The 72,089-nt window shown below is 41.2% G+C and overlaps 2 protein-coding genes and 2 pseudogenes across 3 annotated transcripts; 3 read left to right on the forward strand and 1 right to left on the reverse strand.

Annotated features, from left to right (window-relative positions):
* Positions 1-17,511: 17,511 nt before the first annotated feature.
* LOC147962227 (replication protein A 70 kDa DNA-binding subunit B-like) lies at positions 17,512-19,174 on the forward strand (annotated as a pseudogene).
* Positions 19,175-21,948: 2,774 nt separating this feature from the next.
* On the forward strand, positions 21,949-23,961 carry LOC147962228 (uncharacterized; annotated as a pseudogene).
* Positions 23,962-58,244: 34,283 nt separating this feature from the next.
* LOC125519441 (protein trichome birefringence-like 9) lies at positions 58,245-59,727 on the reverse strand. The gene is made up of 3 exons (XM_048684249.2): positions 59,348-59,727; positions 58,854-59,255; positions 58,245-58,758 (listed from the first exon to the last, which is right to left on the reverse strand). Exons 1-3 carry the CDS (start codon positions 59,725-59,727, stop codon positions 58,245-58,247), a joined length of 1,296 nt encoding a protein of 431 aa, XP_048540206.2.
* A 2,336-nt stretch (positions 59,728-62,063) lies between these two features.
* On the forward strand, positions 62,064-67,735 carry LOC125525881 (dual specificity protein phosphatase PHS1-like). Of its 2 annotated transcripts, XM_087536674.1 has the most exons (10): positions 62,064-62,311; positions 62,402-62,514; positions 63,182-63,404; positions 63,743-63,919; positions 63,999-64,159; positions 64,269-65,274; positions 65,947-66,093; positions 66,171-66,398; positions 66,547-66,704; positions 67,225-67,735. In XM_087536674.1, exons 1-10 carry the CDS (start codon positions 62,264-62,266, stop codon positions 67,529-67,531), a joined length of 2,568 nt encoding a protein of 855 aa, XP_087392800.1. In that variant the 5' UTR covers positions 62,064-62,263; the 3' UTR covers positions 67,532-67,735. The 2 variants fall into 2 exon arrangements, with proteins under 2 accessions (XP_087392800.1, XP_048546845.2); XM_048690888.2 differs by lacking the exon at positions 66,547-66,704 and having other exon boundaries at positions 67,225-67,441.
* Positions 67,736-72,089: the final 4,354 nt, after the last annotated feature.

Genomic DNA, 72,089 nt, shown 5'->3' on the forward strand with positions numbered 1-72,089 from the left:
GTGCGGCGCCGGCGGGCGTTGCTGAGTGAGGAGCAGCGTGCCGACCCGCGCTTCGCCGTCGACTCGCTCAACTGGGCTCGATGGTTCGCCATCGAGCACGAGGAGGCGAGGCGACGCGGCGTCCGCGGCGTTGACCACAGCCTGCCGCCGCCCACGCTCGTCGTCCGCGACGAGGACCAGGAGGCCGAGGCCGCCTACCAGGCGGCCATCAAGGAGAGCGAGGAGGAGGAGCGGTGGAGGGAGGCGGACGAGGCGGCTTTTGAGGCTGCCATGGCGGAGGCCATGGCCCTCTCCGCGGCGGGCGACTGTGTCGTGCCGCTGGTGGCCCCGCCGTCCCCGCCCAAAGCCGAGCCGGAGGAGCCTGCCTACATCGAGCGCTACTCCTGGACCGGAGTAGTCCGCGAGTGGGTCAGCGCTCTGCTGATCTGGCTCGGGGCGACGGAGAAGCAGGAGGCGGCCTACCTCGACCACTGGCGCCGCGTTCGGCTTGCCGAGAATCGCCGGGAGGGCCAGCGCCTACAGATGCTCGAGCACGAGGCCGAAGAGGAGGCGCGCCAGGCCCAGGCAGCGGCGGCGTAGGCAACGGCGGCAAAGCCCGACATCACCGCCGTCTGGAACACGGCGTTCCCCTGGGCCGACCCTGCGCCGATGTTGATCGACCTCACCGGTCCCGACGCAGACGCCGCCGCCGACAAGGACGCCTAGGGCAGCGCATCGTCTAGTTTTTAGTATTTTAATTAATGTAATGTGGACTTTTCCCGGCCTTCATGGCCGGCTTTTATGTTTAATTAAATGTATGTATTTATTTTCAAAATGCTTGCAATACTTTTTTTGGCGCGCCGATGAAATGAGTCGGGCCAGCGTTGGGCGCTTACGCCGATCCAAACACAGCGCCAGACGTTTGTGTCCGCCCAGCCGATCCAAATAGACAAAAGTCGGACAAAAGCAACGTTCATTTAGGTCGGCCGGTTGAAGTTGCTCTAAAGGTTGCTATCGGCTGGCCGATCTTGCGCGGCACCGGTTGCGTGCTCCTCCTCCGATTACAACTGATTGAAGAGACCACGATTGGGATCACATCGTTGCACACGCCACGTACTCGATCCCTCCGGGACCACACACCGCTTTGTCTCAGTTAGTCTTGTCCCGACGTGAATGACTTCAGCCGCACGTTTTCTTCCTCATCCCATCTCTCCTTAGTTGCCATCTCCTACAAGGCCACGGTTGGGGCTATTTCTTCCGAAACTTAAATACTCTCAACACAACACCACATAAATGAAACAAAACACATGCAGTTATACGAAAGAGCAGTGGTGAGTGGTGGAGTCAGGGGGAAAAGCACCCCCCCCCCCCCCCCCCCAACATCCAATATTTGCTGTTAATTATCTAATGAATAGTGCACAATTAGTGAGTATTTGCTGCTAAAAACTTACGTTCCAATGATTTGGCCCTCTCCAACCAGTTCTAACAGCCTTCGGCCCCCCGATAATTTTTTTCTGGCTCCGCCACTGCGAAAGAGAATCTATGACGGAAAAGAAACAAGACAGAACAGAAAGATAACTACTATAACTAATATAGAAAGCTCACAGCAAAAAACACGAACTAGAGAAAGAAAACATGATTGAATAACAGATAGAGATGCACGAAATATATGAGCACATAGATCAGAAATAGATATCTTATGACATATAATACTACCCAAAATAAACTAGTGAAAGTAATGCAGTAGGATAGGAAGGACCAGTGGTGCTCGATGGCGACAAATTCAATCTTCAGCAAAAGAGCTATGTCTGGCTGGAGGGACTTGTCATTGAAGATAGGGGGAAAACTCTCTTTGCTATATTCTCCTCAACATGAAGTTCCTCAAACTTCAGTTGAGTTTACTCATGGTAGATTCTTCTCGCCAGTCTCCAAACCTTCAACAGACTTTGCTTAACGGACCATAATGACTCTTGGTTGTTGAACACTTTGTCTTCGGTGACCAGAGCTACTGTTAGTGAGTCAGACATATGCTTAACCGTCTAGAGAGTTAGCAGCTTTCAAGGGTAATAGGCTCACAACTCTCGACTTTGATCTCTGTGATGCTCAACCATTATCTAAATTTCAGCTTTAGGGTTTTCTCGGTGAATTCTCTCAAAGAGGGATGCTCAGTCAATCTTATCGAGATATCAAACGAAGCAGCCAACCATACCAATAGACGGAGGTGGCTATTTATAGCCGGAGCAATCCCTCTTTAAGAGATTTCAGGCTGCACTAGCGTATAGCTTTAGGCCCGTCAGATGAAACAGAACCCGCCACAGCACAATTTGTCATCCCTACTCTATCGTAGGAGTACAATACAACAACCCAACTTTTTGTCAATACATCTCTCTTACATTTTCGTACAATACTCCCTCCGTTCATGAATAAATGTACATCTAGCTTTTATTCCAAGTCAAAATTTTAAAATTTTGACCAAATTTATAAAAAAGAGTAGTAGCATATATGACAACAAATTGGTATATTATAAAAGTACATTTCAAAACGAATCTAGGGATACTAATTTGGTGTCATAAGTGCTGCTACCTTTTTCTATAAAGTTGGTCAAAGTTTTAAAACTTCGACTTAGTACAAAAGCTAGATATACATTTATTCGCGGACGGAGGAAGTACATCTCTCTCATCCTAGTTTTTCTCCACCAAAAAAGGAAGCTGGCCCACCGACAGCCGCACTCATAACACAGCCAGGTCTCGCATCTCGTTCTACGCCCATGATTCAAGCGGCGCGACCATACGGTCGTGACCCGTATAGTTGTCTCATCACCAGAGCTGGTCCTGAGATTTTGGAGGATCGGGGCAAGAAAAAAATTTAGCCCCCCCCTCCCTATATAACCAATAACAATTTAATGCAACCAATTTTGATATTTACGTTCAATACTTTTTATGTATTATCCTAAAAAATTCTTCCAAAATCCCGCTGGCCATCGGGGACCTAGTGGTAAGGCCATGATTCGCATGGCAAGAGATCACTCATTCTTCTATAGGTGACAAACATATGCACAAACAAAAACTTCAAAGCGTTAAACATCCTTCTATCTTGAGAAACGTTTGAATAACCCGGCTATGGAACGACTGAGCAAAGAAAAAGAACATAAATAGATACATAAGATCAAGTCTCTTAAAATGTTTCTTGGTACAAAGTCACTTATGATAGGTCAGTGTAAGTTTTATCCAACAATGTTTATAGATGCATAATATTGTAAAATCATTTAGCAGTGGAAGATATGCATCATACTCCCTCCGTTCCTAAATATTTGTCTTTCTAGACATTTCAAATGACTACTACATACGGATGTATGTAGACATATTTTAGAGTGTAGATTCACTCATTTTGCTCCGTATGTAGTCACTTGTTGAAATGGCTAGAAAGACAAGTATTTAGGAACGGAGGGAGTATATGTGAAGGCAAATAAGTTAATGAGCTATCAGCAAAAAAACATTTTACTTAATCAGCTACATAAATAATAGGGAATAGTATGAATGATATACTTCAGACCAATTGCATTGGCGTACGTGAGTAGGCGGTCAGCAACGATGCGATGTGGACGTCAGGCGGGAGGCACTCGGCGATAATACTCTGAGTGTCTGGACAGTGGATAACGGACGCACTTGGTGCGACAACTTTGGCATTGATTTCCACGGAAACCAAGGTGATGATAACGGACCCACTCCTTTTCGCGCCAAAAATGATTTCTCCGACGCCCCACGGTGCCCCACAGTGCACCGGGTTCAGCCTTGGTCCGCCGGCGCTAATTTCGGGCCTAACCGGTGAAAAATGGGCTCCTGGAGCGATTAGACCGTTTTTTCAGCACCGACGCTATAAAAGAGCCTTGGGGGACCTGTTGGGGGGTGGCTGGAGATACTCTGAGTCCTGCATGGCCGCGTGCAGCTACTTGAGCTGCCGGCGGCCTGCGACTTGTGATCTGGAGGTTGGGTCGGGGGAACAGAGAATAGGGTACTGGTTGACTGGATTATAGATGCAATCTCACGTCTCAAGAGCTACACCATGATTGCGTGTGTACATCAATGTGGGGCTAATCAACTTGAGCTAATTTCGTTTCGGGAGAAGAAAGTAGTAGATTGCTGATTGCCTAGTCCCTTTTTTTTTCGCGTACTTGCCTAGGCTGCTACCTCTCTCCTTTATTAGGGCTAATTTCATTTCGGGAGATGATATGGGCCTATGGGCCACCTGTGTACCGCATGTCTGGGAGGGGCCCCTGGATTTTGGCACATACGTATCTATCATTTTTAAGAAGTTGTTCCCCATTTCTTTCTATTTTCTCATCATGCACACTATCCACATCAGCAATATGCAACATTATTATTCAGTTTACATAATCATCCAATCACTTTCCCTCACCCGCAGCCACGTAATTATTCAGTTTCCCGCTTATTCCCCTCCAGTCACGACGGTGGGAAAAAACTGCATTTTCCCTCACCCGCATGCACTCCTTTTCCCTCCGGCCATCCCGCATCCCGCACGGCACGGCACAGCCGCCGGCCCTCCTGCCCACCTCCAGCCCAGCGCCGGCGCCGGTGGTCACCGCTCCATGGCTCCATGTCCGCCCCGCGCCTCCGCGGCCTCCTCCTCCGCCGCATCCCGCACGACTGCCGGCTCTCCCGCAGGATCGGATCCCGCCCACCTCCACCTCAGCGCCGGTGCTCACCGCGCCATGGCCGCCCCGCGCCTCCACCACCTGCTTCTCCGCTGGACCGAATCCTGCCGCCGGCCAGCGCCAGTGCTCACCGCGCCAGTGCTCACCGCGCCATGGCCGCCCCCCTCGCTTGCTCGCGCCACCCGTCCACCACCGTGCGCTGCCCGCTGTTGGCCATCTGTTTCGGCCGACCGGCGGCCGCCGGTACGACGTCTTCTTGGCGCTGGGACGCGGACTGGGCGCTGTTCCGTTGCCGCTGCCCCAGGTCGTCGAGGAACAATACTGTTAGGCTGGGCGAACCCCCTTCCTCTGCTCCAAGCCTCCAGGTGCAGTTGGGATGCAGGCCATCCGCCCTTTGTCCACTGGTGTCGTTGCTCTGCTCCGCCCTATGGCCACCGTCGATGTTCCTCTGCTCCACTGCCGTCATCATTTGCCAGGAACCCGGTTTCCACGTCTTCCCCAGGTCAACACAGCCGCATTTAGTTCACTGCTTCTGACTAAGCTTCTCGATGTGGAGGTGATGTAATCCCGTTGTTCTTCAGTGGTTTTTAGCTTGCTGACACCAAATGGCCCACACTTTTATCTTATGAATTAAACTGTTCAACTAAAAAGCAAATAAACCCTTCGGCTGCAGGCCATTGACGATTGACTGTTCACTTCCTCTCCCCACGATCTCCACAAGTAACTGACTTATTGATCTCCACAAGTAACTGACTTATTCCCATTTAAATTGGGTGCTCCACAATCCATTTCATTCCCATCGTCCTCCATAGTAGTCATACAGCTACCCCTGGTGAGCAAATCTCTCCCCCGTCCGCATGCACATTCCCTGTGACATTTTTGCTGATTCATCACAGCTTTGGACTTCCTCAGGTACTGGACAAAATTGGACACCCGGCTTCCCATCTTGGTTGTTCTTCCCCTGCTGCATACCCAGACACCTTGGATTGACGGCTCCTCTAGGTAAATATTGTTGCCATCTATTGCTTACTCTAAAGTTTTGTGTACTTCATTCATATCTGAATTTAACTGCTATTTCTGAATTTTTGTATGCTTCGCTATATTGAATACTTAGCTCTGCTTTTCTTTATTTGTTTTGATTTTTTGTTTGTCTGTCCAAATTAAATTCAATATGGTACAAGAATCCATATGCCTTGCATTCAACCCCTGCATTTACAGAGTTTTTAGGAGGGTATTCTTTAGTCTCTTCACGCCATCGCCTTGCATTTGTCCAAATCTGAATTTACTTTTGCCAATTGAACTTGTATTCTTCAGTTTTAGTTTTTTTATATGGTATGAGAAGACATACACCTTGCATTTCACCCCCTTATATAGTTTGCTTTAGTATCTTCGCACCGTTCATCTGTTTCTATCACCTTGCGTTTGGTAGACTTGCCGACATGGATAGGGCAGAAAACTCTTCGCATAATTCAGTTGGACGAAAACGTCATCCATCATTACCTAATCCTCCTCCTCGAGTAAACCCATATGTTGCTGCACAGAACAGACGTGTGCGTCTGGAACTCATGGTTCAAAAAGGAAAAAGAGGTTTGTTAGGCACATTATATTCCTCCGAATTGTTATCTTCCATACAACATGTCTTGCGATTTATTTCACCATCTACTTCTTCATATCTATGAAGCAACAACCTCTAGAGGAAAACAAACATCAGAACAACTTGCAAATGAAGAATCATCCACATCGACATCACACACAGAAAATCCGGTCTTTGCCCATAACCGTAAGATTCTACCCACATTCCAGTTCACGCCTAAGAGTTTTGGGATGACTACATTTACAAAAATAATCTTCCCGGCTTATCTTTCAGGAACTATATTTCAACCCTTAAACCTTGGAGGTCCCCATCATTCTTGCAAACACTGTGGTGCTCTGTTTTGTTATGAAGAGCGTCTACGCAGAGAAAGACACACTCCAGATCCAACATATAATTTGTGTTGCAAGGGAGGAAAAGTTTACCTGCAGCCATATGATCCTCCTCCTCAACCCCTCTTGGATTTACTCACATCCCAGGACAGAACGCTCTCCAGTCACTTCTTTAAACATATTAGGCAGTACAATACGATGTTTGCAATGACTTCAATGGGAGCTAAAATTAATGAAACCATAAATGATGGACGAGGCCCATATGTTTTCAAGGTTAGTGGGCAGATTTGCCACCGCATTGATTCTTTGAGACCAACTGGGGAGCGGCCAAAATATGCACAGTTATACATGTTTGATACTGAGCGTGAGGTTTCAAACCGAATAAATGTTGCTTCGTCTTCACGCTCTGCTTCATCTTCATGCTCTGCTTTGTCTTCAAGCTCTTCATTCCAAGCTAACGAAGGCACTGTTCAATCGCTAATACAAATGTTGAACACACATAACCTCATTGTCAAGCTGTTTAGGACAGCAAGTCAAAGATTAGTTGGGAGTGATTCTGACCATTTAACAATAAGGATTGCTACCTCTTGAGCAATGCGTTGGATTTCCTTGAAGATGAAAGGATGATGCAGCAAAGTAGCGTAAGTATTTACCTCAGTTTTTGAGAACCAAGGTATCAATCCAGTAGGAGGCTACGCGCGAGTCCCTCGTACCTACACAAAACAAATAACTCCTCGCAACCAACGCGATAAGGGGTTTTCAATCCCTTCACGGTCACTTACGACAGTGAGATCTGATAGATATGATAAGATAATATTTTTGGTATTCGTATGATAAAGATGCAAAGTAAAATAAAAGCAAAGTAAAAAGCAAAGGAAATAACTAAGTATTGGAAGATTAATATGATGAAGATAGACCCGGGGGTCATAGGTTTCACTAGTGGCTTCTCTCAAGAGCATAAGTATTTTACGGTGGGTGAACAAATTACTGTTGAGCAATTGACAGAATTGAGCATAGTTATGAGAATATCTAGGTATGATCATGTGTATAGGCATCACGTCCGAGACAAGTAGACCGACTCCTGCATGCATGTAGAGTATTAAGTTCATGAAAACAGAGTAACGCCTTAAGCAAGATGACATGATGTAGAGGGATAAATTCATGCAATATGATAAAAAAACCCCATCTTGTTATCCTCGATAGCAACAATACAATACGTGCCTTGCTGCCCCTATTGTCACTGGGAAAGGACACCACAAGATTGAACCCAAAGCTAAGCACTTCTCCCATTGCAAGAAAGATCAATCTAGTAGGCCAAACCAAACTGATAATTCAAAGAGACTTGCAAAGATAACCAATCATACATAAAAGAATTCAGAGAAGATTCAAATATTGTTCATAGATAATCTTGATCATAAACCCACAATTCATCGGTCTCAACAAACACACCGCAAAAAGAAGATTACATCGAATAGATCTCCAAAAGAGAGGGGGAGAACATTGTATTGAGATCCAAAAAGAGAAAAGAAGCCATCTAGCTAATAACTATGGACCCGAAGGTCTGAGGTAAACTACTCACACTTCATCGGAGAGGCTATGGTGTTGATGTAGAAGCCCTCCGTGATCGATGCCCCCTCCGGCGGAGCTCCGGAACAGGCCCCAAGATGGGACCTCGTGGATACAGAAAGTTACGGCGGTGGAATTAGGGTTTTGGCTCCGTATCTGATCGTTTGGGGGTACGTGGATATATATATAGGAGGAATGAGTACGTCGGTGGAGCAACAGGGGGCCCACGAGGGTGGAGGGCGCGCCTGGTGGGGGTGGGCGCGCCCCCTACCTCGTGGCTTCCCTGTTGGTTGCTTGACGTAGGGTCCAAGTCTCCTGGATCTTGTTTGTTCCAAAAATCACGTTCCCGAAGGTTTCATTTCGTTTGGTCTCCGTTTGATATTCCTTTTCTTCGAAACCTTAAAATAGGCAAAAACAACAATTCTGGGCTGGGCCTCCGGTTAATAGGTTAGTCCCAAAAATAATATAAAAGTGGATAATAAAGCCCAATAATGTCTAAAACGGTAGATAATATAGCATGGAGCAATCAAAAATTATAGATACGTTGGAGACGTATCAAGCATCCCCAAGCTTAATTCCTGCTCGTCCTTGAGTAGGTAAATGATAAAAAAGATAATTTTTGATGTGAAGTGCTACTTGGCATAATTTTAATGTAATTCTTCTTAATTGTGGCATGAATATTCAGATCCGAAAGGTTCAAGATAAAAGTTTAATATTGACATAAAAATAATAATACTTCAAGCATACTAACAAAGCAATCATGTCTTCTCAAAATAACATGGCCAAAGAAAGTTATCCCTACAAAATCATATAGTCTGGCTATGCTCTATCTTCACCACACAAAGTATTTAAATCATGCGCAACCCTGATGACAAGCCAAGCAATTGTTTCATACTTTTGACATTCTCAAACTTTTTCAATCTTCACACAATACATGAGCGTGAGCCATGGATATAGCAATATATGTGGAATAGAATGGTGGTTGTGGAGAAGACAAAAAAGGGAGAAGATAGCCTCACATCAACTAGGCATATCAACGGGCTATGGAGATGCCCATCAATAGATATCAATGCGAGTGAGTAGGGATTGCCATGCAACGGATGCACTAGAGCTACAAGTATATGAAAGCTCAACAAAAGAAACTAAGTGGATGTGCATCCAACTTGCTTTCTCATGAAGACCTAGGGCATTTTGAGGAAGCTCATCATTGGAATATACAAGCCAAGTTCTATAATGAAAAATTCCCACTAGTATACGAAAGTGACGAAATGAGAGACTCTCTATCATGAATATCATGGTGCTACTTTGAAGCACAAGTGTGGTAAAGGATAATAACATTGTCCCTTCTCTCTTTTTCTCTCATTTTTTATATATATTTTTTATTTGGGCCTTTTCTCTTCTTTTTTTATGGCCTCTTTTCTTTCCCCTTTTTTTTCGTCCGGAGTCGCATCCCGACTTGTGGGGGAATCATAGTCTCCATCATCCTTTCCTCAATGGGACAATGCTCTAATAATGATGATCATCACACTTTTATTTTCTTACAACTCAACAATTACAACTCGATGCTTAGAACAAAATATGACTCTATATGAATGCCTCCGGCGGTGTACCGGGATATGCAATGAATCAAGAGTGACATGTATGAAACAATTATGAATGGTGGCTTTGCCACAAATACGATGTCAACTACATGATCATGCTAAGCAATATGACAATGATGGAGTGTGTCATAATAAACGGAATGGTGGAAAGTTGCATGGCAATATATCTCAGAATGGCTATGGAAATGCCATAATAGGTAGGTATGGTGGCTTTTTTGAGGAAGGTATATGGTGGTTGTATGATACCGGCGAAAGGTGAGCGGTATTAGAGAGGCTAGCAATGGTGGAAGGAAGAAAAGTGCGTATAATCCATGGACTCAATATTAGTCATAAAGAACTCATATACTTATTGCAAAAATCTACAAGTTATCAAAGCAAAGTATTACACGCATGCTCCTGGGGGGATAGATTGGTAGGAAAAGACCATCGCTCGTCCCTGACCGCCACTCATAAGGAAGACAATCCAAAAATAAATCATGCTCCGACTTCATCACATAACGGTTCACCATACATGCATGCTACGGGAATCACAAACTGTAACACAAGTATTTCTCAAATTCACAACTACTCAACTAGCACAACTTTAATATCACCATCTTCATATCTCAAAACAATTATCAAGCATCAAACTTCTCATAGCATTCAACACACTCATAAGAAAGTTTTTACTATTCTTGAATACCAAGCGTATTAGGATTATTTAAGCAAATTACCATGCTATTTAAGACTCTCAAAATAATCTAAGTGAAGCATGAGAGATCAATAGTTTCTATAAACAATTCCACCACCATGCTCTAAAAAATATAAGTGAAGTACTAGAGCAAAACTACATAACTCAAATGATATAAGCGAAGCACATAGAGTATTCTAACAAATTCCAAATCATGTATGGCTCTCTCAAAAGGTGTTTATAGCAAGGATGACTGTGGTAAACTAAAAAGCAAAGACTCAAATCCATAAGTGGCTCTCATAATAGATTCATAAGGTAATTTAATTTTCTTTATAGGAAAGTGTTCCATGCCTTTCCTTAACGCAAATTGGAATCTAATATTTCCTTCCTTCATATCAATAATTGCACCAATCGTTCTAAGGAAAGGTCTACCAAGAATAATAGGACATGAAGGATTGCATTCTATGTCAAGAACAATAAAATATGCGGGCACATAATTCCTATTTGCGACAATAAGAACACCATTGATTCTTCCCATTGGTTTCTTAATAGTGGAATCCGCAAGGTGCAAGTTTAATTTCTTCAATCCCACTTTCATCAAATTTAGCATCAAGATCTAAAAACTCCGAATTTTTGGAACGCCTTCTAGGTAAAGGTGGATCATATTCAGTCCCATCATTATCAAGATTCATATTGCAAAACAAAGATTTAATAGGGGACACATCAATAACTTTTAGATCTTCATCTTTATTTTCATAAAAATCCGGTTTAGCGGCCATCCTATTAACTAAGGTAGCCTGCTTATCCGAAATTTCAGCAGTCAATTTCTCAAGACGAGCAATTTGGGATCTTAAACCATCAAATTCTTTAGACATATCATCGAGGTCTTTATTCATAAGACTCATAAAACTTTTCTGTTCCTTAAGCTCGTTTCTAAAGAAATTATTATGCTCAAATTGCAAAATCATAAAACTCCTGACATTGCTTTCGATCTCTTCTAACCTTTTAAGGTGAAGATCACCAAATCTAGGAAGAGCCATTGTGACAAACAAGCAAACCAACACACAAGCAAACAAAAAGCAACCGGGCAAAAAGAGGCAAATAGAGAAAGAGAGGGAGGATAGAGAGAGAGGGCGAATAAAAGGGCAAGGGTGAAGTGGGGGAGAGGAAAACGAGAGGCAAATGGCAAATAATGTAATGCGGGAGATAAGGGTTGTGATGGGTACTTGGTATGTTGAATTTTGCGTAGACTCCCCGGCAACGGCGCTAGAAATCTTCTTGCTACCTCTTGAGCACTGCGTTGGATTTCCTTGAAGAGGAAAGGATGATGCAGCAAAGTAGCGTAAGTATTTCCCTTAGTTTTTGAGAACCAAGGTATCAATCTAGTAGGAGGCTATGCGCGAGTCCCTCGTACCTGCACAAAACAAATAACTCCTCGCAACCAACCCGATAAGGGGTTGTCAATCCCTTCACGGTCACTTACGAGAGTGAGATCTGATAGATATGATAAGATACTATTTTTGGTATTTTTATGATAAATATGCAAAGTAAAATAAAAGCAAAGTAAAAAAGCAAAGGAAATAACTAAGTATTGGAAGACTAATATGATGAAGATAGACCCGGGGGCCATAGGTTTCACTAGTGGCTTCTCTCAAGAGCATAAGTATTTTACGGTGGGTGAACGAATTACTGTTGAGTAATTGACAGAATTGAGCATAGTTATGAGAATATCTAGGTATGATCATGTGTATAGGCATCACATCCGAGACAATTACACCGACTCCTGCCTGCATCTACTACTATTACTCCACTCATCGACCGCTATCCAGCATGCATCTAGAGTATTAAGTTCATGAAAACAGAGTAACGCCTTAAGCAAGATGACATGATGTAGAGGGATAAATTCATGCAATGTGATAAAAACCCCATCTTGTTATCCTCGATGGCAACAATACAATACATGCCTTGCTGCCCCTACTGTCACTGGGAAAGGACACCGCAAGATTAAACCCAAAGCTAAGTAGTTCTCCCATTGTAAGAAAAATCAATCTAGTAGGCCAAACCAAACTGATAATTCAAAGAGACTTGCAAAGATAACCAATCATACATAAAAGAATTCAGAGAAGATTCAAATATTGTTCATAGATAATCTTGATCATAAACCCACAATTCATCGGTCTCAACAAACACACCGCAAAAAGAAGATTACATCGAATAGATCTCCACAAGAGAGGGGAAGAACATTGTATTGAGATCCAAAAAGAGAGAAGAAGCCATCTAGCTAATAACTATGGACCCGAAGGTCTGAGGTAAACTACTCACACTTCATCGCAGAGGTTATGGTGTTGATGTAGAAGCCCTCCGTGATGGATGCCCCCTCCGGCAGAGCTCCGGAACAGGGATCTCATGGATATAGAAGGTTGCGGCGGTGGAATTAGGTTTTTGGCTCCTTATCTGATCGTTTGGGGGTACGTAGGTATATATAGGAGGAAGGAGTACGTTGGTGGAACAACAGGGGGGCCATGAGGGTGGAGGGCGCGCTTGGGGGCGGGGGGGGGGGGGGGCGTAGGCGCGCCCCCTACCTCGTGGCTTCCCTGTTGGTTGCTTGACGTAGGGTCCAAGTCTCCTGGATCTTGTTTGTTCCAAAAATCACGTTCCCGAAGGTTTCATTCCGTTTGGACTCCGTTTGAAATTCCTTTTCTTCGAAACCCTAAAATAGGCAAAAACATCAATTCTAAACTGGGCCTCCGGTTAATAGGTTAGTCCCAAAAATAATATAAATGTGGATAATAAAGCCCAATAATGTCTAAAACAGTAGATAATATAGCATGGAGCAATCAAAAATTATAGATATGTTGGAGATGTATCAAGGATGTATGGCAAACCTGATGCTCATGGAGACATCTATAGTGCTCCAGTCGCGTCTAAGGTTGTTGGATTAGTGGTTGGTGATATTGGGTCATCTAATGTAGGACTTGATATTATAATACAAGACCATTCATCACAGTTACAGCGAATTAGTGAGAAACATCCCAAGTTTATGTCCATGCAGTATCCTCTATTATTTCCATACGGAGAAGATGGCTACCATGATGAGCTTATGTACCGGCAAAGATCAAGCACTTCAGCCAATCAACGCCAAAAAGTCACAATGCTATAGTACTACACATATAGGTTGCATGATAGGCCAAATGACTTCAATACTCCATTACAATGCAAAAGATTAACACAGGTTTACTTTGTGGATGGCTATTGTTGTGTTGAAACATTCCGTATTGGATTCTATCGCAAGCCTAGATTTCAGAGTAAATACAGATCATCATCATTTAGTTCTTTGGCAAATTTTGTATCAAGAGGTATTACATCCGGTTCTTCTATTGGGCAGAGGATTACATTACCATCCTCCTTTACTGGAGGCCCTCGCTATTTATACCAAAACTATCAAGACTCCATCACTATTTGTAGAAAATATGGTTGCCCAGATCTATTTGTGACGTTCACATCAAATGTCGCCTGACCTGAAGTTATGGAGGCTTTATCCTCCATTCCAGGACAAGAGCCATCTGACCGTCCAGATATTATCAACCGGGGTGTTCAAAATGAAGCTTGATATGTTGATGGATGATATTAAAAATAAAAAATTCTTCGGTCCCATAAATGCGAGTAATAACACTTTCCCCAAACTTATTTCCTTTGCACAACATAAATTTTGTGTCATTTATTAAAAATATAGTACTTTCCTATAGTTATCTACACAGTTGAATTTCAGAAACGTGGCCTCCCACATGCTCATATAATTATATGGTTAGCCAAATAAGCCCCCTTAGATGCACAGAATATAAATTCAATTATTTCTGCTCAATTGCCAGATCCTGTGAAAGACCCAATTGGATATGAAGCTATATCTTCTTTCATGGTGCATGGCCCTTGTGGCCCTCTCAACCACTTTTCCCCATGCATGTCAGAAGGAAAGTGCACAAAATTTTACCTGAAGGATTTTTGTGAGCAAACCACTATCTGGGAGAACGGTTTTACTGAATATGCCTGACCAAACAACGGAATAACTGCTAGAAAAAATAAAGTTGACATTGACAATAGATACATTGTTCCTGATAATGTTGATCCGGTGGTTAAGTATCAAGCTCACATAAATGTAGAAAAGGTTAATCATGATGGTATGCACAAATATCTTTTCAAGTATGTTACAAAAGGATTTGATTGTGTTAGAATTGGCCTCTACTCCAAGTCTACGTCATCAGATTCATCGACTAAGACAATTAATGAAATTGACAACTATTTAGAGGGTCGTTGTGTCACAACAAATGATGCTGCTTGGCGTTTGTTCGAGTATGATATTCACCATACAGAACCTTCTGTAGAAAGGCTCCCTGTTCATCTTCCTCTTGAGAATAATGTTATTTTCTCTGAAGATGATAATCCGGAACAAGTAATTGAAGACCCGAAAAATATGGCAACTAAAATGACTGCATGGTTAGAGGCTAATGTGCAACACACCGAGGCTTGACGATACAACTACATAGAATTTCCTGAATATTGGACATGGCACCAACAAGAGAAATATTGGGGTTTTTGTCGAGGTGCTCATAATAAAATTGCCCGAATTGCACATGTCAACCCTTCACAAGGGGAATTATTCTACTTGCGGATGTTGCTCCACGTTCGTAAAGGCCCAACATCCTTCACTGATATCCGAACTATATCAAGACAAGTGTATCCTACATTTCGTGCTGCATGTGAAGCTTTAGGTCTCCTAGGTGATGACCGAGAAGATGCAGCTCAGTGGGCATTACCATTTCAATTACGTTAGCTTTTTGTTACCCTGTTGCTTTTTTGTGATGTAACAAATCCTATCAAACTCTTTGAAGAACATGCATCACCAATGTCTGAAGATATAGAACATCGGTTGAATCTTGGTCCTTCGAAGACAAGCAATTCATCACTACATTCGTAGGTGACATCCTGTCTTCTCATTGAGCTTGATAAATTGCTAAGGGATTCTGGATATTGCTTATCCCATTTTTAATTTTCCACTACCAGATGATATGGGAAATGCTTCTTCACAAAACCGTATTTTGCTCGATGAGCTTAGCTATGATATTCTAGAAATGACATCCACTTTGAATGATAATATTCCAAAGCTAAACAACAACCAGAAGGATGTATTTCATGCTATCTATAATTCTGCAATAAATAATGAAGGATGAACGCTCTTTGTTTATGGATACGGAGGGACTGGAAAAACTTTTCTATGGACTACTTTACTGTATTCGTTACGAAGCCCAGGGAAAATTGCATTGGCAGTTGCATCATCGGGAATTGCTTCTCTATTGCTCCCAGGAGGTCGAACACCACATTCCCGTTTTAAAATCCCTTTAGAAATTTATCAGAATTCAATGTGTAGTATAAAGAAAGATACACACCTGGCAGAACTTATTCAAAATACATCTCTTATTGTTTGGGATGAAGCATCGGTAAATCATAAATATTGTTTTGAAGCACTAGACCGCACTCTCAGGGATATAATGTCAGATACTAGACCTAATGCTGAAAACATGCAGTTTGGAGGCATCACTATAGTTCTTGGTGGGGATTTTTGTCAAACACTTCTGGTAATAAAACATGCAACAAGACAACAAATTTTAAAATATTGCATTCTTAACTCTTATTTGTGGAACCAGTGCACACTTCTTCAATTGAATGAAAATATGAGGCTGTCCTCAGCATCTCTGTCCATCTCAAAGAGAGAAGCATTACGGAATTTTGCTGGGTGGCTATTACGAGTTGGAAATGGCACTAAGCCTTTTATTCCTATTCCAAATGACCCCAACAGCATATTTATAGAGATACCCCAGCATCTCCTTTTGTCCGCAGAGTCTAGAAATATAAATGGATTGATTTCATTTGTCTATGACTCAGACTGTGAATCTGCTAACAATACATCATATTTGTGTGATCGTGCAATTCTTGCACCCACCAATGATGTTGTTTCTAAAATAAATACCAGAATGATTTCTCAGCTACCAACAAGTGAAATGTCATATTATAGTACAGATTCAATTGACGACAACTGCCCTAATCATTCTTCTGTAGAGGCATTATATCCGATTGAGTTTCTAAACAAGCTTGAGATACCTGGTCTTCCAGACCATGTGCTGCATTTGAAAATTGTTGTTCCTATCATGCTACTTCGTAATCTGATCCATCAAGAGGGCTTTTAATGGCACTAGACTCATTGTTACACAACTAATAGGTCGTGTAATAGAAGGACAAACCATAACAGGAAAAGCTATAGGTTCAAGAGTATATATTCCTAGAATTGTCACTACGTCAGCTCAGTCTAAGTGGCCTTTCAAACTGAGGCGTCGCCAGTTTCTGTTCGCCTTTCATATGCTATGACAATAAACAAAAGTCAAGGCCAAACACTGAACCGAGTTGGTCTCTACTTGCCATCTCCTATTTTCTCCCACGGTCAATTATATGTAGCATTTTCAAGAGTTACATCACCAGAGGGCTTGCGAGTTCTGATTGAAAAACAGTCCAGTTTCTTAAGAACAGTGCACACATAATGTAGTATATGCTGAGGTATTCAGTCAAATAAATAGGCATAGAACCTAGAACTGATATGTATTTTATGATATGCCTCAATTTCCGAGATATGTTCTAAACACTTTTAGCATACCATAATTTTTTTCCTAACAGTCTTATTATTAATTCATAGATATCTGAGATATGGAGTCAAGTACAACACTTAAAAGCATCACTTCAGGACAACAAAACTGTAGGGTCTTTGCATGCTTGATAAGGCTTTGGGATGCTAAAATAATTAATCCTAGATATGGAGATGGCTTGCTAAGCATTGATGGCATTCTCTTAGATGAAGATGTAAGTGTAATTGTGTGCTCCAAATTGCACACTCACATCTGTACTCAAAATGATATTAAATTTACATATCACATTTAATTATTTCATTTGTTTGCAGGGCAACATGGCACAGATGAGTGTGCCAAAAAAAAATTAAAAAACAGTTTCATGGATTGCTATCAGAAGGATCTATCTACATTATTTTAGATACTGTAGCTATTGATAACAGAAGCAAATCATATGTCTACCACCATCAGAACTACATGCTGCAATTCAAACATGACACAAAGGTCCATGCATTGCACTCAAGAGGAGCAAATATACCTACTATTTCCTTCAACTTTTGTCCATTTGATCAGCTGCCAAGAAAAGCAATTGATTCAAAACCACTCCTAGGTAATGTGTGGTTCCTTATTTTCTCTCCTAATAGTTATAATGCTTATTAACTTTCTATACATAATTTGTCTGTTCAGATATTATTGGAGTAATAAGTGATGTTGGTTCATACGATTATGCTAGCCCACATCTCAGAACAAACTTCGGAAGATAAAAATTCAAAACCTAGAGTATGTCTTTCTTGCAACGATGCCACTTAATTTCTTCCTTAAAGACCCTTTTTCTGCAATTCTATAAGTATACCTTGCTTTTCCAGTGAACAAACACAAGAAGTAGTTCTATGGGGAAAACATGGAGAATCATTTGATGAAGAAATAGTACTTAAAAAATCTCTAGTAGGAATTGTGATAGCTATTTTTGCTGGTATAACTGCAACTTCACAGAAGTTTACAGGTGAATTATCAAACGACCTTGCTTCAAGGAAAATGAAAGGATTATTTAAATATACTATTAACCACATGATCTTATAGGTACATTACAAGGATCTTCAAGTTCTGCAATGCATGTGTATCTTGACCTCAATATACCTGAAGTTCAACAGTATCGAAGCAGGTTCTCCACCTCCCTCATTGCCATTTGCCTAATGTTTTTGTTCGCCGCTGCAACATACTAATAGCTTATATATAAAAAATTGAAGATACCAATGGAAATTTCCAACCCTACAAAAGAATCTCCCTAAAGTCACACATCTATCTCCACTTGAAGCAGCAGGAAAGCTGTATACCATTGAACAAATATCTACCTTGGCAACCACATCTTTTCAGGTCAATACTTTCCGAGATAGTTCATTTCTAAAACCTCTCTATCCAAAAAAATATATAATTGATGCCCCAACCTTTTCTGACACAAGGGAGGAGCAACATTCAGTACTATTGCAAAAGTGGCATCCATTATACCATTAGTCAAATGGTACTACAAAGCATGCAAGCGTTGTGGAAAAGGTTACAACAACATGTCAGATACCCCAACATGTGCCTTCCAATTTCCTGTTCCATGCCCAATGTACCATACATCTTCCTAAATCTAATCATTATAAATTTCTTTTCTCTTATTCATGTCACTAAAAATTCGACAGTCCTTCAGGTATAAGCTTCCCCTTACACTAACAGATAGCTCAGGAAGTTTGGATGCAGTTGCCTTTAATAAAATAGCTGAAGACTTGGTTGAGCATCATGCTGAGCAAGTTTCTATGAACATGAAAATAGATGCTGCGGATCAGGTGCTTTCCCTGGATAAAGCCATTGGTAAAGAAGGTTATTCTATATAGGAATGAATATTGATTCAGCTGCCAAGTACCCTATAAAATATGTCCTGAAAAAAAAGTTTCCCCGTGGACAATACCAAATCGGTTCCTCTATTAACTGCTTCAAAGGTAACAAATTTTTGATACTCATTAGCTTCATATATCATCCTATTAACTTGACATGTGAAGCTTTTTCAGTCAGCACAAGATAACCTTGCACCAACTTCATCTGTCATAAATGATGAGAGGTTCCTGGCCATTTTATCAATTTAAATTCTGAAAATATATTGACAAAACATTAAATCCATATTTTTTGATGAGCATTATCTATATTATTTTCAGTCCAAGTGCATAGCAGCTAGAGGCCCCCTTCAATAATACACCTCCAAGTGATAACCGGACACCTATCACTACAAAGGAAAGTGAATCCAGGGAAATTTGGCCACATAGGATTTCATGTGTGTAATGCTTCACAAACCTCCAAGCGAAGTTAAGATTAAACATTTCAACTATTAGGATTTTTCTTTGGTAAATCTAATAATTTCTCAATTTTGTATGTTCATCTGTATAATGCTTCACTAACCTCCATGCTTATTCAATTCCTCTGATAAACATACTTTCTTATTTATAATGTACATTCAAATCAGTTCCGAAGTAGAAAGAAGGATTGATTTTCAGAAGGATGATGCCAACAACTCTAACAGGTATCACAACACTCACAAGGATGATGCCAACAACTATGTTTAGTTTCCTGTCTAATGCTTCATAACACTCACAACCACTACAAAGAATTTATTTATGTTTAGTTTACTGCCAATGCAATCCTAACAATCCTGTGCCTATAATATTACTTTCTTATTTAGTTTCCTGCTCAATGTAATCAAATTTCTGAATGCAGCTCAAAAAGCACAGATAGTCCTCTTTCGAAAAGGCAAAAGCAAAGCGAGAGTATGTATTACTTCCCATTACCTATAGTTGAATATCTTGCCAGTGGATTTTTCTGTTCATATATTTAAAATTCTAAATATTTTCTCTACCAACCAATGCAGACAATAAAAATGCAGCAAACAACTATGAAAAGACAGACTAAAATGAAAGTACATACAAAGGTATTGTATATTATGTACCTCGGTTTTTTATTCAAACATTCAGAACTTCTAATATATATTGCATTTATAAAAATACTATGTATCACAATTCATGTAGGCAACTTCCACAATGCTCATACAGGCAGCTTCCACAATGCTCATACAGCCAACTTCCATAGTGCTCCAAATGATCAATAATCAAGAATGTTCAACTTCCGCAGTGCTTTGGCACTACCAGCCGACAACAATAATTTTTTTGTTGCTCAACTTCTATTGTTACCAAGAATGTTTTCATAACCAGTACCTTTATATTTTAACCGAGATGTCTACTCGTGCGTACTTTTGGTTCCAGCTTCATAGTTTTCTGGCAATATTTGCAATTTTGTGCTTATCAACAATGGATAAACTCCTATAAATGTGCCATAATATTTTTTTGTAAACTGTACAATCGTGCATGCATGTAAAATATTTATTCCTACATTAACACCTCAAATGGTTGTTCTTACAATCACAGTGTAAGTCACAATTGCCAGTTTCTAAAAATTCATTGCTCGGTTATTTCTGTATTAAAGGTTACTAAAAAATCCTGTTAGACACTATAAATTCATTAATTGCTGAGTTAATAGTGTATAAAGCATTTCTAAAACATCTTTTGGTTAAAAACTCGTACGGTTGTGGTCCACCTATATAATACCCCCCTCCCCCCATACAACCTATATCTACAAGCAAATATTTTCTCACACTGAAAACTTCACTATTGTCAAATACATGGACAAGCAGCAACAAGGCAAAAGGTATGTCTATTACATGCAAAGTTATTTCGCCGGTTTCATGTCTGATATTTCACAATTTGCCCGCATACTTTTCTACAGGATGCAACCTTACACAACAAAGAATGTTCTACCCTCTTCATCAACTCATGCATCAAGAAAAACTCACAAGTACATGGAGGCTATTGCAGACATGAAAAATGCCACCACTAAATCCGCAACATGGATCACTTTGAAAGAGGATGCACGTGAAGAAAACATCACAAAGCTACTCCAGGAACATCCATTCAGGTCCACCAAGTACATCTTCGAGTACATAAAGAACGGATTTAAACATGTCCAAATTCTCCTCGACGAAGAAGACAACCGCGTGGACGAATCCAACAAACTATAAACCAACATTATGCTACTTATTTACAGGATTTTGTAACAATAAATCTCTTATATCTGTATTTTCATGCTCATATTGTTAATCGAAATATCCATATTGCATTCAACCAAGTATCATCTAAACATATTGCCACCAATTCCCGTAGCAACGCGCGGGGAATTGTCTAGTTTAAAGACTAATCTCTCCCAGCGCCATGATGTAGAAGCAGAGCACGGGGCGGGCTCGTCGGAACAAGAGACTGGTGCAATGGTTTTCTATTATGGATCAAGAAACTTTCCTAACTGTATTAGGGAAATTTCAAAAATCAAACATCACGCCGATATTGTGCACGTTCAAAGGGACAAGTATTGAGCTCAACAAAATTAAGAAAAAAATACAAACTAACCATGGTGGATAAAATTTATCTTAGTGAATTTTTCACTGTACCCATTACAAAATGAGATAATTGCCACTATACCACTAGTGGAAACCACGAGTGCCAAAATACCACTATGAAAAACCAAAGTGTCAAAATAGCACTCCTCTCTCAGTTTTTCAGTCCACAATAGCACTCCTATTAGATGTCAAACAAATTTTGTGAGTCAAACCGTTAGCACCTTGTCAATTTTTTTGGTATTCCCAAAATGCCCCCGATAAACCTAAAGAGAGGAGTGATATCCTCATACACATCTCTCTCCTGTATCCTCCTCCCAGGCCACTCTCATGGCAGCCCGCCGGCACTCGCTCCGCCGCCCTTCCGCCCTCCCCTGGCATCACCGCCCGACACAATGTCCCGTAGCCTCGCCGCCCTCCCCAAGCTCCCGACGCCGACCTCCCAGGACCCAGACGAGGGCCGACACCGTCCTCCCAGGTCCTCCACGGCAGCTGATGGGGTGGCCTCCCCAGGCTCCTGAGGCTGCCCTCCCAGGCCCTTGACGGCAACTTCTGACTCGACTCTCCCAAAGCTCTCGACGCCATCCTCCTAGGGCCCTCGACCTTGTATGATTTGCCCCCTGTTACCTTAGTATTTTTCATTTCAAGTGCAACAAATCCTTGGAATTTTTCATTGCAAGTGGATGGGCATATTTGGTCTTTTATCAGGTATAAACTTTTTTGTGGAAAAGAAACAATGGAATACAACTTTCTTAAAATAATTTAACATTTCAATTCTGTAGTAGTCTCTACCTGCTAGTATGTACTGTCTCTAGCTGCTAGTATCTACTGTGAATGGTGCTAGTATCTACTGTCAATGGTGAATGCTCCTAGATGATGAGCCTCTGTTTGCGTGTTTCAGATTCGATGGGCGATTTTAAAGTAGAAATAGATGTTCAGTCTTACTTGAAAATTGTAGATGGCAGAAGAGTGTACACAAGGGGAAAAACATGGAATTTTATGGTCAGTCGAGGATTATCTGTGGTGCGGATAAAGGAGGTTGTGGAGGAGAGGTACAAATGCTCTGCTAATCAGAGAATGACCATTTAGTTGGATCCGTAGATAACACTGTCCCATTGATCTCTGAAACAGAGGTAGCTCAATTGTTTGATACATGTTCTAACACAAAAATAGTAAGGTTCGGTGTGACCATTGAGATAAAATAGCAACACAATGAACCTGCTCCTGTCATCACCGAGGAGATGGATGATCATCCGGTTCACGCTCCATTCTTTGCTTGGCCAAAGCAAGCCTATGAAGGGGAGTACGAGGATGATGAGCCCGTGGGATGCAATGAGGAGAACACCTATTTGCATGAGGAGAATGTTGAATCAAAGGAGAATGCCGAACCATAGAAAATTGTCGCGCCAAAGGCTGTAAGAGTTCCATTGGGAACACTGGATGTTGACAACTCTTATGATCCATAACATGTGCGAGGGAATGATGAGGCTTTACTTGCGAACAATATGGCTCCTACTTATATCCACGATAAAAATAATCCTTGAATTGAAGTAGGAGCCACATTTCCTAACTCTAAAGCATTTAGAGTTGCATTGAGACAATTAGCAACTAGAGAAGATTGGTCCTTTGGCACGTAGTATAGTGACCCCCGGAGATTTAGGGCTAATTGCACTGATGAGGATTGTCCATGGAGGATACATGCCTCCAAGTTACCGAATACTAAAACTTTCATGGTATGGTTAGTGCCGTTGTTTGCTTCTTGCTTTGGCTCATGTTATTGTTGATTTCTTTCTTTTTATTGTTGTTTATTTGGCACTTATGTTTCTTAATGTTATTGCAGATAAATAAACTTCCTTTTTGCCATACTTGTGTGAGTACCAATTGCAGTAAAGGAAAGGCAAATAGAGATTGGCTTGCTGATAAAGGGAATGTTGCACTTGAGGAGAATCTCATGGTGAGTGCAAAACAACTTAAAGAAACTTTGCAAAAGGAGTATGATATTAAGCTTCAGTACACCGATGTTTGGAAAGGAAGAGCTCGTGCAAAGGATCAATTGGAAGGTACATATAGGGAGAATTTTCACCAGTTGTGGAACTTTAGAGCCGAATTGTTGGCAGCCAATCCTGGAAGTATATTTGAGATAGACATAAAAACAACTACCAACAAAAAGGGTGACATTGTGCATGTTTTCAATAGCTTGTTGATTGTCTTCACGTCATACCTTGCTGGGTTTTTGGAAGGGTGTAGACCATATTTGGGGGTTGATGCAACTTTTCTTAGTGGGAAATACACCGGAAAATTGGCAGCCGCTATTGGTGTGGATGGGCATAGTTGGATGTTTCTAGTAGCATTTGGAATATTTGGGAAAGAAAATACAGAAATTTGGGTATGGTTCATGGAGCAATTGAAATTGGCCATTGGAGAGCCACATGGTCTTGTGATCCATACAGATGCATGTCAGGGGTGGGAGAACACCGTTTCTAAGGTCTACCCAAATTGTGAACATAGAGAATGCATGATGCATCTAATGCTTAACTTCAAGAAAGAGTTCAAAGGTGGCATACTAGATAATATGTGGCCTGGAGCTTAGACATATGAAGTAGAGAAGCATGATTCCAAGATGGCGGAAATACAAGAACAAAACGCTAAAGCAATAGCCTATTTGAACATGCATCACAACCGTGTGTGGAGAAGAAGCAAATTTTCAGCAATGACAAAAGTTGAGTATGTCTGCAATAATTTGGCAGAGGTTTTCAATAATTGGACTAAGGATATGAAGCAGCTTGCACATGTTGAGCTTTTGGACAACCTTAGGGAAATGATAATGAAATTGTTAGAGAAAAAGAGAGCCGTTGCCGAAGCACTTCTAGGTTAGATACTACCTAGTGTGATAAAGGAGTTGAATTTGAAAAGCAAGGGGCTGCATTATTTGGAAGCAAGAGCATCTCCAAATATAGCTGAGATTTTAGGAAATGGATGGAGGCACACCGTTAACTTGGAGAAAAGCGAGTGCTCTTGTAGGAGATGGCAGATTTGTGGTAAGCCATGCACACATGCTCTTCGGTTCATATTCTCCAAAAAACCAAGCTAAAGGATTATATTGATGAGTGTTTCTCAGTGGCCGGGTTCAAAGCAGCATATGAGGGAATTCTCATGCCAATTAGGGGCAGGTCCCAATGGCCCAAGGTAAATCCTGAATTTGATATGATCCCTCCCAAGCTTACCAAGAGTGTTGGATGTCCAAGAACTAGGAGGATAAAGAATTACACCGAAGGTGGAACCGGCAGAAAACATAAATGCAAAAGGTGTGGAACATTAGGTCATCTTCGGAAGACATGGAAGGAGCCAGAGATTGAAAGTGACACGAACCGAGATGCTACTCCTCCACGATAATTATTTCATGAGTCTAAATTTCTTTCACTTGCTGCCAAATGTCTTGCATATTAATTGCTAACAATGTTGTATTGAGTTGTAGGAAAAAATCAAAGGTTGAAGCAAGCATTGCAGCTACTTCTTCTCCTAAGACACCAACTAAGCAAGGTACTCAACTTGGTACTCCTACAAGTCCAATGACAAGGCAAAGGGAAACAACTATTGCAATTGTTTCAACACCTCCTAGTGCATCGACAAAGAGCAAAACTGCTGCTCACAGCCCTCTTCGGTGAGTTTAGTTCATTTGATTGTGAGAACCATGATCTTTTGCTTATGGTATGAGTTTTGTTGAACTGGAATGCAGATTATACCAACCACTGATTTTGTTCTTTCATTAATTTTCTCTAAAAACATTCGGATTCTAAATTGCCTTCATCCTGATCCTTACTCTGTTTTCTCTAAAAATAGCAATGCCATGTGAATGAGGATATCAGCAAGCTTTTGGATGTTGAGCACTCTAGATCGGGTTGCATACTTTGTTCTTTTATGTTATGTGACTGTTGGTTATGCTGCTGTTGCTCACAAACTTTCTTTTTCGCTATCATGTGGCTAATACTAGAAAGAAAGCATCCAACACTAGGACATCTACATTCAGGAAATGTCATAATACTAACTAATACCATTTTCAAATTGCAGTTATATGGATTTTTGGTCGTCGATCAGGGAGAGCAGAGAGCTGCATTTCCTTAATCAGTTGCAGTTCTAATTGTCTTTATTATAACTTGTAGCAGATTAATTACATGCTATGTAACCGGACCAAGTACTCATATCCTATGGTACGATAACTGTTTGCAACCATGCTTGCATGCTTAGTAGCAGAATGGTGTACGTGGTCAGGAGGTGCTCTTTTGCTAATTGCTATACTGTGTTGTGAGAACCATTTTGTGTCCATGTCCATTCCGTGTTGAAGAAGTAAGGGCATGCAAACCTTTTTGGATGATGTTAGTCTCAGTTATGAGCTAGTAATATTTTGGCTAGAGAAAACTGAAGTGAGTGCTATTTTGGCAAGTTGGCTTTTACTAGTGGTATTTTGGCATGTTTGGTTTTCACTAATGGTACTTTGCCTATTGTCTCTTATAGAATGACACCTAACCAAATATCCACGCAGAATTACATAAGAGGATTAATTCATTGGCTTATTAGTTGGTAAACCAAAGGACAAAAAATACAACACTTCCATTTTTGGTATCCAATACGCGAGAGAGCATATATTTGCTATTGGCTCTTATCGTGCAGTACTCCAGGAGATGATACACATATGCGATGATTTTCCCATATTAACAATGAGCACCGAACGGAAATTGTTGGTTTGCTGCATGGATCTCGAGACAGAGGCAGATGGTGTGGATATGACCTGTACCCGTTTGAGTTGGTATAAAATCCACACTCATTTGTAAAACTTAAAATAATAATGTTTATATTAAATTTTATATTTATTTATAATATACTTTATCAAAGACCAAATTTAATGAATATATTTTTTATTAACCACATACCAATATTTTTAATATTAATTATAGTGTTTTGTATAGACTTCTATCATCTTTTCCAAGAGCACACCATGCTAAATTTAAAATTACATGTTTTTAAGAGAAGTTATTTTCCTTTTTGTTGATGCCACTTACAATTTCGTTTCGGGAGAAATGTCACTTACAATATTTGTGTGTGTGTGTGTGTTATAATCTAAAAAATCCTAACATAGATCTGTATGAACAAGTGAGAAGTTTATAGTGCATTATTATGAAAGATCAAAGTGCTAGTTTCTAGTGCATTATTAGGTCCAATCCAATAGAAAAATCTGGAGTATATAAGTTTTTTATGCGGAACTTATCATTTAAAGGTTGACATGCTCGTTTTGGCATGGTCAAATCTGTCGTATGTTTTCCAGTTGTCTTGGTAACCTGTTGAACTTGGTAGTGAAATAGCGTCAATTTTACTAATACACTATATAAAAGGGTTACTACTTGTTGCCTAAACAAACAGTTACTACTTGTTCTTAAAAAACCGATCATAGTCCATGGAAATGGACATAGGAAATAATCCACTAGGACCTAATTTGTGGGATGTTCATCCAAGAGATTGGTAACCTAACCAAACTAGTGGATGCACCTAGCATATTGGTTTGTTTATACGGCCCGTGTGTGGTGTGCTCCCTGGTTCCACATATTTGACCTTATTATTTCTCGAATATATCGATTACACATTCGTGTGTAATAACCAATAGTTTTGTTATTACAAGTATGTGAGTTGAGACCTCCGTCCCTCGGCCCCCTGGAGGTCACGATGCTAGCCTTACCTATGGGCTAGCCCTGAGAAGTAGCAAACTGTGTTTAGAAGAAGCTATTATGAGTACTCTTCCCTCAAGCCAAATTCCGTGTAATGAGGTCTTTGCTGAACGATTGGACATACTTGAAGGCACGCTAAAACATGAGTTCACAAGGAAAACATAGAAAGGCCATGCCCTTGTTGAATATATCATGCTAGGGAACACACGCGAGTGGGCAACGAAAATGCTACTTCACGCCTATATGAAAATATGCCCATTTTAATTGATCAATACATTCAACATTTATACACATTGGTATGAGTACTGAAAGACAAAGATAGTACAAAAATAATTATATCACTTGTATATGAAAGATCTTGATCCTTAACAAACTATAGAAATACCTTGCACCTTTTCTCCCTTTTTGAGAAAGAAAACACATTGCAGATTATCGAGGACAGAAAATGAATAGTTTGTTTGCTAATCACAAAACAAATAACTCCACCAGATGGCATGACCGCCCGGTAGCTTTATGTCTTTACAATAATATATGGCCCTTTTTCCAGAAAAAAGGGAACCGTCAAGTTTTTGGAATTGATAAAGATGACAATTACTGACTTATGCTTCAACTCTCAAATCTCTTACCCTCTTCTTAGCCTTAGATTCAAGTGTTGCTCTTTACTGAGCTTGTCAATTCAAAATAGCATTGATAAGTAACCAAAATCCCATAGCTGGTAAACCAGGACTAATCTTTTAACCTTTTATCTTCCATACCCCTTCTCTAATTCAACAGCTAGCCCGGGCGCCTTTCCTGCCTGGTCTTCAGCAGCTAAGAGCATCTACAGCCGGACTTGACAAATCAAACCCCTCAAACGCCCGTAGAGAGTGACCTATCACGCCTTACATTTGCTGCTCTGCATCCGAACCTATCATATTTCATCCCCTGGATCCATACACACCATGCAAAATAAACCTACGTAGTATGACATGATAGCTATGATTCGTCGTCGGAGATGTCCACGACGTTGGTGCTAGGCACTGGGTGGACGGGTGCATAGGAAGGATCCATCTCCTCCTCCTCCTCCTCATCCATGTACGCGAGCATCTTGTCGACTTCTGTGGCATGCTCCGCCTCCATCTCTTGCTGAGGACGGCGTCTGGCCTCCACATTCGACTCCGAGCGGAGGGAATTGACGATGGCCTGTTGCTCTGCCTGCAGATCCGCATCCCCAGCGTCCCCCACATCCTCCTCCGGCTCCTCCTCCTCAACCTCAACCTCCTTCTCCGAATGCACTGCATTCGTATGTAGCCCCGCAATGTTCCGGGCTTCATGCCTTGCCCAGATCTGCTCAAGGAGCTGCAGCCGGCGCTCCGGCGTTAGATATGGGTAGCTCCTTAGCTGGAGGCATGGGGGCATGGCGACTAGTGGTGGCGGACGGCGAGTGGGAAGTGACGACGGCAGCAGACGGAAGGAGGAAATGTGGACGGGTAGGGTTTCGGTGTCGGCGATCGGCTTAAATAGCCGAGCTAGGCACTACGCAGCCCATCGAAGCGGCGCCACGCGGCGCCATCGGTCAAACAGAGGAGATGAGCTTCGGACCACCGGATTTTGAAGTGTTTTCCTGTGGGGCCCAGGGTTAATTCGACGTGGCGGACGTGCCCGAGCACGCCAGGACGCCCCCATATCTGCCCCATATTTAGGCTGGATATGAGGGGTGCCGGTCAGCCCGAGCGTTTGAGGTCCATTTAAGGAGCCCGTCTGAGTGGAATTTTTGTGACTGGTCAGTGACCAGGCCGTCCACCTGGGAATTTGAGGTGACTAGCTATAGATGCTCTTAAGACCCATTTTTTACCTTTTATATGGCTCGGAATGAAGGCAAACACATATAAGGTCACTTAGAGCATTTCCAACAGCCGCACTGAAAAATTAGAGCTTTTTGCGCGCGCTACCTCTCCGGTCGCTCCAGCGGACACGCAAAAACCGCATGCACGACATATCCAGTTCAGCGCGCCGGCCAAAACGCCATCGTGTGCCGCTTATTTGCTACGCCCGCTCCCGCGCGCTGGACTATCGAGCGCTCGCATGCAACTCCACCTACCCCATCCAGCCGCTGTCGCCGCCGCTGCCGCCCGCGCCACCCCATTTCTTCCAGCGACCGTTCCGGCGCTTGATACGTCTCCAACGTATCCATAATTTTTTATTGTTCCATGCTATTATATTATCCATATAGGATGTTTTTTATGCATTTATATGCTATTTTATATGATTTTTGGGACTAACCTATTAACCTAGAGCCCAGTGTCAGTTTCTGTTTTTCCTTGTTTTTGAGTTTTACAGAAAAGGAAAACCAAACGGAGTCCAATTGAACTGAAATTTCACGGAGATTATTTTTGGACCAGAAGAAGCCCACGGAGTATCGGAGATGGGCCAAAAGAGTCCTCGTGGCCGCCTCGGGGACCCCACTGAATTGTTCCCGACTCCAACACCTCTTATATATACCCAAACTTCCAGAACATAACCTAGATCGGGATTTCCGCCGCCACAAGCCTCTGTAGCCATCGAAAACCAATCTAGACCTGTTCCGGCATCCTGCCAGAGGAGGGAATCCCTCTCCGATGGCCATCTTCATCATTCCGGCGCTCTCCATGACGAGGAGGGAGTAGTTCTCCCTCGGGGCTGAGGGTATGTACCAGTAGCTATGTGTTTAATCTCTCTCTCTCTCTCGTGTTCTTGATTCGGCATGATCTTGATGTATCGCGAGCTTTGCTATTATAGTTGGATCTTATGATGTTTCTCCCCCTTTGTCTCCTTGTGATGAATTGAGTTTTCCCTTTGAAGTTATCTTATCGGATTGAGTCTTTAAGGATTTGAGAACACTTGATGTATGTCTTGGATGTGCTTATCTATGGTGACAATGGGATATTCACGTGATCCACTTGATGTATGTTTTGGTGATCAACTTGCGAGTTCTGTGACTTCGCAAACTTATGCATAGGGGTTGGCACACGTTTTCGTCTTGACTCTCCGGTAGAAACTTTGGGGCACTCTTTGAAGTTCTTTGTGTTGGTTGAATAGATGAATCTGAGATTGTGTGATGCATATCGTATAATCATACCCATGGATACTTGAGGTGACATTGGAGTATCTAGGTGACATTATGGTTTTGGTTGATATGTGTCTTAAGGTGTTATTCTAGTACGAACTCTAGGATAGATAGAACGGAAAGAATAGCTTCGTGTTATTTTACTACGGACTCTTGAATAGATTGATCAGAAAGAATAACTTTGAGGTGGTTTCGTACCCTACCATAATCTCTTCGTTTGTTCTCCGCTATTAGTGACTTTGGAGTGACTCTTTGTTGCATGTTGAGGGATAGTTATATGATCCAATTATGTTATCATTGTTGATAGAACTTGCACTAGTGAAAGTATGAAACCTGGGCCTTGTTTCCTAGCATTGCAATACCGTTTGTGCTCACTTTTATCATTATTTACCTTGCTTTTTATATTTTAAGATTACAAAAACCTATATCTACCATCCATATTGCACTTGTATCACTATCTCTTCGCCGAACTAGTGCACCTATACAATTTACCATTGTATTGAGTGTGTTGGGGACACAAGAGACTCTTTGTTATTTGGTGGCAGGGTTGTTTGAGAAAGACCATCTTCATCGTACGCCTCCCACGGATTGATAAACATTAGGTCATCCACTTGTGGGAAATTTGCTAGTGTCCTACAAACCTCTGCACTTGGAGGCCCAACAACGTCTACAAGAAGAAGGTTGTGTAGTGGACATCAAGCTCTTTTCTGGCGCCGTTGCCGAGGAGGTTAGCGCTTGAAGGTATATCTTTAGATCTTGCAATTGAATCTTTTAGTTTCTTGTTTTATCACTAGTTTAGTTTATAAAAGAAAATTACAAAAAATGGAATTGAGGATAATTGTGCCAAAATGCTAGAAGAAGAATGCATTAAAATGGTTGGCACTAAATCTTTGAATGATGAGCATGATTGCAATGTTGTTAGTATGAACTCTTTGAATATCCATCTTATATTTACTAATTGGAGGCACCTTTCATGATCTCTCATTAATCCACATCATCAAAATTAATTAAACCGTTAGATTATAAAATTTACGGTTAGGATAAAAAAACTTGCGTAACGTTCAGTCATATAAAAAGTGCATGTGACACGTGACACGTCTAACATGTGACATGTCTAACATTAGGGAAACAAAATATGGAAAGTCTCACATAAGAAAAACAATAAGGAAATCCTCACGCGAATAAACACACAGAAGGAAAGCCTCCACGCGTGTTCATAAATTAAGAAGGAAAGCCTCTGTCATGATTGAAGAAGGACAGGCCCCGTTAAAATCCCTAATGATATAATGTCAAAATAAATGATAAAAGGGAAAAAGAAGCCATGATCCGGCTGATTGCCCATGAAATAAAAATATCGATGGAGACTCCACGTTAGTTTCCAGAAAAATACATAAACTAAATCATTATAGAATTTAAATCTACGGTTCAGATCAACAAGTGAACGTGATTAGAGTCATAAGCATATACAATGTGCAGATCAAACATAGACGTGCTGTCAAAAAAGGAAAGAAAACATTAGATTGTAAAATTTGTGACCGAGAGAGAAGGAAAGCTTCCATAAAAAGTGCACGTGCCACGTGCAACATTAATCTAAAAAATCAAGGAAATCCTCACGTAAGCAACCAGACAAGGAAAGTCTCTACCCAATCCCACGAATTAAGAAGCCCTGTCCCCGTTAAAATCTCGAGAGAAGGAAAGCTTCCATAATAAGTGCATGTGCCACCTCCAACATTAATATAAAAAATCAAAGAAATCCTCACGTAAGCAACCAGACAAGGAAAGTCTCTACCCGATCCCACGAATTAAGAAGCCCTATCCCCGTTAAAATCTCCAACAATAAAACGTCTAAAAAATTCCAACGATAAAAAGGAAAAAGAATCAACGATGAGGTTATTTAACTTAAAATCCACGATCAGGCTGTTCGCTGAAATACGTAAAAAAAAGAAACTGATTGCTGAAATAAAAATGCCAACGAGTTTAAAAAAAGTAAAACGGAGTCTCCGCGTTAATTATCAGAAAAAACATAAATTAAATCTTTATATATTAAATACACGGTTCAGATCAATAAGTGAACGTGATTAGAGTTGTAACAATATATGGTGTGTATATCAAGCAAAAAAATTCATAGACATCCTGTCAAATCAAAAGCTAAGAAAAATAAATTATAGACAGACCGATCTGCACCTCATAAACTTAGATCGTCCTCCTGCCCGACGGACCTCCTCTTCCTCCTCAGTCTTGGCCCCTGTGGTCGCAGCGCTTGCCGTTGGATGCAAGAACCTCCTGATGTACCATTATTGCAGCAATGTCTCTGTCCAATATGCAAAATCTTATGTCTCTGCCATAATCGCAATAGCCAGCGTCATGCCATGGTCTTTGTCTCGCCTAGAACGCTCCCATCGGTTCACTTCTACATATTGTCATTGGACGTTTATGGTAGCCACTTTTTCAGTTTCGATGAGACTTATCCTACAACCATCCACACCAAAGCTTGCAAGGGACTGGAAAATTTGCCTAGATCCAAACAACCCTCAGGTTTGTTCTTACGACCACACCTAATGTCATTAGTTATATGATGCACATGAATGTGATTAGTGATGGGTGCGAATATGGATGCCACAATGATTGACATGCTCCCTATGATACCCATGAATACTGAGTAGATTGAGTAGATGATACATCAACTAAGCATGTTGTTTTCAGATTCTGCGTACATGAGATGCTAATCAAATCGCTGTTTTGATATAACTGCGTTCTGAACTGTGGAATCATAGCATGCAAAGATGAATAACAAGAATATGATACAACCTTGCTAGGCGTACCGACTATAATAGTTTCCTTATGAGCGCTAGACCTCATCTCAAACATGGTCGTTCTATCTTTTGCCGCCATTGAATATATGAATTATTTGACACCGATGTTACTAATTGTTTGGACACGCCGACATACTGTGTGTTAAGTATGAAACTGTAGAGCCTTAGTATGTCACTGTTCTATCCTTCCTCATTAGAATAATTTGATAACCTTTTCATGCATACTTTTTTAGTTAACACAACATCGCTAATTATAAATTGGCAACTAAAATTATAATGAGTTGTAAACCTGCATCGTGTGACGAGTTTGTAAAATTGATAGACATAATTGTTAAACAAAGATAAAAGGCATTACATATGGACCAATAGTGCAAATTAGGGTTAAAGAGAAAATATTTATCCAATTGGTTAACATCGTGTGTTATCATGAATCTCTAAAGAGGTGGCCCGGTTTCAAAATACCGAGATGCCATATTACATTTTCCAATTTAAACCTTTGATTTTATATAATAGATGTATCGCCTATTGTTACTAATTTTAATATTTAATGCTTAACTAAAGTTACTAGCCCGTGCAGATGCACGGGGTTGATGACTAGTAGTACTAATGATGATTGCACTAGTCATGATGAAAATGTCTCTTATAAGCATGTCAATTTTTGTGGAGTGCATATGGTTTGCAAGTACACACCAAATAGGGAAGATAGATTTTGCAAGAAGCACAAGTATTTAGAAACTAAATGGTTGCAAGAAAGGCTAGATGTTTGTGCTGAAAATTTAAATTTTCTTAGCCATCCTTGTGAACTTTGCAATGAGTGTGGTCATTTAAATATCCAGTGCAAATTGTTTCATGATCGAATCGTGTCCAAAAATTGTGATGACTTGATTTCCCTTGCACATCATAATGAACTTAGTTTGCTTCTGGGTTATGAAGAAATGAAACGTATAACTAAGGATATTCCAGAATTTTCCCTTGATAAAGTTCTTGATTTTGATATAGAGGAAATTTATATGTATAGTGTGGTGAATTGCATTGAGAATCCTTATATTGCCAATTACATAAAGTCAAGAAAACAATTAGAAGATGAAGAGAATACTAATGGAAGGGAAGAGATTTCCCAATATCCTCCTATTTTTTCTTATGATGAATCAGGTAACGAGGAGGAGCCTTCTATCCAACCAATCTCATTAATAAGGAGCTCCAAAAAGAGGGTTAAACCCACACATGATGCGAAGAAGAAAAAGAAAAGACGTAGAAGCAAAGGTAAAAAGGTATCCCTCCCAAATGATGTTGCTCCTATTACTCATTGTGATGATGATAATTGCTATACTATTGGTGCTATCCATACTATTAATGATGAGAATGACATGTTTGAGAATTTATTTGCTGCAATCAATGTTTGTCCCAAGCTTGGGGATGCTATGTTTCATGAATATGATATATTTAACCTCCCAAGTTTTGTTATGCAAATTTATTATGATGATAGCATGCCTCCTATTTATGATGGTTATATTGATGAAAGTGGGTTTGGAAGAGTGTCAACTTTAGGAAGTAATGATCCCACTATTTTGGAGGGTGTTGAATCTTATTGTGACAATTATGAAAGTGGATTTGGAGAGGTCATGACTTTATTTAGTAATGATTCCACTATTTTGGAAGAGGTTTCAATTGATTATGATGAGAACAAAGCTGCTACTTATGATGATTATTGTGATGACACTTATGCTATAAAAAGTAGTGATGATTATATTTATAAAACTTGTCATGATTATGATTACCCTTTTTCTTAACAATACTCTTTTAATGTGGAAACCATTTATATTATTCGGATTTCTTATGATACTCCCACTATTCCGAATGAGAAGAATTTTGCTTATGTGGAGAATAGTAAATTGTCTATGCTTGTAGATCATGAAAAGAATGCTTCATGTGATAGTTATATTGTTGAATTCATTCATGATGCTACTGAAAATTATTATGAGGGAGGAATATATGCTTGTAGGAGTTGCAATAATATCAAGTTTCCTCTCTATGTGTTGAAATTCTTGAAGTTACCCTTGTTTTACCTTCCTATGCAAGTTGATTCTTGTTCCCACAAGTTTTTTGCTCACAAAATCCCTATGCATATGAAGTGGGTTAGGCTTAAATGTGCTAGTCATATTATTAATGATTCTATCTTTATGTTTCAATTCTTATATTTTATGTGAGCATCATTGAAATCATCATGCCTAGCTAGGGGCGTTAAACGATAGCGGTTATTGGGAGGCAACCCAATTTTATTTTGTTCTTTGCCTTTTGTTCCTGTTTAGTAATAAATAATTCATCTAGCCTCTATTATGATTGTGTTTTTTATGTTTTAATTAGTGTTTGTGCTAAGTAAAGCCTTTAGGATCTTCTTGGGTGATTATTGTTTGATCTTGCTGATAAAAACAGAAAGTATGCGCTCACGAAAATAATTTTCATTTTTTACCAGAGAGCGATAAAATACCAATTACAACTGTAGTATATCAATATACAAATTGTCCTGGTCTTCCTAATTTCTTAGGATTTTTGGAGTTACATAAGTATTCGAAATATCCAGATTACTACAGACTGTTCTGTTTTTGACAGATTCTGTTTTCATTGTGTTGTTTGCTTATTTTGATGAATCTATGAGTAGTATCAGAGGGTATGAACCATAGGGAAGTTGGAATACAGTATATATTACACCAACATAAATATAGAATGAGTTCACAACAGTACCTAAGTGGTGATCTATTTTCTTATACTAACGGAGCTTACGAGTTTTCTATTAAGTTTTGAGTTGTGAAGTTTTCAAGTTTTGGGTAAAGATTCGATGGACTATGGAATAAGGAGTGGCAAGAGCCTAAACTTGGGGATTCCCAAGGCACCCCAAGGTAATATTCAAGGACAACCAAGATCCTAAGCTTGGGGATGCCCCGGATGGCATCCCCTATTTCATCTTCATTCATCGGTAACTTTACTTGGAGCTATATTTTTATTCACCACATGATATGTGTTTTGCTTGGAGCGTCATTTTATTCTATTTTGTTTCGCTTGCTTTTTGAATAATATACCAAGATCTGAAATTCTTAAATGTTAGAGAGTCTTCACATAGTTGCATAATTATTCGACTACTCATTGATCTTCACTTATATCTTTCGGAGTAGTTTGTTATTTGCTCTAGTGCTTCACTTATATCCTTTTAGAGCATGGCGGTGGTTTTATTTTGAAGAAATAGATGAACTCTCATGCTTCACTTATATTATTTTGAGAGTCCTAAACAGCATGGTAATTTGCTTTGGTTATGAAACTAGTCCTAATATGATGGGCATCCAAGATGGGTATAATAAAAACTTTCATATAGAGTGCATTGAATACTATGAGAAGTTTGATACTTGATGATTGTTTTGAGATATGAAGATGGTGATATTAGAGTCATGCTAGTTAAGTAATTGTGAAATTGAGAAATACTTGTGTTGAGGTTTGCAAGTCCCGTAGCATGCACGTATGGTAAACGTTGTGTGACAAATTTGAAGCATGAGGTGTTTCTTTGATTGTCCTCCTTATGAGTGGCGGTCGGGGAAGAGAGATGGTCTTTTCCTACCAATCTACCCCCCTAGGAGCATGCGCATACTGCTTGGTTTTTGATGACTTGTAGATTTTTGCAATAAGTATGTGAGTTCTTTATGACTAATGTTGAGTCCATGGATTATACGCACTCTCACCTTCCCGCCATTGCTAGCCGCTTCGGTCCCGTGCATTGCCCTTTCTCACCTTGAGAGTTGGTGCAAACTTCGCCAGTGCATCCAACCCCCGTGATATGATACGCTCTATCACACATAAACCTCCTTATATCTTCCTCAAAACAGCCACCATACCTACCTATTATGGCATTTCCATAGCCATACCGAGATATATTGCCATGCAACTTTCCATCGTTACATTTATTATGACACGCTTCATCATTGTCATATTGCCTTGCATGATCATGTAGTTGACATCATATTTGTGGCAAAGCCACCATGCATAGTTTCATACATGTCACTCCTGATTCATTGCCCATCCCGGTACACCGCCGGAGGCATTCATATAGAGTCATACTTTGTTCTAGTACCGAGTTGTAATCTTTGAGTTGTAAACAAATAGAAGTGTGATGATCATCATTAATAGATCATTGTCCCAAAATAAAAAAAATAAAAAAAGAGAAAGGCCAAATAAAAAAAGGAAAGGCCAAATAAAAAAAGTAAAAGGGACAATGCTGCTATCCTTTTTCCACACTTGTGCTTCAAAGTAGCACCATGATCTTCATGATAGAGAGTCTCTTATATTGTCACTTTCATATACTAGTGGGAATTTTTCATTATAGAACTTGGCTTGTATATTCCAACAATGGGCTTCCTCAAATGCCCTAGGCCTTCATGAGCAAGCAAGTTGGATGCACACCCACTTAGTTTCTTTTGTTGAGCTTTCATACATTTATAGCTCTAGTGCATCCGTTGCATGGCAATCCCTACTCCTTGCATTGACATCAATTGATGGTCATCTCCATAGCCCATTGATTAGTCGCATCAATGTGAGACTTTCTCCTTTTTTTTGTCTTCTCCACACAACCTCCATCATCATATTCTATTCCACCCATAGTGCTATGTCCATGGCTCACGCTCATCTATTGCGTGAAAGTTGAAAAAAGTTTGAGATTACTAAAGTATGAAACAATTGCTTGGCTTGTCATCGGGGTTGTGCATGATTAGAGCATTTTTTGTGACGAAAATGAAGCATAGCCAAACTATATGATTTTGTAGGAATAAGCTTTCTTTGGCTATGTTATTTTGAGAAGACATAATTGCTTGGTTAGTATGCTTGAAGTATTATTATTTTTATGTCAATATTAAACTTTTGTCCTGAATCTTTCGATCTGAATATTCATGACACAATAAAGAAAATTACATTGATAATTACGTTAGGTAGCATTCCACATCAAAAATTCTGTTTTTATCATTTACCTACTCGAGGACGAGCAGGAATTAAGCTTCGGGATGCTTGATACGTCTCCAACGTATCCATAATTTTTTTATTGTTCCATGCTATTATATTATCCATCTAGGATGTTTTATATGCATTTATATGCTATTTTATATGATTTTTGGGAGTAACCTATTAACCTAGAGCCCAGTGTCAGTTTCTGTTGTTTCCTTGTTTTTGAGTTTTACAGAAAAGGAAAACCAAACGGAGTCTGATACGTCTCCAACGTATCTATAATTTTTGATTGCTCCATGCTATATTATCTACTGTTTTGGACATTATTGGGCTTTATTATCCACTTTTATATTATTTTTGGGACTAACCTATTAACCGGAGGCCCATCCCAGAATTGCTGTTTTTTGCCTGTTTTAGGGTTTCGAAGAAAAGGAATATCAAACGGAGTCCAAACGGAATGAAACCTTCGGGAACGCGATTTTCTCATCAGATAAGACCCAGGAGACTTGGATCCTCTGTCAAGAAAGCAACGAGGCGGTCACGAGGGTGGAGCCCCCCCTGCCTAGGGCGCCCCCTGCCTCGTGGGCCCCTCGAAGCTCCCCCAACGTACTTCTTCCTCCCATATATATCCACGTATCCCCAAACAATCAGAAAGGATCCAAAAACCTAATTCCACCACCGCAACTTTCTGTATCCACGAGATCCCATCTTGGGGCCTGTTCCGGAGCTCCGCCGGAGGGGGCATCGATCACGGAGGGCTTCTACATCATCATCCAAGCCCCTCCGATGAAGTGTGAGGTAGTTTACTTCAGACCTACGGGTCCATAGTTAGTAGCTAGATGGCTTCTTCTCTGTTTTTGGATCTCAATACAATGTTCTCCCCCTCTCTCATGGGGATCTATTCGATGTAATCTTCTTTTTGCGGTGTGTTTGTTGAGATCGATGAATTGTGGGTTTATGATCCAGTCTATCTATGAATAATATTTGAATCTTCTCTGAATTCTTTTATGTATGATTGGTTATCTTTGCAAGTCTCTTTGAATTATTAGTTTGGTTTGGCCTACTAGATTGGTTTTTCTTGCCATGGGAGAAGTGCTTAGCTTTGTGTTCGATCTTGCGGTGTCCTTTCCCAGTGACAGAAGGGGCAGCTAGGCACGTATTGTATTGTTGCCATCGAGGATAACAAGATGGGGTTTTTATCATATTACATGAAACTATCCCTCTACATCATGTCATCTTGCTTAAGGTGTTACTCTGTTTTTAACTTAATACTCTAGATGCATGCTGGATAGCGGTCGATGAGTGGAGTAATAGTAGTAGATGCAGGCAGGAGTCGGTCTACTTGTCTCAGACGTGATGCCTATATACATGATCATACCTAGATATTCTCATAACTATGCTCAATTCTGTCAATTGCTCAACAGTAATTTGTTCACCCACCATAGAATACTTATGCTCTTGAGAGAAGCCACTAGTGAAACTTATGCCCCCCGGGTCTCTTTCTCATCATATCAATCTCCATCACTTTATTATTGCTTTGCCTTTTACTTTGCCTTTTACTTTTCACTTTGCATCTCTATACCAAAAATACCAAAAATATTATTTATCATCTCTATCAGATCTCACTTTCGTAAGTGACCATGAAGGGATTGACAACCCCTAAGCGCGTTGGTTGCGTTGAGCTATTGTTTTTGTGTAGGTACGAGGGACTCATGTGTAGCCTCCTACTGGATTGATACCTTGGTTCTCAAAAACTAAGGGAAATACTTACGCTACTTTGGTGCATCATCCTATCCTCTTCGGGGAAATCCAACGCAGTGCTCAAGAGGTAGCAAGAAGAATTTCTGGCGCCATTGCCGGGGAGTCTGCGCAAAAGTCAACATACCAAGTACCATCACAATCCCTACCCCCCGCATTACATTATTTGCCATTTGCCTCTTGTTTTCCTCTCCCCCACTTCACCCTTGCCGTTTTATTCGCCCTCTCTCTCTCTATCCTCCCTCTCTTTCTCTATTTGCCTCTTTTTGCCCGTTTGCCTTTTGTTTGCTCGCTTGTCGTCATGGCTAGTCTCATATCTTCTCCTTGTCTCCCGAGAATGAAGTTCTAAATTTTAAACAAAGGGAGGGAGAAAATCTAAAAGATGCTTGGTATAGAATTTGCAATGCTCAAAATAGATCTACTAGGAAGCAATCTACTTCAGTTCTTCTCCGCAATTTTTATGTAGGTGCTAGTCCTTGGTATAGATATATCCTTGATACCATTACCGGAGGGATTTCTTGGGTAGCCATACTTTTGATTCTTATAATGCTATGTTAGATTTATTTGGCTCACCACCTCTTTTGGTTAATGGAACTATGTTAACTTTGGAGCATGTTATGCAAAGACTTGAAATTATTGAAAATAAAGTTGCTACCATTGAATTAATTAAAAATCTAGATAAAAAGATCCACAATCAAATTACCCAATATGGATCTAAGGTAGGAATAACTTTGAAAAATATTAAGGAAAAGGAACCCATAGTTAATGAGAAAATAAATCTAGATTCCACTAGAATCGATAAACTTGAGGGTATGATTACGAACCTGGGAACCGCTTTTTCTTCCGTAAAGAATACTCCAAGTCCTCCTACTAAAATTGCCAATCTTATGTATGTTCCTAAAAATAAGGGTGAATCATCTAGTAAGGAAACTGTGGATCTTAAATCTATAAGTATTCATCCCAATCTTTTTGCTATCATTAAGGAACCAATTGCTACAAATGAATTTTTCGATCTTGTGCCTAAGAGTTTGATAATCACTAGAAAGAAATAAATTCCTAAGGGAGATAGATGCCTCATTGAAGAATTGCCTACCAAAGATGGCAATACCTAGATCTATTCTTGCTTGTTATGCCTAGCTAGGGGCGTTAAACGATAGCGCTTGTAGGGAGGCAACCCAATTTTATTTGTATTCCTTGATTTTTGCTCCTGTTTAGTAATAAATAAATTATTTAGCCTCTGTTTTGGTTGTGTTTTTTGTGTTTAATTAGTGTTTGTGCCAAGTAGAACCGTTGGGAAGACTTGGGGAAAGTCTTGTTGAACTTGCTGTAAAAAACAGAAACTTTAGCGCTCACAAGAACTGCTGTCATTTTTATTTGGAGAGTAATATTTAGTTAATTATTTTTGAAGATGATTAATAGATAAATTCCTCACGTCCATCAATTTATTTTAGTATTTTTGGGGTTCCAGATCTTGCGCTAGCTACAGATTACTACAGACTGTTCTGTTTTTGACAGATTCTGTTTTTCGTGTGTTGTTTGCTTATTTTGATGAATCTTTGGCTAGTAAAATAGTTTATGAACCATAGAGAAGTTGGAATACAGTAGGTATAACACCCATATAAATAAATAATGAGTTCATTACAGTACCTTGAAGTGGTCTTTTGTTTTCTTTCGCTAACGGAGCTCACGAGATTTTCTACTTTAAGTTTTGTGTTGTGAAGTTTTCAAGTTTTGGGTAAAGATTTGATGGATTATGGAACAAGGAGTGGCAAGAGCCTAAGATTGGGGATGCCCATGGCACCCCCAAGATAATCTGAGGACACCTAAAAGCCAAAGCTTGGGGATGCCCCGGAAGGCATCCCCTCTTTCGTCTACTTCTATCGGTAACTTTACTTGGAGCTACATTTTTATTTACCACATGATATGTGTTTTGCTTGGAGCGTCTTTTATGACTTGCATCTTTGCTTGTTAGTTTACCACAATCATCCTAGCTATACACACATTTTGAGAGAGCCATACATGACTTGGAATTTTTTAGAATACTCTATGTGCTTCACTTATATCTTTTGAGCTCTATAGTTTTACTCTAGTGCTTCACTTATATCTTTTGAGTTTTATAGTTTTGCTCTAGTGGTTCACTTATATCTTTTAGAGCACGGTGGTGGATTTGTTTTATAGAAGCTATTAATCTCTGATGCTTCACTTAGATTATTTTGAGAGTCTTAATAGCATGGTAATTTACTTAAAATCCTAATATGCTTGGTATGCAAGATTAATAATAAAACTTTCTTATGAGTGTGTTGAATATTGCTACGTCTTGAGCTTGCGTTGGTTTTCCCCGAAGAGGAAGGGATGATGCAGCAGAGTGGCGTACGTATTTCTCTCAGTTTTTGAGAACCAAGGTATCAATCCAGTACGAGCCCACGCTCAAGTCCCTCGTACCTGCACAAAGCGATAGCTACTCGCAACCAACGCGATTAGGGGTTGTCAATCCCTTCGCGGTCACTTACGAGAGTGAGATATGATAGATATAATATTTTTGGTATTTTTGGTATAAAGATGCAAAGTAAAAAGTAAAAGCAAAGTAAAAAAGCAAAGCAAGATTAAAGTGATGGAGATTGATATGATGAGAATAGAGCCGGGGGCCATAGGTTTCACTAGTGGCTTCTCTCAAGAGCAAAAGTATTCTACGGCGAGTGAACAAATTACTATTGAGCAATTGACAGAATTGAGCATAGTTATGAAAATATCTAGGCATGATCATGTATATAGGCATCACGTCCGTGACAAGTAGATTGAAACGATTCTGCATCTACTACTATTACTCCACTCATCGACCGCTATCCAGCATGCATCTAGAGTATTAAGTTAAAAACAGAGTAACGCCTTAAGCAAGATGACATGATGTAGAGAGATAAATTCATGCAATATGAAATAAACCCCATCTTGTTATCCTCGATGGCAACGATACAATGCGTGCATTGCTGCCCCTTCTGTCACTGGGTAAGGACACCGCAAGATCGAACCCAAAGCTAAGCACTTCTCCCATGGCAAGAACTACCAATCTAGTTGGCCAAACCAAACGGATAATTCAAAGAGACTTGCAAAGATAACCAATCATACATAAAAGAATTCAGAGAAGATTCAAATATTATTCATGGATAGACTTGATCATAAACCCACAATTCATCGGTCTGAACAAACACACTGCAAAAAGAAGATTACATCGAATAGATCTCCACAAGAGAGGGGGAGAACTTTGTATTGAGATTCAAAGAGAGAGAAGAAGCCATCTAGCTACTAACTATGGACCTGAAGGTCTGAGGTAAACTACTCACACTTCATCGGAGGGGCTATGATGATGTAGAAGCCCTCCGTGATGACGGCCCTCTTCCGGTGGAGCTCCGGAACAGGCCCCAAGATGGGATCTCGTGGATACAGAAAGTTGCGGCGGTGGAATTAGGTTTTTGGATCCTTTTCTGATCGTTTGGGGGTACGTGTGTATATATAGGAGGAAGAAGTACGCCGGAGGAGCAACGAGGGGCCCACGAGGCAGGGGGCGCGCCCCCCACCCTCGTGACCGCCTGTTTTGTTTCTTGCAGCACGGTCCAAGTCTCCTGGATCACGTTCGGTGAGAAAATCACGTTCCCGAAGATTTTATTCCGTTTGGACTCCGTTTGATATTCCGTTCATCCGAAACACTGAAATAGGCAAAAAACAGCAATTCTGGGCTGGGCCTCCGGTTAATAGGTTAGTCCCAAAAATAATATAAAAGTGGAAAATAAAGCCCAATATAGTCCAAAACAGTAGATAATATAGCATGGAGCAATCAAAAATTATAGATACGTTGGAGACGTATCAAATACTAAGAGAAGTTTGATGCTAGATGATTGTTTTGAGACATGGAGGTAATAATATCAAAGTCATGCTAGTTGAGTAGTTGTGAAATTGAAAAATACTTGTGTTGAGGTTTGCAAGTCCCGTAGCATGCACGTATGGTAAACGTTATGCAACAAATTTGAAACATGAGGTGTTATTTGATTGTCTTCCTTATGAGTGGCGGTCGGGGACGAGCAATGGTCTTTTCCTACCAATCTATCCCCCTAGGAGCATGCGCGTAGTACCGAGGTTTTTTGATGACTTGTAGATTTTTGCAATAAGTATGTGAGTTCTTTGTGACTAATGTTGAGTCCATGGATTATACGCACTCTCACAGTTCCATCCTTGCTAGCCTCTTCGGTACCGTGCATTGTCCTTTCTCACATTGAGAGTTGGCGCAAACTTTGCCGGTGCATCCAAACCCCGTGATATGATACACTCTTTCACACATAAACCTCCTTATATCTTCCTCAAATGAGCCACCATACCTACCTATTATGGCATTTCCATAGCCATTCCGAGATATATTTGTTGGGGAACGTAGTAATTTCAAAAAATTTCCTACGCGCACGCAAGATCATGGTGATGCATATCAACGAGAGGGGAGAGTGTTGTCCACGTACCCTCGTAGACCGTAAGCGGAAGCGTTAGCACAACACGGTTGATGTAGTCGTACGTCTTCATGATCCGACCGATCAAGTACCGAACGTACGGCACCTCCGAGTTTAGCACACGTTCAGCCCGATGACGTCCCTCGAACTCTGATCCAGCCGAGTGTTGAGGGAGAGTTTCGTCAGCATGACGGCGTTGTGACGATGTTGATGTTCTATCGACGCAGGGCTTCGCCTAAGCACCGCTACAGTATTATCGAGGTGGACTATGGTGAAGGGGGGCACCGCACACGGCTAAGAGACGATCAACTTGATCAACTTGTGTGTCTAGAGGTGCCCCCTGCCCCTGTATATAAAGGAGCAAGGGGGGAGGCGGCCGGCCTAGGAGAAGGGCGCGCCAAGGGGGGGTCCTACTCCTACCGGGAGTAGGACTCCTCCTTTCCTTGTTGGAGTAGGAGAGAAGGAAAGAGGAGGAGAGGGAGAAGGAAAAGGGGGCTGCACCCCTTGTCCAATTCGGACCAGAGGGGGGGTGCAGGCCTCCTTCCTTTTGGCCTCTCTCCTCTATTCCCGTATGGCCCAATAAGGCCCATATACTCCCCAGCGAATTCCCGTAACTCTCCGGTACTCCGAAAAATACCCGAATCACTCGGAACCTTTCCAAAGTCCGAATATAGTCGTCCAATATATCGATCTTTACGTCTCGACCATTTCGAGACTCTTCGTCATGTCCCCGATCTCATCCGGGACTCCGAACTCCTTCGGTACATCAAAACACATAAACTCATAATATAACCGTCATTGAACTTTAAGCGTGCGGACCCTACGGGTTCGAGAACTATGTAGACATGACCGAGACACGTCTCCGGTCAATAAACAATAGCGGAACCTGGATGCTCATATTGGCTCCCACATATTCTACGAAGATCTTTATCGGTCAAACCGCATAACAACATACGTTGTTCCCTTTGTCATCGGTATGTTACTTGCCCGAGATTCGATCGTCGGTATCTCAATACCTAGTTCAATCTCGTTACCGGCAAGTCTCTTTACTCGTTCCGTAATACCTCATCCCGCAGCTAATTCATTAGTTGCAATGCTTGCAAGGCTTAAGTGATGTGTATTACCGAGTGGGCCCAGAGATACCTCTCCGACAATCGGAGTGACAAATCCTAATCTCGAAATACGCCATTCCATAGATGGATCATGTGATTAACTCCTTCTTTGACTGTTCCATTTTGAACTACTTCAAAATCTTGTCAAGGTATGTACTCATTGAAAAAACTTATCAAGCATCTTGATCTATCTCTATAGATCTTGATGATCAATATGTAAGCAGTTTCACCGAGGTCTTTCTTTGAAAAACTCCTTTCAAACCCTCCTTTATGCTTTGTAGAATAGTTCGACATTATTTCCGATCAACAATATGTCATTCACATATACTTATCAGAAATGTTGTAGTGCTCCCACTCACTTTCTTGTAAATACAGGCTTCACCGCAAGTCTGTATAAAACTATATGTTTTGATCAACTTATCAAAGTGTATATTCCAACTCCGAGATGCTTGCACCATTCCATAGATGGATCACTGGAGCTTGCATATTTTGTTAGCACCTTTAGGATTGACCAAACCTTCTGGTTGCATCATATACAACTCTTCTTTAATAAATCCATTAAGGAATGCAGTTTTGTTTATCCATTTGCCAGATTTCATAAAATGCGGCAATTGCTAACATGATTCGGACAGACTTAAGCATAGATACGAGTGAGAAACTCTCATCGTAGTCAACACCTTGAACTTGTTGAAAACCTTTTTGCGACAATTCTAGCTTTGTAGATAGTAACACTACTATCAGCGTCCGTCTTCCTCTTGAAGATCCATTTAATCTCAATGGCTCGCCGATCAATGGGCAAGTCAATCAAAGTCCATACTTTGTTCTCATACATGGATCTCATCTCAGATTTCATGGCCTCAAGCCATTTCATGGAATCTGGGCTCATCATCGCTTCCTCATAGTTCGTAGGTTCGTCATGGTCAAGTAACATGACCTCTAGAACAGGATTACCGTACCACACTGGTGTGGATCTCACTCTGGTTTACCTACGAGGTTCGGTAGTAACTTGATCTGAAGTTACATGATCATCATCATTAGCTTCCTCACTAATTGGTGTAGGAGTCATAGGAACAGATTTCTGTGATGAACTACTTTCCAATAAGGGAGCAGGTACAGTTACCTCATCAAGTTCTACTTTCCTCCCACTCACTTCTTTCGAGAGAAACTCCTTCTCCAGAAAGGATCCATTCTCAGCAACAAATGTCTTGCCTTCGGATCTGTGATAGAAGGTGTACCCAACAGTTACTTTTGGGTATCTTACGAAGACGCACTTCTTCGACTTGGGTTTGAGCTTATCAAGATGAAACTTTTTCACATAAGCATCGCAACTCCAAACTTTAAGAAACGACAACTTTGGTTTCTTGCCAAACCATAGTTCATACTGTGTCGTCTCAACGGATTTAGATGGTGCCCTATTTAACGTGAATGCAGCTGTCTCTAATGCATAACCCCAAAACGATAGTGGTAAATCGGTAAGAGACATCATAGATCGCACCATATCTAATAAAGTACGGTTACGACGTTCGGATACACCATTACACTGTGGTGTTCCAGGTGGCGTGAGTAGTGAAACTATTTCACATTGTTTTAACTGAAGGCCAAACTCGTAACTCAAATATTCTCCTCCACGATCAGATCATAGAAACTTTATTTTCTTGTTACGATGATTTTCCACTTCACTCTGAAATTATATGAACTTTTCAAATATTTCAGACTTTTGTTTCATCAAGTAGATATACTCATATCTGCTCAAATCATCTGTGAAGATCAGAAAATAATTATACCTATCGTGAGCTTCAATATTCATCGGACCACATACATCAGTATGTATGATTTCCAACAAATCTGTTGCTCGCTCCATTGTTCCAGAGAACGGAGTCTTAGTCATCTTGCCCATGAGGCATGGTTCGCAAGAATCAACTGATTCATAATCAAGTGATTCCAAAAGCCTATCAGCATGGATTTTCTTCATGCACTTTACACCAATATGACCTAAACGGCAGTGCCACAAATAAGTTGCACTATCATCATTAACTTTGCATCTTTTTGGCTTGAATATTATGAATATGTGTATCACTACGATCGAGATCCAACAAACCATTTTTGTTGGTGTGTATGAACATCGAAGTTTCTATTCATGTAAACAGAACAACAATTGTTCTCTAACTTAAATGAATAACCGTATTGCAATAAACATGATCAAATCATATTTATGCTCAACGTAAACACCAAATAACACTTATTTAGGTTCAACACTAATCCCGAAAGTATAGGGAGTGTGTGATGATGATCATATCAATCTTGGAACCAATTCCAACACACATCGTCACTTCACCCTTAACTAGTCTCTGTTCATTCTGTAACTCCTGTTTCGAGTTGCTAATTTTAGCAACCGAACAAGTATCAAATATTCAGGGGCTACTACAAACACTAGTAAGGCACACATCAATAACATGTATATCAAATATACCCTTTGTTCACTTTGCCATCTTTCTTATCCACCAAATATTCAGGGAATTTCCGCTTCCAGTGATCATTTCCTTTGCAGTAGAAGCACTCAGTTTCAGGCTTTGGTCCAGCTTTGGGCTTCTCCACGGGAGTGAAAACTTGCTTGTCATTCTACTTGAAGTTCCCTTTCTTTCCCTTTGCCCTTTTCTTGAAACTAGTGTTCTTGTCAATCATCAACACTTGATGCTCTTTCTTGATTTCTACCTTCGTCGATTTCAACATCACGAAGAGCTCGGGAATTGTTTTCGTCATCCCTTGCATACTATAGTTCATCATGAAGTTCTAGTAACTTAATGATGGTGACTAGAGGACTCTGTCAATCACCATCTTATCTGTAAGATTAACTCCCACTTGATTAAAGCGATTGTAGTACCCAGACAATCTGAGCATATGCTCACTGCTTGAGCTATTCTCCTCCATCTTTTAGCTATAGAACTTGTTGGAGACTTCATATCTCTCAACTCGGGTATTTGCTTGAAATATTTAACTTCAACTCCTAGAACATCTCATATGGTCCATGACGTTTAAAACGTCTTTGAAGTCCCGATTCTAAGCCGTTAAGCATGGTGCACTAAACTATCAAGTAGTCATCATATTGAGCTAGCCAAACGTTCATAACGTCTGCATCTGCTCCTGCAATAGGTCTGTCACCTAGCGGTGCATCAAGGACATAATTCTTCTGTGCAGCAATGAGGTTAATCCTCAGATCACGGATCCCATCCGCATCATTGCTACTAACATTTTTCAACATAGTTTTCTCTAGGAATATATAAAAAATTAAACGGGGAGCAATATCGCGAGAAATTGATCTACAACATAGATATGCTAATACTACCAGGACTAAGTTCATGATAAATTAAAGTTCAATTAATCATACTACTTAAGAACTCCCACTTAGATAGACATCCCTCTAATCCTCTAAGTGATCACGTGATCCAAATCAACTAAACCATGTCCGGTCATCACGTGAGATGGAATAGTTTCAATGGTGAACATCACTATGTTGATCATATCTACTATATGATTCACGCTCGACCTTTCGGTCTCCGTGTTCCGAGGCCATATCTGTTATATGCTAGGCTCATCAAGTTTAACCTGAGTATTCCATGTGTGCAACTATTTTGCACCCGTTGTATTTGAACGTAGAGCCTATCACACCCGATCATCACGTGGTGTCTCAGCACGAAGAACTTTTGCAAAGGTGCATACTCAGGGAGAACACTTATACTTTGATAATTTAGTGAGGGATCATCTTATAATGCTACCGTCAATCAAAGAAAGATAAGATGCATAAAAGATAAACATCATATGCAATCAATATAAGTGATATGATATGGCCATCATCATCTTGTGCTTGTGATCTCCATCTCCGAAGCACCTCCATGATCACCATCGTCACCGGCGCGACACCTTGATCTCCATCGTAGCATCGTTGTCGTTTCCCAATCTTATGCTTCTACGACTATCGCTACCGCTTAGAGATAAAGTAAAGCATTACAGGGTGATTGCATTGCATACAATAAAGCGACAACCATATGGCTCCTGCCAGTTGTCGATAACTCGGTTACAAAACATGATCATCTCATACAATAAAATTTAGCATCATGTCTTGACCATATCACATCACAACATGCCCTGTAAAAACAAGTTAGACGTCCTCTACTTTGTTGTTGCAAGTTTTACGTGGTTGCTACAGGCTTAGCAAGAACCGTTCTTACCTACGCATCAAAACCACAACGATAGTTTGTCAAGTTGGTGTTGTTTTAACCTTCGCAAGGACCGGGCGTAGCCACATTCGGTTCAACTAAAATTGGAGAAACTGACACCCGCCAGCCACCTGTGTGCAAAGCACGTCGGTAGAACCAGTCTCGCGTAAGCGTACGCGTAATGTCGGTCCGGGCCGCTTCATCCAACAATACCGCCGAACCAAAGTGTGACATGCTGGTAAGCAGTATGACTTATATCGCCCACAACTCACTTGTGTTCTACTCGTGTATATTACATCAACGCATAAAACCTGGCTCGGAAGGCATTGTTGGGGAACGTAGTAATTTCAAAAAAATTCCTACGCACACGCAAGATCATGGTGATGCATATCAACGAGAGGGGAGAGTGTTGTCCACGTACCCTCATAGACCGTAAGTGGAAGCGTTAGCACAACGCGGTTGATGAAGTCGTACGTCTTCACGATCCGATCGATCAAGTACCGAACGTACGGCACCTCCGAGTTCAGCACACATTCAGCCCGATGACGTCCCTCGAACTCTGATCCAGCCGAGTGTTGAGGGAGAGTTTCGTCAGCACGACGGCGTGGTGACGATGTTGATGTTCTACCGACGCAGGGCTTCACCTAAGCACCGCTACAGTATTATCGAGGTGGACTATGGTGGAGGGGGGCACCGCACACGGCTAAGAGACGATCAACTTGATCAACTTGTGTGTCTAGAGGTGCCCCCTGCCCCTGTATATAAAGGAGCAAGGGGGAGGCGGCCGGCCTAGGAGAAGGGCGCGCCAAGGGGGGATTCCTACTCCTACCGGGAGTAGGACTCCTCCTTTCCTTGTTGGAGTAGGAGAGAAGGAAAGAGGAGGAGAGGGAGAAGGAAAAGGGGGCTGCACCCCTTGTCCAATTCGGACCAGAGGGGGCGCACACCTCCTTCCTTTTGGCCTCTCTCCTCTATTCCCGTATGGCCCATAAGGCCCATATACTCCCCGGCGAATTTCCGTAACTCTCCGGTACTCCGAAAAATATCTGAATCACTCGGAACCTTTCCGAAGTCCGAATATAGTCGTCCAATATATCGATCTTTATGTCTCGGCCATTTCGAGACTCCTCGTCATGTCCCCGATATCATCCTGGACTCCAAACTCCTTCGGTACATCAAAACACATAAACTCATAATATAACCGTCATCGAACTTTAAGCGTGCGGGCCCTACGGGTTCGAGAACTACGTAGACATGACCGAGACACGTCTCCGGTCAATAACCAATAGCGGAACCTGGATGCTCATATTGGCTCCCACATATTCTACGAAGATCTTTATCGGTCAAACCGCATAACAACATACGTTGTTCCCTTTGTCATCGGTATGTTACTTGCCCGAGATTCGATCGTCGGTATCTCAATACCTAGTTTAATCTCGTTACCGGCAAGTCTCTTTACTCGTTCCATAATACCTCATCCCGCAGCTAACTCATTAGTTGCAATGCTTGCAAGGCTTAAGTGATGTGTATTACCGAGTGGGCCCAGAGATACCTCTCCGACAATCGGAGTGACAAATCCTAATCTCGAAATACGCCAACCCAACAAGTACCTTCGGAGACACCTGTAGAGCACCTTTATAATCACCCAGTTATGTTATGACGTTTGGTAGCACACAAAGTGTTCCTCCGGTAAACGGGAGTTGCATAATCTCATAGTCATAGGAACATGTATAAGTCATGAAGAAAGCAATAGCAACATACTAAATGATCGAGTGCTAAGCTAACGGAATGGGTCAAGTCAATCACATCATTATCCTAATGATGTGATCCCGTTAATCAATTGACAATTCATGTCTATGGTTAGGAAACATAACCATCTTTGATCAACGAGCTAGTCAAGTAGAGGCATACTAGTGACACTCTGTTTGTCTATGTATTCACACATGTATTATGTTTCCGGTTAATACAATTATAGCATGAATAATAAACATTTATCATGATATAAGGAAATAAATAATAACTTTATTATTGCCTCTAGGGCATATTTCCTTCAATATTGCCATGCAACTTTCCATCATTCCGTTCATCATGACACATTCATCATTGTCATATTGCTTAGCATGATCATGTAGTTGACATAGTATTTGTGGCAAAGCCACCATTCATAATTCTTTCATACATGTCACTCATGGTTCATTGCATATCCCGATACACCGCCGGAGGCATTCATATAGAGTCATCTTTTGTTCTAGTATCGAGTTGTAAATAAATAGAAGTGTGATGATTATCATTTTGTAGAGCATTGTCCCAAGTGAGGAATATAAAAAAAGAAGGAAAGGCCATAAAAAGAGAAGGCCCAAAAAAAGGGGGGGAAGGCCATAAAAAGGCCCAAAAAATGAGAGAAAAATATAGAAGGGACAATTTTACTATCCTTTGCCACACTTGTGCTTCAAAGTAGCACCATGATCTTCATAATAGAGAGTCTCTCATGTTATCACTTTCATATACTAGTGGGAATTTTTCATTATAGAACTTGGCTTGTATATTCCAACAATGGGCCTCCTCAAGTGCCCTAGGTCTTCGTGAGCAAGCAAGTTGGATGCACACCCACTAGTTTCTTTTGTTGAGCTTTCATACATTTATAGCTCTAGTGCATCCGTTGCATGGCAATCCCTACTCCTTGCATTAACATCAATTGGTGGGCATCTCCATAGCCCATTGATTAGCCTTGTTGATGTGAGACTTTTCTTCTTTTTTGTCTTCTCCACATAACCCCCCTCATTATATTCCATTCCACCTATAGTGCTATGTCCATGGCTCGCGCTCATATATTGCGTGAAAGTTTATAGGTTTGAGATTACTAAAGTATGAAACAATTGCTTGGCTTGTCATCGGGGTTGTGCATGCTAATAGCATTCTTGTGTAAAGAAAATGAAACATGACTAAACCATATGATTTTGTAGGGATGAACTTTCTTTGGCCATGTTATTTTGAGAAGACATAATTGCTTAGTTAGTATGCTTGAAGTATTATCATTTTTTATGTCAATATGAACTTTTGTCTTGAATCTTTTGGATCTGAATATTCATACCACAATTAAGAAGAATTACATTAAAATTATGCCAAGTAGCACTCCGCATCAAAAATTCTGTTTTTATCATTTACCTACTCAAGGATGAGCACAAATTAAGCTTGGGGATTCTTGATACGTCTCCAAGGTATCTATAATTTTTGATTGCTCCATGCTATATTATCTACTGTTTTGGACATTATTGGGCTTTATTATCCACTTTTATATTATTTTTGGGAATAACCTATTAACCGGAGGCCCAGCCCAGAATTGCTGTTTTTTGCCTGTTTTAGGGTTTTGAAGAAAAGGAATATCAAACGGAGTCCAAAAGGAATGAAACCTTCGGGAATGCGATTTTCTCATCAGATAAGACCCAGGAGACTTGGACCCTCCGTCAAGAAAGCCACGAGGCGGTCACGAGGGTGGAGGGCGCCCCCCCTAGGGCGCGCCCCCTGCCTCGTGGGCCCCTCGAAGCTCCCCCGATGTACTTCTTCCTCCCATATATATCCACGTATCCCAAAACGATCAGAAAGGAGCCAAAAACCTAATTCCACCACCGCAACTTTCTGTATCCACGAGATCCCATCTTGGGGCCTGTTCCGGAGCTCCGCCGGAAGAGGGCCATCATCACGGATGGCTTCTACATCATCATCCAAGCCCCTCCGATGAAGTGTGAGTAGTTTACTTCAGACCTACGGGTCCATAGTTAGTAGCTAGATGGCTTCTTCTCTCTTTTTGGATCTCAATACAATGTTCTCCCCTCTCTCGTGGAGATCTATTCGATGTAATCTTCTTTTTGCGGTGTGTTGGTTGAGACCGATGAATTGTGGGTTTATGATCTAGTCTATCTATGAATAATATTTGAATCTTCTCTGAATTCTTTTATGTATGATTGGTTATCTTTGAAAGTCTCTTTGAATTATCAGTTTGGTTTGGCCTACTAGATTGGTTTTTCTTGCCATGGGAGAAGTGCTTAGCTTTGGGTTCGATCTTGCGGTGTCCTTTCCCAGTGACAGAAGGGGCAGCAAGGCACGTATTGTATTGTTGCCATCGAGGATAACAAGATGGGGTTTTTATCATATTGCATGAAACTATCCCTCTACATCATGTCATCTTGCTTAAGGCGTACTCTGTTTTTAACTTAATACTCTAGATGCATGCTGGATAGCGGTCGATGAGTGGAGTAATAGTAGTAGATGCAGGCAGGAGTCGGTCTACTTGTCTCGGACGTGATGCCTATATACATGATCATACCTAGATATTCTCATAACTATGCTCAATTCTGTCAATTGCTCAACAGTAATTTGTTCACCCACTGTAGAATACTTATGCTCTTGAGAGAAGCCACTAGTGAAACCTATGGCCCTCGGGTCTCTTTCTCATCATATCAATCTCCAACGCTTTATTATTGCTTTGCTTTTTTTACTTTGCCTTTTACTTTTCACTTTGCATCTCTATACCAAAAATACCAAAAATATTATTTATCATCTCTATCAGATCTCACTTTCGTAAGTGACCGTGAAGGGATTGACAACCCCTAAGCGCGTTGGTTGCGTTGAGCTATTGTTTTTGTGTAGGTACGAGGGACTCGCGCGTAGCCTCCTATTGGATTGATACCTTGGTTCTCAAAAACCGAGGGAAATACTTATGCTACTTTGCTGCATCATCCTCTCCTCTTCGGGGAAATCCAACGCAGTGCTCAAGAGGTAGCAGAGTCGAATTGACGTGAAATTTCACAGAGAATATTTTTGGACCAGAAGAAGCCCACGATGTGTCGGAGATGGGCCAGAAGAGTCCCGAGGCACCCATGAGGGTGGGGGGCATGCCCTACCCCCCCCCCCCCTGGGCGCGCCCCCTACCTCGTGGCCACCTCGGGGACCCCCTGACTTGTTCCCGACTCCAACACCTCTTATATATACCCAAACTTCCAGAACATAACCTAGATCAGGAGTTGCCGCCGCAAGCCTCTGTAGCCAGCGAAAACCAATCTAGACCCGTTCTGGCACTCTTCCAGAGGGGGGGATCCCTCTCCGGTGGCCATCTTCATCATCCCGGCGCTCTCCATGACAAGGAGGGAGTAGTTCTCCCTCGGGGCTGAGGTTATGTACCAGTAGCTATGTGTTTGATCTCTCTCTCTCTCTCTCGCGTGTTCTTGATTCGGCATGATCTTGATGTATCGCGAGCTTTGTATTATAGTTGGATGTTATGATGTCCCCCCCCCCTCTATCTCCTTGTGATGAATTGAGTTTTCCCTTTGAAGTTATCTTATTGGATTGAGTCTTTAAGGATTTGAGAACACTTGATGTATGCCTTGCATGTGCTTATCTGTGGTGACAATGGGAGATTCACGTGATCCACTTGATGTATGTTTTGGTGATCAATTTGCGAGTTCCGTGACCTCATGAACTTATGCATAGGGGTTGGCACACATTTCCGTCTTGACTCTCCGGTAGAAACTTTGGACTTTGGGGCACTCTTTAAAGTTCTTTGTGTTGGTTGAATAGATGAATCTGAGATTGTGTGACGCATATCGTATAATCATACCCATGGATACTTGAGGTGACATTGGAGTATCTAGGTGACATAAGGGTTTTTGTTGATTTGTGTCTTAAGGTGTTATTCTAGTACGAACTCTATGATAGATCGATCAGAAAGAATAACTTTGAGGTGGTTTCATACTCTACCATAATCTCTTCGTTTGTTCTCTGCTATTAGTGACTTTGGAATGACTCTTTGTTGCATGTTGAGGGATAGTTATATGATCCAATTATGTTATTATTGTTGATAGAACTTGCACTAGTGAAAGTATGAACCCTAGGCCTTGTTTCCTAGCATTTCAATACCGTTTGTGCTCACTTTTATCATTAGTTACCTTGTTGTTTCTATATTTTCAGATTACAAAAACCTATATCTACCATCCATATTGCACTTGTATCACTATCTATTCGCCGAACTAGTGCACCTATACAATTTACCATTGTATTGGGTGTGTTGGGGACACAAGAGACTCTTTGTTATTTGTTGCAGGGTTGTGAGAGAGACCATCTTCATCCTACGCCTCCCATGGATTGATAAACCTTAGGTCATCCACTTGAGGGAAATTTGCTACTGTCCTACAAACATGTGCACTTGGAGGCCCAACAACGTCTACAAGAAGAAGGTTGTGTAGTAGACATCTGCGCTCCTCCAGCCTATCCCCGCGCCACCGCAGCTTCCCCTAGTCAACTCCGCCCGTCGTGCACGGCAGTCCTCCGACGAACATCGCCCGGCCGCCCACTACCGCTCGGCGCCCGCAAGGTGTTCGACAAAACGCCCGCAAGGTATGTATTGCTTCAACTTCACATTTTTTACATGTTGTTTGTAGTTTTTATAGCCTAGTTTAAATTGAACATTGTAGATGAGTTCATTGTATGATCCTTCCGAAGAAGAATTTGATATGGAAGAGGAAGAGGATCTTGCAATGATCCTAGCTATGCGCATCAATAAAAAACCGAAGCACGGTGGTTCGATTATGGGTCGGCAGAAAATTTGGAGGGATATGATCAATGCCCACAACAGATTGATGAGGCACTATTTTCTGGAGAATCCCACATACCTCAAGTCGTACTTTCGTCGCCGGTTTAGGATGAGCACCGAGTTGTTCAGGTGCATTGCAGACAAACTAGCGAGCCATGACCGATTTTTTCAGCAAAGGAGGAATGCCGCCGGAGAGCTCGGGCATAGCACCTTTTAGAAGGTGACAACCGCTTTGCGTATGTTGGCATGCGGTATCCCAGCTGATCTAGTTGATGATCACTTGGCCATGGGTGAGAGCCAAGCCATCATGTGTGTCAAGCGCTTCGCAGTCGGAATTGTGCAAGTGTTTGTCCATGAGTATTTGAGATCTCCCAATGCTGAAGACACCGCAAGGCTATTGGAGATGAACAAAGCTCGTAGCTTCCCAGGTATGCTTGGCTCAATAGATTGCATGCATTGGAGTTGGAAGAATTGTCTAAAGGCATGGCATGGGCAATTTCACGACCAAAAAAAGGGTTCCACTATAATCCTTGAAGCGGTGGCCGATCAAGAGACTTGGATTTGGCATGCTTTTTTGGAATGCCTGGATCTTTGAATGACATCCACGTTGTCAACTGGTCACCACTGATGAATAAGATTGCAAATGGTGAACTGCCACCGGTGCAGTTTGTAGCAAATGACCGTGCATACAACTATGGCTACTATCTTGCGGATGGCATCTACCCAAAGTGGCAAACATTTATGAAGCCGTTGATAAAACCGAAAGGTAAGAAAAAACTTGGTTTCCACAATGCTCAGGCGGCGGCTAGAAAAGATGTGGAGAGAGCTTTTGGGATTTTGCAAGTCCAATTTACTATTGTGAGAGGACCTGCTAGATTTTGGGATCAAAAGATGCTTTGGTACATCATGCACGCTTGTGTGATCATGCACAACATGATCATTGAGAATGAGCGTGGCCAAGATGTAGATTACTCTCACTGTGAGCTCTTGGGACATCCTGTGCGAGTGCGGCGGAGGGCTGAAAGGGTGGCCCATTTTGTTGCCTCCTATCATGCCATTCGACGTCCCACAGTGCATGATGATCTTCAGAAGGATCTCATTGAGGAGTGGTGGGCTTGGAATGGCCGACAAAGAGCATCATGATTTGTGCGTTTGATGTTGTATTATTGAACTATTTGTTGTATTGAAAGATAAACTATTTGTTTGAGTTATAATAACGAAATTGAACTATTTATTGTTGATTTATTTTGTTTGTGTTTGATCTTCTTGCTTGTGTTTGGAGCGCATATGTTGTTTGCGCGAGAGCGCGCGCTGCATTTTTGCGCACTGCTGGAGCTACGCGCGCGCTGCATTTTACCGCGGCTGCTGGAGCCAGCACTGCCCGACGCGCCAAACCAGCCGATGGGCGTGTTGCAAACTGGTTTTTAGCGCGCCGCGCGTTGGGCGGATGTTGAAGATGCTCTTAGTAAAATATTCGGTTACTGTAAAAAGAAGCTATCTATGTGGATCTATCATAGTGCATACCAATTTCACCACAAGAAACATAGCCATCGATCTGAGCAATGCTCAGTTCGTGACTTGAACAGGATCAAGCATCCAGGTTTTGTTGCTCGTCTTTGTGTGTATACAAACCGATCAGACGGATGAAACAACTTGAGAGTCCATGGGATCAACGGCTCAGCTTGCCTCACGCCAATTCTGCATGCATGCATGCACGGGGGTGCTCCTCTGACTTTTGTGATACACCGGGGTCCTGCTGCCTACCCTATGTGCCAGAGTCAAACACTTTACATACATCTTTATGCTTTTGTGATACACCATGCTCCTGCTCCCTACCCTATCTAAATCTCTGCTAATTCTGCATTTCATGAATTATGCAACGTGGGTGTGAAGTTCGTGTGTGCAGCCATGTTAGAATTGGTGCGAGATGAGCTGCTGATTATTTTTTGACCAACCTCATGCCATATCCCGTAGACACGAGGTGCCCGTACATCACCTGGTTCCACGCGTCCGGCACGCCTGGCAGGCACCAGTGGCTGCAATCCTCTGGGGCATCCGGCGGCGTCCCGGGCTCTCGGTGCCGTGAAGGATGACCGTCCCTTCTCAGTGCTGTCATGTGCGTTATGTTCAAGAACACCACCCTATTGTCCATCTGCTGTCTAATTGTGCCCCGTGCTGTGCTCGAGATCATCGTGTTGATCCACGAATACTCTTGGTTGCTCTCGCCAGTGGTCATCATAAGAGGATCCCGTTGGTCTGCACATGAGCCCCCAGTGTCCCACGTTCCGTTGTCGTAGTGCGATGGAGAATAGCTCCTGAAGAAGAGATAGCCCCTTGTGGAGAGTCGTGGATTGCTTAGCGCCCAGTCTTTCACCGTCTGCAGGGATAACCGGAACGCTTCCTTGATGTCCATTTTCATGTTGAACCGATTTCCCACCATGAAATAATTTCCTCTGCAGTATGGATCAATGCAGTTCTAGTCAGTTGATCACGATCATAGCAATGCAATGCAGTAGCTAGCACGCTAATTAGTTAACTAATTACATACGATTTGATGGTCTTGTGCTCATTCCACCAGTGACCCGTGTTGAGGACGAGCACATCAGCACCGGCCCAGCGCGTGGCGTGCCGTGGCAGCGCGTCCAGCCGGATGGCACCCCTGGTGACGCTTGCACCTTTGTTGCTTGCCACCGGCGGGATGCGGTCGACCATGACGAGCATCGGCGCGCGGTAGTACTCCACAGAGAGGTTGTAGTCCAGGAAGATCATGGAGAGGTAGCCCTTGTGCCGGCTAAGGGGCTTCCCGGACTGCTCATATATCCTCGAACCATTCGGCACGGCGCTGGCGAGCATGCACAGCATGGACTCCCACTGGTTACGGCCGATGGAGTCGCCAGCGAACACGATTCGGCCGTTCCGGCTCCTCTCCAACATATCCGTCGCATTAAACCTATTGGATTTGAACGTACTTAGAAAGGTGACAGAGACAAGACAAAATATTTTGTTCTCTGATGAGAGATGTCAATGGCGATGGCTACCTACTTAGGGAGGCGGCAGCTGCCGCGAGGTTGCCAGCGCCAGTGCCGGAAGGATGAGTCGTTCCGGCCGTTGCGCTCGCAGCGGAAGCCGGGATCAAGGAATGGGCAGTCCTCCCCGTAGAGCGTCGCGGTAGTGGCGTCCTTCACCCATTTTCCGTCAGAGTAGTCGCAGCCACCGGATGGGTCGGCGTGAGCCACAATGCCTCCGCCATCATTGTCGATCAGAAGCGGCAGTGGCCGAGCCTGGAAGAATGATTTCTGCGGCTGCGGCACGAGCGTGAGGACGACGGAGAGCACGAAGAGAACCAGCAAAGCGGACACCGGAGCGTGTTTAGCTTGCATGGATGGATCTCCGACTAATACTTGAGTAGTGATGGCGACCATTAACAGGCTGAGAGGAGAATAAGGAGCCGAGAGTGGCGTGGAGTTGCAGTAAGAGTGAAGGAGCGAGTGGCGCTAATGCCAACAGCTAGCGCAGGGGCTAAATTTAGACATAATGACTGTATGAATGATGAACAAATAGGAACTAGTCGTCTACACATCGGAAGCGCCATTCAGAAGCACTTGTTTTCTTTCCAACAGAAACCAATGGCATAGACAAAACCATTGGCACAGACAGTTCTGGTGGAATTCTGCATGTGGATCCAACAAAAAGTGAAGGGAACCTGAAACAAGTTTCTTTTTTCTTACACATTTCAGGATAAAAAATGCTAGACTTACGAAAGGTTTTTACAAACCCCTACGTAATTACCTTTCCCACTAATCAAATCAACCCCCCCCCCCCCCCCCCCCCCCTCCCCCCAACCCCCTGAATTTCAGGATGTGCCTGCGCCCACAACTAATGGCCAGTAAAAAAATAGGCAATTCACACAAGTCACCCCGTAACCCTCTTGACCCCCTAATCTCACGTAGGTGTAGCAAAGCTTTCAGGATAACGGAATCTGTTTCAACCATATGGCTGTCATAATGGACCATTGTCCCCATTCTATGCTGCCATGAGTGGCAAGAGCCAACACACATGCTACTAAGTGTCCTAAAAACATGCTAGTGAGCGCAACTAAAACCCTGAACTAAACTATACTCCCTCCATCCCATAATAAAGAGCGTTTTTGATACTATACTAGTACTCTCTCCAATAGTGCATATAAGATGTTTCCAAAGTGAAACTTTGCAGACTTTGACCAAATTTGTAGAAAACAATACAAACATTTACAATACTAAATATACATCATACGAAAATATATTTCACGGTGAATCTAATGGTAAAGATAGGGTATTATAAATGTTGATAAATATTTCAAACTTAGTCGAATTTTTAACTTCAAACAAGTCCTATATGCACTCTAATTTGGCTGCGGCCTGCGGGAGTATATGCATCAAAAGGCACCAAGAGTTCGTACAAAGGACCATTTTTTTATATACTAAAAGGTATGGCAACATAGAAGTTCTCCCAAAATGACAATAACAACTAAGAAACTCCGCCCGGACCAAACAAAAAGATGCATTCATGCAGAAGCATGGGACTGTAAATGGTAAAGTTTTATTTTTGATGATTTCACTCATGGTCTACTATCCACGGTAGCAAAGGCCATCAACTAATCCAGATAAGAAATACATGCTATTCTATATAGATATGGAGAGTAGCTAGCAAGCATGGGCCATCAAGGATATGGAAACACCAACGAACAAAGTCATATTGAATATTCGATAAGTTCTATAGCACAAGTGTTATGTAGGTAACCAGCAAAGTGGAGGTTAAAAATGCACGACACACTATTAGATTTAGCATAAGCAAAATAATTTCAATGATATAACTTACAAATGTGTAATTAGCATTTAGCAATATTTTATGTGGTTAACTATGCTAGCTACATAACAAGAAAAAGTTATACTCGTGGATACTATAGTATGATAAAATAGGTTAGCCAAATAAAACAGTTTACTATAAGTTTGCGCCATGTATGCCATATAGAACACCATCCTTCCAACATCATTCCGATCCAAATGAAAGGATGCTTGAGAAAGGGTTTCAACACCATATCAAAAGTGAAAGTAGAAAAGTAAAAACAAAGAAACAAATTTCCAATTCTGGAGCTACAAATCATGAGAGCCTAAACATACTTGGGTCATCTTCTTTACGTTTGAATGCTGATTTTTGTTTTTTTTTTCAGACTCTTCAGTTAGGACATTAATTTTAAGCTCGACACCCAACGGAATGATCAAGTGTTGGGACCTTACAATGTCTGAGGTTTTATACAATCATCAGCAGCAACTGAATATTGAGTGTAACACTTCGTAATAAAATCTTAATGAGAAAACACACAATTGCCCAATAAGTGGATTACGTGGATTACTCTAATGAATTGAATGCGTGCATGGTGATTTATCATGAGCCATTCGGAAAGTGAAGCATGAAGAAAATTTAAAACATTGCCTATTGCCATCCAATTATTTATCCTCAAGTATGGATCCATAACAGAGAAGAGGGTCCCACAAAAAACAGAGAAAAGGGAGGAGGGTCGCGTGTTTCCGGTAAGAAGATGCAAGCGCATGAGGCGGAGGTGACAAGACACCTCACTCAGCATGTTGTCCTTAACTTACTTGTGTATCATTGAAGACATCATCCGAGAGGGAGAATAAAATGGCAATGCACATGCATGTCCTCTTTGCAAATAGCATGGATGGCTTGCATGCGCCTTATCACGGATGGCCGAAAAGAATTGAGACAAACATGGATGGCCTGCATGGGCATTCACTCGTGCGGAAGTTCTCTTGGAGAATAGCATTTTTGCCCTTCTTCCCCCATCCCCTTGCCTTTGATTGGTCACAAACTTCACCAATCCATGACCCGGCCAAACTTGACGAGATTATCTGAAGAACTCGATTTTCACTTTCCATTTGTCCACATTTTCCTGTACGAATGGAAGAGGGAATAGAGTCGAGATCCTTCTCCCGCACATCCTCCTCCGTAAGTGCATCGCCCCAACCAAAAAATATTTCTTTGGTTCTGGGCCCTGTTCTTGGCGGCAAAGAGCTAGATTGATCTGATTTATTGCAGAGTGGATTCGAGGAATGGGTAGCGTCAATGAGGAAGCGCACCGGGAGGATGTCCTCATTATCCCAGTCGCCACAACCGAAGTCGGGCATTTTGGCTATCGAATCCTCAATGAGGTAGGAGAATTAGTTATGTCGCTTGTGGGATCTATTACTTAATTGTAGTATGTACCATGTCTGATCCATAATTCATAAGGATCATATTTTTTGTGATTCCTGTTGAGATATGAATCAGGTACCGTAATTAATTGGCTTAGTTTTGTGTGATATGCTTGGTTACATTATTATTATTTGTGAGTGGTTTGGTTCCGGGCTACCTATACCCTGAGACTATGCTTCCGTTATAATCTTTGATCAACATGACATGCTTTCAGGAGGTTCTTTTTGTTCTATGAAACATTCGATGTGATGTGATGGTCATTCTCTGTCTGCAAGTGTGTATCACTATCACTTGAACTTGGTCCGTGTGTTACCGCTATTTCCCAAACGTTTTATGTTCGGCCTCCTATTAGCTGAGAGATGCACAGTGTTCCTTGGTAATCTTGAGAATTGATAAAAACTACAAATGTAGTGGGTGGAGTAAAGTTGAACGCCCTATGTTGAAACATTCACGAAAAATCAAATGAACAATCATGTAAAAGTAGTGTAGGCATACCTGACCAGATGGTTACTCTAATTTTATTCATATGGTTAAAACAATATCGAGCAAGGGCATGAATTTGCTCCTTTCATGGGATAAGTTTCCCAACCAAGTTATTAATGTTGTATATTTTCTATATTGCAGTCCAGATGTGCTAGAAATCGTAGACTCTAGTAGCGATGTAATCGACTCTGGCCCATGTGATTATTTGCCAAAAACAAGCCTCTGGGAAAGGCTTGGGAGTGTTTCTATGATGGACATAGAGTCAAGTAACTTCTGCTGGACCTCTCTTTCTTCATTGCACCATACGAAACATAGTACTACAAGTTCGGAACCCACCGATGATGATATTAATAGAAGTTTTGAGGTTCGTATTTTCCTTTTTACTTATCCATCTTCCTGTAAATTGTCTTCCCTGTTGTTGGTAAGATTCTAACTGGTAAACTTGATTGTTATCCTAGATATACCACTTCTCTCATCAAATTTCATCTCAGTGGTCACCGAGTAGAGATTTGTTACTTTCTTTTTCTGCCTACCACAATGTACTGATACAGTAAGAATCATATGAACTATGCTAAAGCTCACAACACCTCCGCAAAAAGCTAACATCAATATCTCTCACAAGGATTCCACTTCATACTGGAAAATATAGTTTATTAGCCATGGCTCTAGTTTCCTTCTAATAGCCTGTACCATTCTGCACAGGTGACTGTAAATTCTGGAGGAGTTGTATTCATTGCATTATTCAAAACATCTAAAAATGGTGAAGTTCCTTCCAAGGAAGCTGCAGCAGTCATTAAAATAGCACCATCAAGGATGGCCACACAGTCAGAACGGTTCGGGTATGAACTGGCTAAATGGCTTGGCGTAAGGACCCCTCAAGTAAGTACTCACTTTCTTGTAGTAGGAATTCATGCTAACCACATAATTATTATAGTGTGAACTCTCTTGACCAATGCAGGGCAGAGTGATTCATAGCTCCTCATGTGAATGGCAACAAATAAAGGATGCAGTAGAGAATGCTCGACATGAAGCAATAGCTGTTGGTGATGAACTTCAGGAGATGATTTGCACTGAGATGCTAGAAGCTCTCGAACTAAGCCGATGTCTATTCCTGATGAAGTATTAACTCCAAGTTACCAGTAATGTGCCTGACAATATGGTACATAGTTATTTTTGAAAAAATATGGTACATAGTTAACATGAAGGAAATTGCAATGTTGTTTTGCAGTTATGTACACGGATCCCCTCTACTAGAGAGCACAACACCATTTGATTCCCCGGAGTTTGCTGAAAAAACTGCTGAAGCTTTAGGTAGGATCTTGATCCTGGACCTCATTCTGAGAAATGAGGATAGGCTGCGGTGTCGGCCCCTTGGTTGGCGTGGAAACTATGCAAATTTACTTGTTGCCTACAAAGAAGCTTATGCAAACCTTGATTCATTGGATGATGTTCATGATTCTGCCATCATCCGTTACAAGCCAGAGATAATCAAAAGCCCTAAGAAACAGAAGGAGAGAAGATCCCTTTCAATAAGCGGCAGTGTCGGCTCAGATATCTCAGAGCTTTTGCAAGACTCTTATGATCAAATTGAGCCTGAGATTTCTAGCTTTCATATTGTAGCCATTGATTCGGGTGTACCACGAAGACCACCCGCCAGTAAACGAACGAAAGATCAAGAGAGCTATCCGAGACTGGTGGAACTAACACTAAACAACCTGGACTATTCTTCGAACCTCTTGTTTGAGGTTTCCATTGGAAAACTTGGTACCCCTGGACCCGAAGAATATGACATGTCATCTGATTATAGCTATCATTCTCCTCTGTCTGAGAGTGATATGGTAGCAATAGTTAATTCCTTCCGAGGAGGTTTTCGTAGTGCTCTGAGGGACCTTCAACGGTTCCACATTTTCCTGCTCACACTTTATCAGAAGCTAGATGCTCTATTGAAAATTTTCTTTAATCTTATGTATAAAGGTTCAAATGAATCTGACAAGGAAGATGCAGGTCATTCTGATTCACCATTGTGTCGTGTAGAGGCACATACTGATCTGAGTGATTCCGAAGTTCCACGACATATGCGTAGGCCTTCCCGTACCTTATCCCGTGATAGTTTTGACCTGTCATCTCCTATTTGTCGAGAGAGCTTTATGACCAAGAATTGGAAAGCAAATGGAGATGCATCCCGTGGTCTACGATTGACGATGAAGCTCAAGGAATTTAACAAGTATGCCAAGGTTAACATCTTTGAAGTGCTCATGGAAAACTTATTGATTTTTAACAGATTATACACTATAATCTAGTTGGTATCTATTTGTTTTGCACTATTTGAATGCTTGGCTGAAATGATATAATATACCATAAGGTTAGCAAATTACTTGTACAAAACCAAATAACCATCTAGATAAAAAATTAACAATAAATATCGTAGGTTTGTATCTCGATAACTATTTCTCTGTGTGAATGCTTTGATGGTGTGTTATCTCCATCATTTATAAATAGTCACCTTGATTTCTCACCCAACCTAAGGTTTGAGGCATGTCCTTCCTGTGGTTCTCAGTTGTTCAAATTTCTTAAATAAACCTGCAACAATTGATAGTGCATGTAGGTTGAGTTTTATTTTTGATAGACTTGTGTCTTGATGCATTGATAGAAAGAGGAGTTTTTACAAGTCCTAAGAACGGCAACACCCAATGATTACAACATGTCACCTCTAATCGTTAGGCACATTCGGCTCCAGAGGCAAAGCTACTAGACCCCTCCCGCATGTCGGTGCCCATTTCCTAGTCCCTGACTTGATCGTGTCGAGGAGGCGAGCTAGGATAAGTTGCATTGTCAAAGATGGTTGTGTTGTGATGCTTATAGATGCACCATTGCCCGGTTGTATTCACTTAATACTATGTTTGCAGGTAGACAGTGAGTTAAACAAAGAAATAGAACAATGGAATGACATGCTCAGGACTGATGTTGTAAAATTGTGTCATGACAACAATTTTAACACAGGCTTCTTTGAAGGGATAGATAATAGTGTTGCTGTTGATGCTTATGAGTTGAAGGTGATCCTATTCTACCTAGCCTACCTGGCAACAAACTATCTATTGTAGCAACTAAGCATATGAATTTCTGTTTTCAGGTCCGTCTTGAGCACCTTCTTGAGAGGATATCATTGATTTCTGATGCTGCAAGTACAGAACGTCCTTCTCAGATCACAGATCACATGTATATTGGTGGTGTTCTAGCTGCTCGGTCGACATACACACTTCAACACCTTGGCATCACCCATGTATTGTGCTTGTGTGCGAATGAAATTGGACAGTTGGAATCTCAGAAGCCTTGCCTTTTTGACTATCGAAACTTCTCAGTAAGTACATATGACAATTTTGTGAATAAACTTTGGAAGATCATTTACATGCAACAAATGGCTGAACTCCACTTTACAGCTTTCTCGGCCATAATAAGGAACTAATTTTCTTGCTTCCTTTGGGACACTTTGTGTTTCTTTTCTACAGATAAATGATGATGAAAATGCGGAAATCACTGATGTCTTCCAAGATGCATGTGATTTCATTGATTTTGTTGAGCACCTACGCGGCAAAGTTCTAGTGCATTGTTTTGAAGGAAAAAGTCGAAGTGCAACTGTTGTTCTTGCTTACCTAATGCTTAGAAAGTAAGAGTGCATAATAAATGTTTTTATTTCCAGTTACCGATGAGGCATTAGACTACCCATAGTGGGGAATAACTTAGACTAGTAACATTCATATCTTACTAGTCTATGTTACTACCTTTATAGTGGGGAGTAACATATGTGGGATGTCATACAACCCTTCATTTATTAAGTTATAGACTCATCCTGTCTTGATATGCGTGATGTTACCGATAGTATGAGTAACTAGCTATGTTACTCAATTCATCTCTCTCCTCATTAAATCATTGCCACATAAGCAAATTTGCTGAGTTAGACTCGATGTTACTGCTGAAGTTACTCCTACTATGGACAGTCTTATATATCAATATCCGGTTAAGAAATTGATGAAAACCATCAATGACCAAATTATTCTTAACATAATCAATACAAGCTTTGCTTGGGATACAAATATGTGTGAAACATCATACGAATGATAGTGTCTCAAATTTCAGTTTACTACTCTGTTGGTTTCACTGACTTAATTTCTTTCATGTTTGTTTAGAAATTGTACTCTTCTAGAAGCATGGAACATGCTGAAGAAGGTGCACCGACGTGCGCACCCCAATGACGGATTTGCCAAGGTCTTGCTGGATCTTGACAAGAAGCTGCACGGTAAAACCTCCATGGAGTGGCAGCACAAGAGGCCTGCAATGAAAGTGTGCCCCATTTGTGGTAAGAATGCTGGCCTCAGCAGTAGCTCACTCAAGCTGCACCTACAGAAGGCGCACCGAAAGATATCGTCGGGAAGCGTAGACTCGGCAATGTCCTTGGAGATACAAAAGGCGATAGAGGCATTGAAGACAGGGTGAAGTCGATAGCCCCAACGGAGAAGAAGGGTTTGGATGGGTTTTCTCATAGCAAACTGCACATACATACATCTATACCCTAACTTTTGATTCATGCACCACACATCTAGAAAACTCTTGTTGTACATTATAATGATATCAAGTTTCTGATTGTTATTATTGCATAATTCTCAACGTATAATACTTGTTCAAATAGCATGAGTTTTTCCTCAGAAAACTGCAAGAGCTTAATCTTTTTTAGTGAAGTAGCAACTTATTTTAGCCATATTTTCTAGAAATTTTGAAACATATTCGGGATATCCTACATATTATTTAGGATTACAATATACTAGAGGCAATAGAAGATTCACTTCGTCTTCGGGTTACAACCCGCCTAAACACATCAACGGGTGTAGATCTCTACATAGCCCACGTGCCTGCGGATGTTATATGACCAGTTCGCCCAATGAAATATGTCGCAAAAAGAATATGACTAGGTGGGGATTCGAACTAGCGGACACCTCTCGCTGATAGCCAATGTAACTAACAAGTGCTTGTGACTATTTAGGCGGCGTAACATTGAAAGAAGCTAAGAGCAGCAACAAATCGTGAAAACAAAGTTGAAACATTTTTCTGAAAAAAGGGATCATTTCTTAGAACGCAAATATTTTGGAAAATTTGTGGAAAAAATAAATTCGTACATTTTTTTGAAACTCTTGAACTTCTTTTCAAATTTGATCATTTCTGAAACACGGATATTTATTGAAACACGAACAAATTTCATAAAATATGAGGTACATTAGCAAACATTTTCATTTAAAACACAACTATTTTCTAAACTTTGAACATTTTCCAAAAACATGAAGATTTTTTGGAAAAAATGAACAATTTTCGAAAACAACAAGTAATGTAGAAAACTTTCTTTCAAAAAGCAAACCTTTTTTGGAAATTCTAAAAAAATTGAAAATACAAAAAAAAACTTAACTTCCCGAACAATTATTAAAACACTAACATTTTCAATTTTGAACAAATTTTGGAACAAGAACATAAATTTAAAGTTTAAAAAAATCAATATGCGAACAAAATTTTGGAAACATGAACAGGTTTTGTAAAATTGAAAAAAAATCTTTTTGAAAAATTGGATATATGAAAAAATAAAGCAGACAAATAAACTTGAAAGATAAATTAATGGGAAATAAAAATGAAAAAGGAAGAAAAGAAAAACGAAAAAAGAAACAGAAAATAAAGAAAAACTACAAAATAAAAAACCAAAAACCTGCAAAATCTGCAAGGTAGGCAAACTATTTTTACAACATTAATGCAAAAAATTTGAGGAAAACTTCACGAATAGGTAGCATTTTTCTTAATCCTAAAAAATAAATTAATGCAAAACAATTGAGAAAAAATTCACGAATAGGTAGACTTTTCTTTACAAAATCTATAAAAAAATTAAAACAAAAAAGGTGTAACGCCCTCGATGCGGCTATATCTCCCACGTCTCGAAGCACGACTTAGAGGCATAACCGCATTGAAAGCAATGTCATAAGTGAGGTAATCTTCGCAAACAACCCATGTACATAAATAAAGGGGAAAGGTACATAGTTGGCTTACACTCGCCACGTCACACAAATACATAAATAAGTCATTACATTCATCCAATACACTCAAGGTCCGACTACGGAACCAAAATAAAGATCAACCCCCAAATGCGACAAAGTCCCCGATCGCTCCAACTGGGCACCACTACTGATCATCTGGGAAAGACACGTAGTAACGCCGAGAGTCTTCATCAAACTCCCACTTGAGCTCGGTCATATCATTTGGAACGGTATCATCGGTCTCTGCATCTGGTTTTGCAAGTAATCTGTGAGTCACGGGGACTCAGCAATCTCACACCCTCGCGATCAAGACTATTTAAGCTTATAGGTAAGGTAAAGGTATGATGTGGAGCTGCAGCAAGCGACTAGCATATATGGTGGCTAACATATTCGTAAAAGAGAGCGAGAAGAGAAGGCAAAGGCACAAGCGACAAACTATGATCAAGAAGTAAACCTAGAACAACCTACGTCAAGCATTACTCCAACACCGTGTTCACTTCCCGGACTCCCCCGAGAAAAGACCCTCACGGTTACACACGCGGTTGATGCATTTTAATTTAGTTAAGTTTCAGGTTATCTACAACCGGACATTAACAAATTCCCATCTGCCCATAACCGCGGGCACAGCTTTTGAAAGTTCAAATCCCTGCAGGGGAGTCCCAATTTAGCCCATCACAAGCTCTCACGGTCAACGAAGGATATTCCTTCTCCCAAGACAATCCGATCAGACTCGGCATCCCGGTTACAAGACATCCTCGACAATGGTAAAACTAAACCAGCAAAGCCACCCGAATGTGCCGACAAATCCCGATAGAAGTTGCACATATCTCGTTCTCAGGGCACACCGGATTGTCCAAGGTTCCGGTAGGCCAGCCCAGAGTTGCCCCTGGTGGCCACCGGCAGCTGACAGGTTGGACCAACACTCACAGGAGCACTGGCCCGGGGGTTTAAATAAAGATGACCCTTGAGTCCGCGGAACCCAAGGGAAAAATAGGCTAGGTGGCGAATGGTAAAGCCAACATTGCGCCATGCTGGAAGAGTTTTATTCAAGGCGAACTGTCAAGGGGTTCCCATTATAATCCAACCGTGTAAGGAACGCAAAATCCGGGAACATAACACCGATATGACGGAAACTAGGGCGGCAAGAGTGGAACAAAACACCAGGCATAAGGCCGAGCCTTCCACCCTTTACCAAGTATATAGGTACATTAAGATAAACAAGATAATATTGTGATATCCCAACAATAAACATGTTCCAACAAGGAACGATCTCCAATCTTCACATGCAACTAGCAACGCTATAAGAGGGGCTGAGCAAAGCGGTAACATAGTCAAACAACGGTTTGCTAGGACATGGTGGGTTAGAGGTTTGACATGGCAATATGGGAGGCATGATAGGCAAGTGATAGGCATCGTAGCATAGGCATAGCAAAAGAGTGAGCATCTAGCAAGCAAAGATAGAAGTGATTTCGAGGGTATGGTCATCTTGCCTGCAAAGTTCTCAGAGTTGCCTTGATCCTCGTAAGTGTACTCAACGGGCTCCTCGTTCATGTACTCGTCTCCCGGCTCTACCCAAACAAGAACAACAAGCAAAAGGGAACACAATCAACCACGTGCAATGCTCAAGCAACATGATGCAAACATGGTATGATATGCGGGATGCGATATGTGATGCATATGCATGATTTGCAAATGAATGATAGAACCTGGCCTTAACGTGGAAATTCAAGAGTGCCACTGGAAAGGGGAGTTGATTTCGGTCGAAATCGACATAAAGATCACCGGAATCGGATGCACGGTTTGGAAATGGCAAGCAAAACAAATATGGCACCGGTCTGCGATAAACAGCAAGTAGCCATCTAAATGCATCAAAAACAACATGCTACAGCACTCCAACATGACAACAAAATACATGAAAGGGATCCACTCATGATGCTTGACAAAAGATGAACACTGAGCTACGGCTAAATCACTCATTAACAGGTTCAAACAAGCATGGCAAAAGTGCAAAAGATAACAGGTTTCAGACTTTGTGAAATTAACAGCATGTCAGGAATTTAACATCAGGAAGCAATGTTTAGAGCATGATAACTACATGCTACAGGAACATATCATGGCAAAGCAAGTCATGGCATGAAGCTACTCAAAGCATATAACAAAAGTCCCTTAGTGACCATGAGCCAAAAGGGATCAGAAAATACAATTGCAAGCATGTGAACATAGCAAAAACATAAACATATTCAGACTAAGTGAAAAACTGGAGCATGCAAACAGATTAACAAGTAGGCATGTTTACGAGCTCGATGCACTCACTACAGAGCATTGCATGACAAACTAAGCATGCATCCATCAAGAAGACATAGCATAGAAGCTAGACATGGCAAGAACAACAACATAGCATGCACGGATCACAAGCAACAACCTCGGCAAAATCGCTAAACATGTTGACAATCTGCCAGGAACATTTTATAGCAAAAGTAGAGCTCGATTGACTCAAGCTAGGTTGCTTCATAAATGCAAACAAAGACATGGATGGATAGAGTGCCATAATATTAACAAACGTCCTTACTGATCATCCTCAAAAGAGGCACGGATCACTAGGAAACAACATGAACATATGGCATAAAAACAATATCAGGACAAGGACTTAGTGAAATTCTAAGTCCCTGAAAACAGCATCATTGAGTAAGCTACTATGCATGCTTGTTCTAGTCACCACAAAGATCACAAAAATACATGGCATACACCCCTATAAATATGGAATGGCATTCATCAAAACACATGTAGAACTCGGGATCATAGCATGCACACATTAATCATGGCAAAAATGACAAAAAACTATTTGCTGAAACAGATCTGACATAATCATCACATAGCCCTCTTCCAATAGCATTTCGGGCATCAAGATGAGCTCAAATGAAAATGATGCAATGAGATGAAATGATGTACTCGTCGAGACGAACATTTTGATATGCTACATGCAC

This window comes from Triticum urartu, chromosome 7A (genome assembly GCF_056163025.1).
Source record: "Triticum urartu cultivar PI428250 chromosome 7A, HENAU_Tu73, whole genome shotgun sequence".
Lineage (NCBI taxonomy): Eukaryota > Viridiplantae > Streptophyta > Magnoliopsida > Poales > Poaceae > Triticum > Triticum urartu.

Bases quoted from the DNA above. Each gene is read 5' to 3' on its own strand.
- LOC125525881 (XM_087536674.1), top strand. From the start codon at position 62,264: ATGGAAGAGGGAATAGAGTCGAGATCCTTCTCCCGCACATCCTCCTCC. The intron at 65,275-65,946 runs GTTAACATCTTT...CTATGTTTGCAG, and splicing joins AATTTAACAAGTATGCCAAG to GTAGACAGTGAGTTAAACAA. The intron at 66,094-66,170 runs GTGATCCTATTC...TTCTGTTTTCAG, and splicing joins TTGATGCTTATGAGTTGAAG to GTCCGTCTTGAGCACCTTCT.
- LOC125519441 (XM_048684249.2), bottom strand. From the start codon at position 59,727: ATGGTCGCCATCACTACTCAAGTATTAGTCGGAGATCCATCCATGCAA. The intron at 59,256-59,347 runs GTAGGTAGCCAT...CAAATCCAATAG, and splicing joins GGCAGCTGCCGCCTCCCTAA to GTTTAATGCGACGGATATGT. The intron at 58,759-58,853 runs GTATGTAATTAG...TCCATACTGCAG, and splicing joins GAGCACAAGACCATCAAATC to AGGAAATTATTTCATGGTGG.